General features: G+C 36.2%; 1 protein-coding gene and 1 long non-coding RNA gene across 5 annotated transcripts in view; both read left to right on the top strand.

Moving 5' to 3' along the window:
- Nucleotides 1-18,443, top strand: part of LOC136037009 (malectin-A-like) — a 36,265-nt gene extending 17,822 nt beyond the window's left edge. For all 4 annotated transcript variants that reach the window (XM_065719422.1, XM_065719421.1, XM_065719423.1 and 1 more), the window contains exons 3-6: nt 5,715-5,894; nt 9,938-10,048; nt 16,351-16,457; nt 18,277-18,443. In XM_065719422.1, coding sequence (XP_065575494.1) covers nt 5,715-5,894; nt 9,938-10,048; nt 16,351-16,457; nt 18,277-18,361 — 483 coding nt within the window. In that variant the 3' untranslated portion in view covers nt 18,362-18,443. The remainder of the gene's footprint in view (nt 1-5,714; nt 5,895-9,937; nt 10,049-16,350; nt 16,458-18,276) is intronic.
- A 36,487-nt stretch (nt 18,444-54,930) lies between these two features.
- On the top strand, nt 54,931-59,828 carry LOC136037007 (uncharacterized). The gene is made up of 3 exons (XR_010619849.1): nt 54,931-55,057; nt 55,971-56,133; nt 58,287-59,828. It is a non-coding gene; the product is annotated as an uncharacterized LOC136037007 (long non-coding RNA).
- Nucleotides 59,829-72,089: the final 12,261 nt, after the last annotated feature.

Genomic DNA, 72,089 nt, shown 5'->3' with positions numbered 1-72,089 from the left:
AAAGACTGCGCCGAATACAGAACAAGGACCAAGGAATGCTCACAAAGAGTATGGGTTTCATTCATGATAATGCCCAGTTTATACTGTAAATGCAACCAAAGAATTCCTACAGCACATTTGTTTGGACGAGATCTTTGCAAGACAAGATTTTGTTTCTGAAAAATGGCTATTAAAACCCAGAGTGGCCAAATCCGCACTTTAGAGTCAAAAATTACGCACATGACTTACTTTGACTTAGGGCTCCTATTGCATGATATGTGGTGTAGGAGCGCAGCAACTTTCCTCCTCCAGGTGCACCGCTCTGCAGAAATGAGGGGGGTCTCACCAACAGCAATCTTGGTCTTCCACCTGGTCCGAGGTCTATTATTTGGGCGTAACCAACCATGGGATGTGGAGTCAAATTCATATAGGATTGCATGTGCTTTCAGTGGCATCCAAAGGAGATACCCAAGCCCTCGAAGAGTTTGCTGGGAAATTTGAGTTGAGAATGGAACTTGGTGAGCAAAGACAAAGAGCCTTTCATTACTCACAAAATCATCCCGTCTGAGCCTCTTGATTTGATGGGGTTGTTTCGTATGGTTGGCATCTATCGCACTCAAGATATTGGATTTGCGGGGCCATGTCTCAGCCACGTAAAGCATTACTGAGCTGAAGGATGAGTTATGTATTTTCATCTTCATCACCTAGAAACGTGGAGTGGTCTCCAAATGACATTGAGTCTTCAGACGACAGAGGTAGCTTTCGCGATTCGGCTGTCTAGTTCCGCGTCCACGGAGAGCCATTTTTTTTGTTTTTTAGTCAACTTATTTTAAGTCTGACTTGTGCAGCTTCTTCCCGCAGGATATTTACAGCATCTATCAGCTGTTGTATGGAGTCAGTAGTGAGCGCAAGGTTGTTTGTGCAGTCTACGTAGGTCAGGACTCGATCTCTAAATTAGAGGCCAAAGGGCTATCGATCGGTTGTTCGTGTCATGACGGGCTCTATGACGCAATTAAATAATTCTGGGGTGACAGCGCACCCTTGTCGCTTTGTGGGCTTTAAGGCTGCCTTTGATTTTGGCCAACCATAAATCCCTGTGGCTTATAGCCCCCCTTCCCCGCATTGCCAGCCAAATTTTGTCTACTCCTTGAAAAGCTATACAAGGGAACCGTGAGCTGCATCCTAGTGAATGGGAAGCGCAGCACGTCATTTACCGTCAAACCTCAACGCACCGCTCTTAACGCTAAAGTTTCTTACTATTTTAAAATGTAGAGTTAAGAGAAAGAGTCAAACTCTTCTTTTTAAAACAGTAAAAAACTTTAGCGTAAAGAGCGGGGCGTTGATGAGGAAGCAGGCCCTTTCATATACGAAGTAATTTCTGTTCGTTTTAAGTTTTAATGTTGCTCCTTACTTTCATTTAAAAAAAACTTGTTTTTTTTATTTAATACATAATTGGGGTTGCTGATATTTTTAATTTTCATTTTATTTATAATTTTGACCATAGTGTGACCTAGGCATTCGTTTTTACTAATAATGGTTGGTTTTATCAAAATAGCCTATCCTTTTTTTTTGTTATTTTTTTTTTTTTACTAAACCAGCCAAATAATCATGAATGTCCAGATTGTTCAGCTCACTAAATAAATATATAGACAAAAAAAAAGAAAAAGGGAAAAGTGGATAGGAAAAGTATTTTGAACATATTATCAAACTTAAATTTTTGCTCTAGTTGCTTTATTTGATAGACATGTCTTGTATTCGAAGTTTGAAACTAGTTTTCCCCAGCCCGGAAAATGTGAAAAATTACAGCAACATTTCGTTGGCTGTGCTGAAAAAATTATTAGTTGAATCTTTGCCATCAACGAAACGCTGTAATTGTGAATCTTCCATATTTCTGAAATTGTACTTCCTAAGAAGAAATTTTGGTGCTTGTTAATTAAACGAATCACACCCAAGAAGTGAAGTTAGGTTAATCTTAGTGAAATATAACCTACATATAACCTTTAGTTTACATAATAATATAATCTGGGCTATATATTTGTACATTAGGAGGGTGGGGGTCAAGTATTTGGACAGCGCTCCTAACATAACCTACTCCCCCCTCCCACACCCAATGCGCATATATAAAGCCCAGATTATATTATTATATAAACTAAAGATTATGTTAAGGTTATTTCATTAAGATGAAACTATTTTTACATCCTGAATGTTTTTTGTTGAATTAACAAGTACCAAATTTTATTCAAGAAAAATTAACGCTTATTTCTTAAAGACTGTCTCGTATAATATGTTATGTCAGCCTTAAAACAAACTGTTCTCTCTATTTTCTGAAACCCAATTAATGTTGTTATTGTTAAAAAATAAACTCTGTATATATGGTAGTACTGTAGCTTACTAATGTGCCCCAAAACACACAACAAATTTTACTATGAAAAGTTTCCTTGTTTGAGATGCATTCCAAAACAAATAGACAAAGTAGACTGAATTTCTTGTGAAATGATTTAAAACTGAGAGGAAAACACATGCTATTGAAATCCATTGATTCGAAGAAGTTATAAGGTATTGAAAACTAGAAGAAAAACCATCTACAAGTAACTGGACAAGGGCATTGGAGAGGCGTATTTGCAAGGGCCTAAAGGTCGGAGTCTGTTACTGGCGGGGACTCAAGGCTTGAGTTGCTGAGTAGAGAAAGCCCCATTGTAGTAGTGTTTTTATTGTTTGATTTTGGCTAATCAGAATATTTGAGTATGTAATTGCAAGTACTGGGAAAGTGATTAAGTATTGGTCGTTTGGATTTTAGGGTATAAGATTGGATTTTAGGGTCTAAAAATACTGAATGGTCTAAAGAATGGGTTTATGGGTCTAAATAGGATCCAGTAATTGCTGCAAAGTAGTAAAGAGCAAACCATAGATTACAGGAACCGAATATCAAAGTGCGTGTTTTTGTGAATTTAAAATGTAAAAGAAATGCTATTTCACACTGATTCAGGAATGGTATTGATTATTATTTTCGATAATTATTGATAGACTAGTATCGATTATTATGTTATAGCATTATAGCATAGTATCAAACAGTTCGTGATAACGAACTGTAGTAAGGAGCGACCCGGCTCAATAGTAACCGAAACTCTAAAAAATGGAATTTTGATACCAATATTTACATCAAAAGAATTGAATTTTAATGCTGATTTTAAATATATAACTTTCATCAAGATTAGTCTTACTCATCAAAAGTTACGAGCCTGAGAAAATTTGCTTCATTTTAGAAAATAGGGGGAAACACTCCTTAAGAGTCATACGATCTTAACGAAAATCACACCATCGGATTCAGCATATCATAGAACCCTATCGTAGAAGTTTCAAGCCCCTATCTACAAAAATGTGGAATTTCGCATTTTTGTCAGAAGACAGAGGAGACAGAAGAAATCACGGATGCGTGTTTATTTGTTTTGTTGTTGTTGTTTTTTGTTGTTGTTTTTTTCCAGGGGTGATCGTATCGACACAGTGGTCCTAGAATGTCATGAAAGGGTTCATTCTAACGGAAATTAAAAGTTCTAGTGCCCTTTATAAGTGAAAAAAAAATGGAGGGCACCTAAGCCCCCTCCCACGCTCATTTTTTCCCTAAGGTCACCGGATCAAAATTCTGAGATAGCCATTTTATTCACCATAGTCGAAAAACCTAATAGCTATATCTTTGGGGACGAATTACTCCCCCGCAGTCCCCATGGGAGGGCCTGCACGTTACGAACTTTGACCTGTGTTTAAATACAGTAATGGTTACTGGGAAGTGTACAGACGTTTTCAGGGGATTTTTTTTGGTTTGGGGCGGGGGAGAGTTGAGGGGAGGGTTTAAGTGGAAGGATCTTTCCATGGAGAACTTTTCATGGGGGAAGAGACTTTCAGTGGAGGGGGCGCAGGATTTTCTAGCATTATTTAAAAAAAAACAATGAAAAAATAAATATGAAATTTTTTTTTTACTGAAAGTGAGGAGCAGCATTAAAACTGAAAACGAACAGACATTATAACGCATATGAGGGGTTTACCTCCTCGTATTACCTTCGCTCTTTACGCTAAAGTATTTTTAGTAATTACAACTATTTATTCTACGGCGTTTGTGATTCTGGGGTCATTCTTAAGGAATTGGGACAAAATTTAAGCTTTAGTGTAAAGAGCGAGGTATCGACGAGGGGTGAGCCCCCTCATATACGCAATAAAAACATACGAATATAGAAGTGAAGTTCGCTACATAATTTTATTTTTCATTTTTTATTCTACGCAATAAAAACATACGAATAGAGAAATTCGCTACGTAAGTTAATTCGTAAGTTACGTATATTTTTTACTTATGAAAACGTTCGTAAAAAATTAAAAGTTATAGTTGCCTTTTTAAGTAATCAAAAAAAATTGGAGGGCAACTAGGCCTCCTCCCTCGCTCATTTTTTCTCAAAATCTTCCGATTAAAACTATGAAGAAGCCATTTAGCCAAAAAAAAAATAATATGCAAATCCCGTTTAAATCAAAACGCATTAATTCAAAAAAGTCCAGAAATTAAACGAAAAAAAAAGTTTTTTTAAATGAAAGTGAGGAGCGACATTAAAACTTAAAACGAACAGAAATTACTCCGTATATGAAAGGGGCTTTTCCTCCTCAGCGCCCCGCTCTTTACGCTAAAGTTTTTTTTTACTGTTTTAAAAAGTAGAGTTAAGAGAAAGAATCAAACTTTAGCGTAAAGAGCGGGGCGTTGAGGAGGAAAAGCCCCTTTCATATACGGAGTAATTTCTATTCGTTTTAAGTTTCAATGTCGCTCCTTACTTTCATTTGAAAAAAAACTTGTTTTGAGTATAGCATAATATATGGTATAGTATATATAGTATAGACTAGTATCGATTATTATCGATTGATTATTATTCATATTAAGATTTTACAGACTATCTGGTCTGTAGTAGGAATAAGTGCGAATAAAACTGGGGATATTTGGCTCCAAGAATTGTGTAATTCGCCTCACAAGTCAAATTCCCAGTTCAATAATCTAATTTTGTACATATTGCAAATTTTATAATATCAAAACGCAACTATTAAATATTGCCTTTTTGGATTTAATTTGGTATCACGAGAACCAAAGTCTCTCAATAATAAGCCATTAAATTGTTTCGAATCTCTAAAAGTACCACTTTCTGCAAAAGCCTCGTGACTGCAAAACTCTTAATCTGATGTTGTATTATGGGGTCACCTCAGGTTAATTGTATTTGGGTTTTTTTCTCTTCAATTTCTTTAATAGCCTTTGAGGCTGCTAGCAAAGTCGCAAAGACGAAGAGGAAAGAACGAAACACTGTTTAGAGAACCAGGATTCTTCTTCTTTTTTTTCTTTTTTTTTGAGTTTGTAGAATGTGGACTGGGATTTTGCAGAGTTCAAATGGCAAGGAAATTAAATGAACAATATAAGAAGCTATGATCAAGCATGTATAAATCTTGAATTTTAGGGGGAAGGAAAAGAACAATACCCAAAGCTTTTCTGCACACATTCTCTGGTAGTAATTGACATCTTTAAAAGTTTTTTTTTGCTTGATTGTATTCAAGGAATGTAGACAGAAAGTTTTTAACAACTTTTTGGTATATTGTTGTTTTAATTTCAGTGCAATTTTTTTCGTTTTCTTCTGCTTTTTTCTTGCCATAGTGGTCATTTTAAATTGTTGTTTATCATTTCTTATTAACCGTCTCTGCTAATTTTTGTTGTCCAGGTATTTGGCGTTTTACTCAACAATCGCCATAGAGTTATTTCGGATCTTGATATATATGAGAAGGTTGGCAAAGCAGTAGCCCATGACGAGTATATACCCTTCAGCGTGCAAAATGGAAAAATGAATTTTAATGGCGAGTCATCTACAGTATATGATTCTTTCAGGTTGGATTTTTTGAAGGTAAAGATAATGGTGTCTTCTTTTAGCTTTAATAAACTACGGGGATTAGACTCCTCGTTTTCCATGGAGTAGAGACTTCCTTAAAAATTATTCAAAAGTTCTACAAGAATATGAAAAGTGAAATAATTTCCTAGATTGTACTGCCTTTACATTTACTATTAAAACGAAATGAAAATATAGAAAAAAAATGTAGTAAGACCGTGATTTTTTTTTGCAGTAATCATAATAAAAACTGGAATATTTTGGCTTCATATCCAGAAGCATTTATCAACGAGAAACATTTTTTTTTCTGGCGGGGAGATGATGTAAGATAAGGAAAAAATCAATCAGCAGGATAAATTTATTTACTTTGGCAGTATTATTAGTGAAAAGGGCGTATGAGGCGACTGTATACGAAGTAGAATAGTCAAGACTCAGGTTTTTTTTCACCATCGAAAAACTATTGGAAGAATATAAAGATAAGTCTGCGAATTACAAAATTGAATGCACTAGTAATGACAGCAGTGAAGTATGGATCTGAGACGTGGGGGCTTTGAAAGTCTAAGGAATACAATAAGCTGCACAGAAAATAGGGATTGTCCCTACTCTCTAGGGCTGTAATGACAGAAAGGTTAAGATATCTAAGCAATAATTTACAGGTGGAAGATGACAGTAGGCCAAAGATTTGTATTTTGACAGACCATCTCAAACAAAACGAAAAGCAGGTCGTCCCCAAATCGGGCCTAGACAAGTCACGAGGACAGATTCCAAGGAAATTTGAACTTCATGGGAGGAGGTGGAGATTGAAGCTTCAAGTAGATTGAAGTGGATGTATGCAGTTTTGTTGGCCTCAAGCGTCTTCGCGCTGCAGTGAGATTGGACGGATTCCAAGAAAATTTGAACTTCATGGGAAGAGGTGAAGATTGAAGCTTCAAGTATATTGAAGTGGATGTATGCTGTTTTGTTGGCCTCAAGCGTCTTCGTGCTGCAGTGAGATTGGACGGATTCCAAGAAAATTTGAACTTCATGGGAGGAGGTGAAGATTGAAGCTTAAAGTAGATTGAAGTGGGTGTATAATGTTTTGTTGGCCTCAAGCGTCTTCGTGCTGCAGTGAGATTGGACGGATTCCAAGAAAATTTGAACTTCATGGGAGGAGGTGAAGATTGAAACTTCAAGTAGATTGAAGTGGATGTATGCTGTTTTGTTGGCCTCAAGCGTCTTCGTGCTGCAGTGAGATTGGACGGATTCCAAGAAAATTTGAACTTCATGGGAGGAGGTGAAGATTGAAGCTTCAAGTAGATTGAAGTGGATTAATGCTGTTTTGTTGGCCTCAATCGTCTTCGTGCTGCAGTGAGATTGGACGGATTCCAAGAAAATTTGAACTTCGTGGGAGGAGGTGAAGATTGAAGCTTCAAGTAGATTGAAGTGGATGTATGCTGTTTTGTTGGCCTCAAGCGTCTTCGTTCCGCAGTGAGATTGGACGGATTCCAAGAAAATTTGAACTTCATGGGAGGAGGTGAAGATTGAAGCTTAAAGTAGATTGAAGTGGATGTATGCTGTTTTGTTGGCCTCAACCGTCTTCGTGCTGCAGTGAGATTGGACGGATTCCAAGAAAATTTGAACTTCATGGGAGAAGGTGAAGATTGAAGCTTCAAGTAGATTGAAGTGGATGTTTGCTGTTTTGTTGGCCTCAAGCGTCTTCGTGCTGCAGTGAGATTGGACGGATTCCAAGAAAATTTGAACTTCATGGGAGGAGGTGAAGATTGAAGCTTAAAGTAGATTGAAGTGGATGTATGCTGTTTTGTTGGCCTCAAGCGTCTTCGTGCTGCAGTGAGATTGGACGGATTCCAAGAAAATTTGAACTTCATGGGAGGAGGTGAAGATTGAAGCTTCAAGTAGATTGAAGTGGATGTATGATGTTTTGTTGGCCTCAAGCGTCTTCATGCTGCAGTGAGATTGGACGGATTCCAAGAAAATTTGAACTTCATGGGAGGAGGTGAAGATTGAAGCTTCAAGTAGATTGAAGTGGATGTATGCTGTTTTGTTGGCCTCAAGCGTCTTCGTGCTGCAGTGAGATTGAACGGATTCCAAGAAAATTTGAACTTCATGGGAGGAGGTGAAGATTGAAGCTTCAAGTAGATTGAAGTGGATGTATGCTGTTTTGTTGGCCTCAAGCGTCTTCGTGCTGCAGTGAGATTGGACGGATTCCAAGAAAATTTGAACTTCATGGGAGGAGGTGAAGATTGAAGCTTCAAGTAGATTGAAGTGGATGTATGCTGTTTTGTTGGCCTCAAGCGTCTTCGTGCTGCAGTGAGATTGGACGGATTCCAAGAAAATTTGAACTTCATGGGAGGAGGTGAAGATTGAAGCTTCAAGTAGATTGAAGTGGATGTATGCTGTTTTGTTGGCCTCAAGCGTCTTCGTGCTGCAGTGAGATTGGACGGATTCCAAGAAAATTTGAACTTCATGGGAGGAGGTGAAGATTGAAGCTTCAAGTAGATTAAAGTGGATGTATGCTGTTTTGTTGGCCTCAAGCGTCTTCGTGCTGCAGTGAGATTGGACGGAATCCAAGAAAATTTGAACTTCATGGGAGGAGGTGAAAATTGAAGCTTCAAGTAGATTGAAGTGGATGTATGCTGTTTTGTTGGCCTCAAGCGTCTTCTTGCTGCAGTGAGATTGGACGGATTCCAAGAAAATTTGAGCTTCATGGGAGGAGGTGAAGATTGAAGCTTCAAATAGATTGAAGTGGATGTATGCTGTTTTGTTGGCCTCAAGCGTCTTCGTGCTGCAGTGAGTTTTTTGGAGCAGTAGTTATCTGAGGCCAAAGTTGCTGTACATAAATCCGAGCTTAAAACCCGTTGAGTGCATATTCTGCCAATAGTTTTGATTTTCACCCCATTTGGTATGAAAGGTTTTTGGAGATTGTTGATTACAAATCTGAGGCTAATATAACAGCATAGAAGTCCAAAAACTAAAACCACAAACAATTATTTATTCATCAAAGGGGTTACACAGCCATTAGTCCAGTAGAAAGTAGTTCTCACCCCATGAACATTGACCAAGTCTTTCATGTTGGTTATTTTACCTGTTGTTAATTTTCTATTGATATTCTTTTTTATTCAGTTTTTTAACAGACGTTTTTTGAAAAATAATCTAAAAGGTATATATTTTGAAAGAGACTATAAAAGATAGTCCTGCGAAAACTTTAATTCTCCAATTCATAGTAAAAAAGGAATAATAAAAAAAAAAACATTACGATATAATAAACTCAATAAGAACATATAATTCTTGATACGACATCGTCTTTAAGGTATTGTTTGGTTCCCGTTTTGTTTCTTTCACAGTGTAATTTTGACTTACCTTTAGTACTTTTTTTCATGATATGCAAATGTTTTAAAATTCCTATTAACTATTTGTGGGACTGATATTACTAATCAAACCAAAAGTTTCCACTTAAAGGAAATTTTATAAGCCTAAATTTGGAACGATTTTTAAGATTGATGAACGATTTTAAGAACGATTGATAAGCCTAAATTGGGAAAGATTTTCACTCGCTTGTAAGGATTTTTGGGGGGGATACTCTAGGGGAGCATTACCTGCTTTTGCCCCTCCTCCCCTTCTGATGCTAACGGGGACCAACAGTTTCTTAGGTAGATAATTTTTTTTGAACGAGTTGAACCAAAGCTATTGTGGAGAAAATAGAGTATTTAAAATACTTAAACTGGAAATAAATAGTTTTTTCAATACAAATAACTTAGGAGAACAGGCAGAACAAATAAATAAAAGTTTACATAGAATGAAAAAATGGTAGATTCACCGTTTACGTATGAGGTTATATCTTCAGAGTTTTGATAGAATTACATGTGCTCAAAATTTCTACTAGCAGTACTTACTTAAATAATTGCACTGATTTTCCAAAATATAGAAAACACGTCGAAATTGAAAGAAAAAACGTGACAAAACGGAAAGCTATTATTTGAGTTTAAGAAAGCTCTAGGAGAATAAAATATTTTCGTTTTTATGACAAAAATTTAATTTGTTCCACATTTTTATTCCTTCCTCAGGATACATTTGGCTCTTTTCATATCAACTGTATAAAAGTGACTTTCTGTTTTAGGGAGAAGTGGAAAACCCGAAAATCAACGCTTTCTACTTATATAAAGGAGATATTAAAGGTATTGTAATTTTTTCTTTGGTTATATTGATAATTGTGTTTGAAAAGGCCTTAGAAAAGCCTTATATAGAAAAATCACATAAAATGTTGAAAAGACTGTTATTGGAATTGTCATTGCTTGGGCAGCTCAGATCTTTGGCCCTCTCAGGTTGCCTCTGGTAAACTTTCCTTCATGTCTTCTTGCCTTGGAATTGTTTTTTTCTAGATGATGAGTTTCTCTTTTCTTGTTAACCTTCCAACCATCTAACCTTTTCCTTTTCAATCTTCCAACCATCCAACTTACTTTTTCCGTCAACCTTCCTACCATCTGACCTTTCTTTTCTTGTTTATCTTCCAACCATCCACCCTTCCTTTCCTTGTCGATCAAATGACCTTTTTCTTGTCAATCTTCCAACCATCCAACCTCCTTTTTTTCTTCCACCTTCCAACCATCTGACCTTCCTTTTCTTGTCTACCGTCCAACCATACAACCTACTTTTTCTCGTCAGCCTTCAAACCATCCGACCTTCCTTTTCATGCCAACCTTTCAACCATCCAAGCCTCCTTTTCTTGTCAACTTTCCAACTGACTAGCCTTCCTTTTCTTGTAAACCTTCCAATAATCAGACCTTCTTTTTTTTGCCATCTTTCCAACCACCTGGCAATCCTTTCTTTTGTCTACCTTCCAACCATACTACCTGTTTTATCAGGGCATTTTTCCAACCATCCGACATTCCTTTCTTGTCAATCTACCAATCCTCCAACTTTCCTTTTCTTCTTAACCTTCCAACCATCCGACTTTACTTTTCTTATCCTTTTTCCAACCTCCCAAAATTACTTTTCTTGACTGTGTCTTTGCAAAAGAAATAATGTCTTCGCGTCCTGCATCAAATTTCCGCATTTTCCCTTTTTTTTAGCTTGCTGTTTGGCTTGTTGGCTTGTTGCAATTCAGTAATGTGTTTCGGTGCAGCTATAACTGGTGTATTCCTTGTTGAAACTTTTAGATTGTCCGATTTTGCTATTTGATGGGGATGCATAAAACCGTGAAAGTCATTTGAATGGCCTCATTTTGAAAAGTTCTGTAAAGGCTCGGTTTAGGAAAGAGATATAGAGAGGAAGATTTAAACCTATTAATTTCAGGGCCACATCCCAAAGGAAAAGCGAGAGGGCTAATTCACCCTCCTCCTCAACAGCAAAAGTGAAAAAAACACTACATTTGAATTGCTTTTATACGTCTGTTTCCATATGTAAGGATTGAAGTTCAAGCCAAGCTTTTGCAATATAGGATTATCATAAGAAATTTTGTAAGTAAAACAGTTCAAAATAGGGATGATATCTTTTTATTGACAGTGAATAGATATAAAATTATTTAACTGGATATTTCGAACACATATACAGGGTTCATCATCAGCAGTAAAACTAAAAGACATGAATAAAAATAAACAAAATTTATACCTAATAAACTAATTACATATAGTTTATTGCTCTCATTTTTTTCAATGCAACAGCGGAGGCAAATCTCTTTGACCTTTTCGGTTCCGGTTCATTAGAATTATCTGACATATTACGTGGACAGAGGTCATAGCTCTTAGGTGAGGTGATATTTACTTTATTTGACCTCAGTAAATTATCATAAATTGAATTCAATCCAAATTCACCTGTATCTCTGTTTATGGAATTATTCTTGAATAGAATTTTTTTTAATTTTGATTGTTTCCCTGAAAATTTGCTTTAAACCTTGGTTCCTAGAAATCAAAGAAACATTTTCAAACAAAATAAAATGATTTGGAAAATTAAAGATATGTTCCGAGAGGGCCGACGTGAAATCTTCAGGTTTGGTATTTTGCTTTAAAGACGATGAAATAGAATTATGATGTTGTTGCAATCTCATTTTTAAATTCTGGTTAGTACGTCCCACATCAGAGCTTCCACAAGTGCATGGGATTTTATAAACCCCACTTTGTTGCTCTACGGAAGTCCGATCCTTTCCAGAATTTAAAAAACTAGCCAAAGTATTACTACCTCTTAAAGCTTCCTTTAAGCCATTATTTTGTAAAATTCTTTTAAGTTTTTCACTCAAACCTGGAACATATGGTAGAGAACAAAAAATATCTTTCTTTTCTGTTGTTTCCAGAATATCGTCAGAAAATTCTAGAAATTTTTTCCTTCTTTTCGAAAAAGTCTGGTCAATTAACCGACCCGGATAATGATTACTTATTAAAATCTCTTTTAACAACAATAATTCCTCCTCAACGAAATTTGGAGAACAAATTCTAAAAATGCGGTCAGTTAAGGATATGATTAAACCAATTTTTACTTGGCGAGCATGACCGGAGAAAAACGAAAAAAATCTGTTATTGTTAGTAGGTTCTGTAAATCTTAAAATATAGACTATTTTCATATTTTAAAAGAAGGACATCCAGAAAAGGAAGTTTATTATCCTCTTCTAATTCTATTGTAAATTTTAAATCACCTCCCCAAAAATTAAGATGTTCTAAAAAACTTTTTAATTCCTCCACCCCATAATTCCATACTGAAATTATGTCATACCTATATCTCCCCCAAAATATATGTTTTAAAACGTATGAATCTAACGCTATTGTTTCAATATTTTCTACAAAACAATTTGCTAATAAAGTAGTTTAAGGGGCCCCCATGGGTAAACTATTTACTTGTTCGAAAAAAAAACCCTCTGAATTGAAAAAAATAAGAGAATATGTTGCACAACCTAACTAAATTCATAATTACACCGACTTCTAAAACTGTTTTACCACTAATTAAGTCCAAATTTCTTAGTATCTTTCTTTCAAAAAGAATTTCTGCGGCTTTTAAATCAATACTCGTATACATTGACACTATGTCGAAATTTGAATTTATAGAATTTGAAGAAATCTCCACTTCTTTTAGTTTTTTCACGTTCTGACGAATTCTTAATGTAAGAAATGTGTGTAGACATGAGTGGTTTACGCAATGACACTAGCCACTTACTCAGAGCACTTGTTGGTGACTTTGTGCTCGCAATAATTGGACGTAATGGCAGATTTGGCTTATGTATCTTTGGAAGTCCATATAATTTAGGGCACAAAGAACCCTAGGACACAAAGAATAGTGTCATTGTGTAAACCACTCATGTCTACACAAATTTCTTCCATTAAAAATTCGTCAGAACTTGTAAAAAGCTAAAAGACGTGGATATTTCTTCAAATTCTATAATTTCAAGTTTCGACATAGTGTCAATGTATACGAGTATTGATGTAAAAGCCGCAGAAATTCTTCTCGGAAGAAAGATACTAAGAAACTAGGACTTAATTAGTGGTGAAACAGTTTTGGAAGTCGGTGTAATTATGAATTTAGTTAGGTTGTGCAACATATTCTCTTATTTTTTTCAATTCAGAGAGGGTTTTTTCGAACAAGTAAATGTTTTACCCTTTACAAAATAATGGCTTAAAGGAAGCTTTAAGAGGTAGTAATACTTTGGCTAGTTTTTTAAATTCTGGAAAGGATCGGACTTCCGTAGAGCAACAAAGTGGGGTTTATAAAATCCCATGTACTTGTGGAAGCTCTGATGTGGGACGTACTAACCAGAATTTAAAAATGAGATTTCTTTGATTTCTAGGGACCAAGATTTATAGCAAATTTTCAGGGAAACAATCAAAATTTAAAAAAAAATTCTATTCAAGAATAATTCCATAAACAGAGATACAGGTGAATTTGGATTGAATTCAATTTATGATTATTTACTGAGGTCAAATAAAGTAAATATCACCTCACCTAAGAGCTATGACCTCTGTCCACGTAATATGTCAGATAATTCTAATGAACCGGAACCGAAAAGGTCAAAGAGATTTGCCTCCGCTGTTGCATTGAAAAAAATGAGAGCAATAAACTATATGTAATTAGTTTATAAGGTATAAATTTTGTTTATTTTTATTCATGTCTTTTAGTTTTACTGCTGATGATGAACACTGTATATGTGTTCGAAATATCCAGTTAAATAATTTTATATCTATTCACTGTCAATAAAAAGGTATCATCCCTATTTTGAACTATTTTACTTTTGTCATGGAAAGGCAGTGTGGTCTTCGAAGTTATCTAAGAAATTTTGTTATACTTTCTTACATGCTACACGTACTAATCGAGTTCAATATGAGCATATCAACCTGATTAAATTCCGTTTGATTCATAAAATGCACTAAATCTGCGATGTAGTTCATAAACAAAATATTACATATATCCTTTTAATGATGCATAAAGGATATATCCTTGAGGGAACGAGATAACTCATAAGTTACTATGCCTAACTCCTTAGCCAGTTAATTTTACTATGGAACCGTTCTGGGAAGATGACTTCCATCAATTCTCCGTTGGGCATGTTCAGTTCATAAAATGGAAGAATTTACAGTCAATACGCTGGTAATCTATTTGGGTAAGGAACTTTTTCAAAAGGTCAAACAAATGTCTCATCAAGCTGATTTCTGCCTTAAAAAGGATTGTTAACTGATGATCTGGAATGTGCAAAGATTACAGAAAAGATACCGTGCCATATTGCCATTTGAGATGCCAGCTCAAATGACATTATCCTGTCAAATGGCATAATTAAAATCTCAGTCAAATCTCAAAATACATACTATGCTTATCGGTAATGCAACTTCTTCATAAAATAATTTACTGTGGCGAATTTTTTCTTTTGCTTACAATATTTTCGTCTGCGCAGACTGGTTAATTAGTTAGTATTTAAAAAATCCACTCTTGAGATGAGACATTGGGTTGGCTTACCAATAAATTTTAACCGTTGGATGCGATATGGTTATAAGGTTGAATTTTCCTTGAATTGATTGGGAGGATAGTTTTGCCGGGCCACCGGCGTCCCAAATTGGTTGAAACCCAGTGGGACGTTCTTCTCTTTTCAATGTTCACAGAAAAAATCCCTTTTAGATCAGTTCTTATTGTGAAAAAGTTGTGCCAGCTCAGTCCGTCAAAGAGACAAGCTTTCTTGAGTTTGTTTTAATTCGGATGGCAGTTCTTTCCTGATTTTAAGGCTAGTCTTATTCTAATTAGCTTGTCTAAGAGATAAACTATTAAATGTGTTCTAAATTAGAAAAAAATGGCATTTCGTCTCGAAACAAGCAAGGTAGTTAAGTACCTGACAAAATGGAGTTTCAAACTTTGACCGAGCTAGACCTGGCACGCGGCAGGCTTCTATGTATGGTTTCTCATCGTTACTTGTCTTCTAGTTACTGACGTGAGCCTCTTCTCCTCGCGTTTGGATTTAAATTCCCGCACGGATTATGAATCATTCTCTTTAAGACTAATTCTCTTAATCGTTTGAATTTGGAATTTCAGCTGAAATATGATCGTCGATTTTAATCGGATTATGGATTCGATCCTGTGGACTCATGATCAATAGCTAATGCATATGTGGTAATCCACGTTTTTCAAATTCAATCTTATGCACATATGCTGCTACGTTTTCAAATATCTATCCTTTATCAATATCATTGATTATATTGTCAAATTTTAGTTTTGCAATCCAAGCAATGAGATCTGGACAATCTTGAGGGGACTGTTCTATAATAGAGTTGTCGTCAGTTTTAATACTTGCTGCTTCTTTAAATTCAGGCCAATCAGGATTGCAAGTCACAATAATAAAGAAATCTGGGGGTCCGAGGCGACGAGCAATAGCCAAGGCGTCTTCAAAATGTTCAGTAAAGTAGCGTGTAGATCCGACGAATGATAACGGTAGTAATACTTTTTAACCAACGAATGCATCCTGTTTGGAGGCTTTTCTGGTTTGGAGACCTGTTTGGGGGCTTATATATATATATATATATATATATATATATATATATATATATATATATATATATATATATATATATATATATATATATATATATATATATATATATATATATGTTACCGTGTATGTCCACAAATTGATGAATTTCGTCATTCACCGGTGAATGTCCAAAATAGCTTTTTTTCTCCTTGGATTTAGTTAGAGTTGCCATTCAACTTTTTCAATTTAATGCAAGAATTTGTGATGACAGGTTAGATTAGATTAGGTTTAATTTATATGTTTCGGATGAAAATAAAAAATGTCTATGTCTATTTCTATGTTTGGTCAGGTAAGATTTTTAACTGATTTCTGATATTTAGAACCAAATTTAACATAATCTAACCTAACCTAACTTTACTTTCACCATCATAGCTTGCATAAGACTGAACAAGCTGACTCTTAAAGCTAATCGAATCCAAGAAGAGATAAACCATTTTCGAACATTCACCAGTGAATGTCGACATTAACTAGATTTCGTTCTTCTAGGTAACACACGCCTATGCAAATTTCTTTTTCTCTTATCTGTTAATCCCAGTATCCGCAAGGCTGATCGATTATGTAATGTTATGGAATTACCGTAAAATAAAAACTCGGTAAGTGAAATTGGTGAAATAAGGTAAAATTGGTAAAATAAGCTACTCCGTAGGGATAAAGGGTAAAATTGGTGTTTTAGAGTTGTCCTCAACTACAAGATCAGTTGAGCATTTCTTTTTAAGTATCACTTACACATTTTTTATTGAAGTTTTTTAATGATTCTGATTTACAGGGGCTAAAAAGGGTCATGCCCCTTCATCTAAAGTTTCATCAGTCTAATAAACTGTCTAGTTTATTTCTTTGGTAATCTTGCGCCTAGGGTAATACCTCAGCAGTTGGACAGTGCCTGGATTCGGACATATATTTCGTAAAAAATGAAATAAAACAGTTTAATTTATCAATATTTAAGAGCAAAATCATATTAGTCATTTTATCTACATTTAAACCTAAAAAATTGCTACTCTATAACCATATTCACCCACATTCCTCATATCATATACGTATTATTTTTTCTTTATTTATAAAAGTACTGAATAAAAGTAAAAAAGAGTGTTGTAACACCTTGATGATTTTAATTGACTAAGCATTGGATCATAATTAATAATTCAATCACTTTCACAGTCATTAAGACTTTCTTCAACAGGATTTGCTCGCAAACCTAGCTGCTCCTCTCCAGAATTAGATTCTTATTCAGTTGACCGTACCTGTTCTGAAGCTCCTTTCCTCAAAAAAAAACGTAAGCTTCCCGGGAAAAAACGGCATAAATACAAGATTTCTCTAAGATGCGAAATCTAAAATAAAATGAGGATATTGATTTTTCTTTGGCCCTCCACATTATTCAAAATCCAGACCGTGTAAGCAAATGGCTCCCCACATTCTTTTAGGAAGGCAATTGATATTAAAAAACATCCATAAATGGAGACCTTGCTCTAAATAGAGATACTAGAGATATTCCTCTAAACCCAATTTGCCATAATTTAAAACTAAAGGATTCAAATAGCATTTTTCTTCAGTTAAAACTAAGATCATCTGACTACACTTTTAATGAAAATTAGGTCAAATAGACAAGCCAAGTCAATCACTAAGCAGAGAATTCTTGCCTAATCTAGTTAATGAATAGTCTTCCATTTATTCTGGCTTGGTTTTTTGGTTTGTTTGGTTCTTTCTTCTACTTAGTTAGAGCTAAATCACATGATTACTTTTCCTTCTTTTTTTTTAGCATTGAAGACGGCTGGGTGGAAGTCCCTGACGAAATATCTACCTCTATCATTTTCGCTTTTATTTTGTCCGCTGGCTGACATTATCCTGATTTTTCTCAGCTATTTAATTGTACTATTTTCTTTCTTTTTTGTCATAGGTTAATCCTGCTTGTAGCCCTTTCTGTCTTTCACAGTTCACACAAATAATGCAATCTTATTTCAACTAATATTTCACCATTTTAAAATTATAATTACCTGTACTATAATACCCTTTATCGCTGTGATAGCAAGAGGCCTAAATCAGATAGACGGCCTTTTGAACCAGGGGACACAGCCATTCACAAAAACAAAATTATACTCAATCCTTTTTCTGCAAGCCTCTTCGCCCTTTTGTTTTCTAAAAATTGCAGGTTTTCGTAAAATATCTAAGATACCGATAAAATACGTAAAACACCAGTAAAATAGGTAAAATACGTGCATTACGTAATTTATGTAAAATAGAAAAATACCCATTTTACGGGGGTCTTTAAAATTACGGTTAACTACGTAATTTCCCCAATTTTACCTTGATCAATTTTACCAACTTGTAGTTACAACTCTACAAGTGTGCTATATATATTTCAGCATTTTGCTGTAGGAGTTTCCAATCCCCTGTTTATCTATGTCATTAACATTCCAGATGTTCCTCGTTTGCCTCCACTGTCATCAGCGGTCAAATAAGAACAGTTCAACGAAGAAGAAGAAGACGAGCCAATTGTCCCTAGAGATAAAATTCGATAGATTTGTGTATTATAGCACAACAGCAACGATTTAAGAAATTTATAATAAAAGTTCTTGTGATATTTACCTAGATTTATCAGCAGTCAGTTGAACCAATCTTATACCAAACCATCTTCTAGACAACACTATAGTGTTTTTTTGTGGATGGTGAAGTCCTCCCTTTGAAAGAGTGGCAGACAGTCTGGTTTTATAATATCAATTTTTCTCTTCTTCTTTTTGATTGTATTAAAGCTTATTCCAATAGGCAATGCATAGAACACCACCCAAAAAAATCCTCCCGGACCCTACCCCAAGTACCACTGAAAACATTCAACCCCTTGGCTGGTCAAGTCAACTTTCTCAAAGCTCACATGAGGGGTCATTGAATAATACAATGGTGGAAGTCGGGGCGTATGTCACAATACAGGATGAGACTGAAAATGAATTTCAAGAGGTTCTATCAAGAAACTCAAAAAAAAGGAAAAAGATTTCACCAATCAAAAATAATACCCCTTCCCACGATCCAACATTCCCCTCACAAAACCTTGGAATTTACTTAAAAATCACTCCAGATACCCCCTTTGAGATAAAAAAGATAGCTCTTTTGAGGGTTGCAATCTTTAAAATGTTAACATCAATGTTTTCATTAAACATTAACCGTGATGGATCTCTGCTAATAGCCCTTCAAGATTCTAAATCAGCAGATATATTACAGAATTCAAAATCTCTTCTTAACATACCAATAAAATCTGTTCTCTGAACCCCAAACCAAAACCCAAAATAGTAGTGTATAACATCCCTCCAGAAATTCCTATTCAGGATCTAAAAGAAGGACTCTCTAACAGAACTGGTAACCCAATCCCAGTAGCTGATGTAACCCAATTGGGTAAACCAGATGCCAATGGCCAAAAGTTAAGCAAGTCTTTCTTATTCACACTAAGAGAAGAAAATAATAACCTGGATCATATATTCCTATTTGGACAAAGGAAACCCCACAAGCCCTACAAGCCAAAACCTATCCAATGCCAAAAATGTCTAAGACTAGGACACACAAAAAACACATGCAGTGAAACATTACATGAATGCAATTCTTGTAAAAACTCCCACCCCACTGGAATGATAAATTGTAAAAACAATCAGCCAAAATGTATAAACTGCAATGGTCCCCACGATTCTACTAATAAAACTTTATGCCCTGTATATAAAAAACGAGCACTAACACTCCAAATAGCAACAGAAAAAAACATACCTTACCCTTTTGCAGCAATGGAAGTAAATGCAGGTCAATCACACCTGACCAAAAACTTTATGAAACCACCCAACCCTCTCACCCACAGACCAACCATTCTACCAAAAGCATCAGCACCCCCAATAAGACTCCTTCCTCAAAGCAACCAAGCTCACATTCCTATAAGAGAGGTTCACCCTGGACAAACCTTCTAGCCTCTACAAGTAATGATAGAAGATCAGAATGGCCACCTCTCCCAAGTAGAAATGAATCAGAAGTATTAACGGGTATTAATCAAATTATCAACAAAAAGCCAGATGAAAATCCAAATGAATTAACTCCTAACGTGTGCCTATTTATACTGAATTCTAATGCAGTACAGTCAATGAACCTAAAACAACCACAAAAAGCAAAAATAATAAGCGAATTGGCAAAATTGTACCTACCCAATCACATGCATATCCAAGCAAAAAAAGATCTTGCTCTGCTCCTAGCAAAGCTAAAGATTGATACACAGCAAAATGAAAATTAAAACAACAAAGCAGCATATTTCAATACTTCAGTGGAATGTAAGATCACTTTCAGAAAATAAGTTAAATGAACTTTTATCTTTTATGAATAAAAATTCCATTGATATTGCTTGCCTTCAAGAAACCCATTTGACTAATAACCAACAAACAAAGTTTCCAGGATATACTATCCTGAGAAAGGATAGGTCTTCACAGAGAAAAGGAGGTGGCGTAGCTATAATTTTGAATAATAATATTAAATTTTGCGGTATTAATTTCCCACATTTTTCAAATGATGTTGATGTTATTGGTATCAATGTCTGGATAAATAATACAAAAACATACATATTAAGTCTTTATAACCCTAATGGCCATACTACAGATGCCATGGATTTTTTCACTTATATTACTAATTCTAATATGCTAAAAAAAAACATAATCATCTGCGGGGATTTTAATGCCCACAGTCTTCTGAGGCATTAAAATCCCCACTGAATGGCTTATAAGCCATTTGCTGGCTTATAAGCCAGCAAATAAAGCTGGTAAGCTTATTGAAAGATTGATTTCAAATAATGCCGATTTAGCAATTGCTACCCCTCCTAATCTAAATACATATTTTAACCCCAAAAGTGGCAAATTCTCAACTATTGACCTACAAATTGTTTCAATAAATATACTAAATAAAATTTATATTAAGAAAATTGAAAATCTATGCACTGACCATTTTGCAATAGTATCCTCTTTAAATGAACCAGCCAACATTCTCCCACATATCCCTAAATATGTCAACACCAAAGCAAATTGGACCATGTTTAGAAATAAGCTTAATGAAGAAGTCCTAAGTTTAACCCAGAAATCTCATACCTCAGTTGTAACTGCTGACACGTGTGCTGAAGCTATGACATCAATATTAACAAATGCAGCTAATCAAGCTATCCCCAGAACTTCACCTAGGAAAACCATCCCTAAACACACCCCTAAAGCATGGTGGACAAAAGATTGCCAAATTATGTGGAGAATAAAAAATGCAACTAGGAGAGCATACCTAAGAAAACCATCCCCTGCCACATATTTAAGTAAATTACAAGCAGAGGCTAACCTCAAGAGAACAATAACTAATGCCAAATATAATTATTGGAATAATTTTGCAAATAATCTTTCCAGAGAAACATCTGAGCCAAGAATACATAGACTTATAAGCAAAATCTGTGGGAAAAAAACATCCTCCAACCCTCTTTATGTATGAACTAATACATGAGAATTCCCACTATGATAATGACATTGATAAGACAAAATTATTCGCCTCCCTTTTCTCAAAAAAGCTAACATCAAAAAACAAAAATATCACCACACAAATCATGACAAATCCTATTTACCAGCCCCGACCAGGTTCAGAATATATAAACCATCCCTTCTCGATACATGAATTGAATAATGCAATTCAGCATATCAAGGCCAATGCTACAAGTAGCTATGATAATATACACCCTATATGGATAAAGAATCTTACCCCTTTGTACAAACAGGAGCTCCTAAATTGCTATAACCATGCATGGGCTACATCCACATTCCCTAATAACTGGAAATGTTCATCTCTCATACCAATTTTAAAGAAAAAAAAACTAAACATGACCCTCAGTCATATAGACCCATAATGATTACCCCAGTGCTGGGAAAATTAATGGAGAAAATGATTTACCATCGGCTGCTTTGGTTTGTTGAGAAGAATAATCTAATACCCCATACTCAAACTGGCTTCAGGAAACACCACTCATCAACAGATGCTTTCATAGTGTTAACAAATGGAATAAATGACTCCCTATCAAAAAAGAATGTCTTAACTGCTGCATTCCTAGATTTTGAAGGAGCTTATGATAATGTTGACCACCAGATTCTCTTAGTTAAACTTACAAACCTTGGACTATTCCCTCAACTTGTATCCTTCATAAAATCCTTTATAGAAAACCGAAGTTTCATTGTTTGTGTAGGTTCAGCCTCTTCACCCAAAACTTCAATAACCAAAGGCCTTCCACAGGGTGCAGTCCTGAGCTGCCTCCTATTTTCACTTTTTCTGTGGGACATGAACCTCCCACATACCAATCTACAGTATGCTGACGATCTGGTATTATGGGCAACTGGCAATACCTTCGAGATTGCGCATTCAAAGTTGCAAAATGCACTTTTCCAATTTGAAAAGTTCTCCCAAAAGTCCATTTTACCTACTGCACCCACAAAGTAAAAAATTATCCAATTCCACCATAAGCGGAATCATTATGATGCTAGGCTAACATTAAATGGAATGCTTATCCCAGAGGAAAATCAAATTAATTATCTAGGGCTCATACTTGACCAAAAACTAAATTTCCACCTCCACATCACAAATACAATAAAAAAGTGCTATAGAAAAATAAGAATAATTAAAAGGCTACTAGCCACACCTTGGGGCTGTAATGAGAAAACACAACTCCAATTTTATAAATCATATATAAGACCCCATATTGATTATGGCCTCATAGTTTATGGTGCTTGTGCTAAGACCCACATGCAAAAAATCGAAACGACGCAAAATGATATAATTCGTCTTATATTTGGTCTTAGGAAACCAACAAAAACTAAGTTTCTGCTTACTGAGAGTGGACTATCACCAATAAGTGAAAGAAGAGATCTCTACTAATTAAGTACCTTACAAAAATTGAAGCCAATGATTCTCATACCCTGCATAACTGGTTAAGAATTCCATCTATGTTTAGAGGCGTTATATGCAAATATCCAGAAGAAGTTCCCAGTGCCAGTTAAATCTATTGCACCCACATTTTCCCAAACCCCCCCTTGGAGTTGGTCAACCCCCATAATAAAGACTGACTTCTCAAAGTGGACCAAAGAACTTACCCCCATTTCTTTCATTCAGCAAAAATTTGCCGAGCTAAATAATGTTGCTCATAAAAACCATTTCCAAATTTTTGTAGATGGGTCCAAAATGAATGAGAAAGTGGCAAGCGGAGCATTCTTCCCAACCCATAACATCGCTTTAGGAGAGAGATTACAAAATAATTCATCTGTAATGTCTGCCGAGCTAAATGCCATAATCATGGCATTAGATTTCCTCATGATTAATGAATATATGAATGTTGTATTAAAAATATTATAATATATTCTGACTCCTTGTCAAGCCTTGAGCTTTTTTCGTCAGCTTCTCAAAATAAGATGGATATTGACACATTTCTTTGTCTTAGGATTATTGATATTTTTGCTTCAAAAGGTATTTTAACTCATATACAGTATTCCAAGCCACTCGGGTATAATAGGTAACCATAAGGCAGATGAAATAGCAAAAAATGCTTTAAATATTGCCCAGCCAAGTGGGAGACCAATCCCCATTAGAGATATTTACCGCTGGAGACTTACAGAGGTACTGATAAACTAGACCTCCGTTGCCTGTGCAACGGGAAGTGTTGCAGCAACTGTGCCCTGTTCCTTAGGGCACAGTTGCGGAGCAACACGTGCAACTGTGCCCTACGGGACACAGTTGCGGAGCAACAGTCTCCATTATGTCCTTCAGAGGACATTTCTCTAATGCGGCTTCGATTGTTATCTTGAAGCATCCTTCTGAGCAACTTTTTAAACCATTTCACGTTATAAAAATAAAATAGACATCAAAATCGAAAATTTAAGAAAATTTCAAAAAATCGGAACGAGATTGACTTTTCCGGAATTATTTCCGGGAAATCTGTAAGAGCTACGGAATTTCATGCTTCAGTTCTCGAAAACATCAATAAAAGTTCTATATGAGTTCATAACTATTTTATCTCTAAAACGTTTACTTCCGAAACTAGGGCCGTCTTAACTTCACGCCAATTCGAAGTATTATGTTTCGAGACGCAGATTTCGGGAATTATTTCCGGGAAATCTGAAAGAGATACGGAAATAACGTCTTATAGTTTTCTGCTTAACTTTTGATGGTCTAAGCTAGGAAAATATAAAACAAACCAAATTCACCAAAAAATTTAAATTGCCCCGAGGGCATGACAAAACTTCCAAATAGAAAAACCCAAAGAAGAAATTTTATTTCGGAGAAACTATTGTAAGCTCCAGTTGTTAGGAGATCGAGACCTGTCGAACCGCGTTGGAAAAAAAATTCTAGCTGGTCCAGAACAGAAGTTACCTCTAGAACGTCGAAACTTCGGAAATTATTTCTTAGAGAACGAAGCAACTTGGTATATAGAACACTTCACTTCTTCTTGCATACTTTTCATAGCACTACTCGATAAAAATATAAGAAACATCAAAATCGAAAATTTGAGAAAATTCCAAAAAAAATCGGAACGAGATGGACTTTTCCGGAATTATTTTCGGGAAATCTGTTAGAGCTACGGAATTTTGTGCTCCGGTTCTCGAAGAGACAAATGAAAGTTCTACATGAGTTCAGCATAACTGTATTTCTAACAAGTTTATTTCCGAAGCTAGGGTCGTCTTAACTTGACGCCAAACATCGAACGCAGAGTTTCTAAGAAAAAAAACGGTTTTATTTTTTTTATGGAAAACTGTTAGAAATTTTAGGAGCTTCTCTGGAACTTTTTTACTCTGTTTCACGTTTCCCTTCCCTCTGAAAAATCTCAAATTCTTAACTCTTACCACTTCGGAGCTACAGGTCGCTGATCACGGTGAAAAAAAAAAAAAATACGAAAGCAGTAGTGTTGCTCCGCAACACAATAATAAGAATCCTAACCTATCACCTTTCCCAAGTAAGCACCTTTCCAAGATTTATCATAGAATTCGGTCAGGTTCAAATGGGCTAAATTTTCAGGCATTTTCATATCAGATCCCTAATTCAAGTGGCGAAGTTCCCTCGTCCCCCCTTTGCAGGTCATGTAATCTTAAGAATGAAACAATAGATCACTGCCTATTTGAATGTAATATGCTGACGTCTGCACAGTATACCCTGCGATATAAAATGTTAGAATGCTTCAAACACCACAAAATTCCACTAACAGCCAAGAGTCTTGCTGACCATACTCTCTAGCAGAGCACAGAGATCAATATATACTCTCTTATAATTCAACTGCTGGTATCAAAAGATATACTTCAAGAAATCTGAGCAGATACAAATCATATAAGACAAACCAGCTCCATAGCTCTGTCGATCTCACAGAGTGAGCCAAAAGGAAAAGGGCTAAATAGTATCGACTAAAAAGCCCGTCTGCTGAATAAGAAGAAAAAAAAATTCTAAGTGGTCCAAAGGCAGAAGATCCATATATAAATGACGAGACATCGCTGGTGTTACCCGTGCTAGTTGCTATTGGTTGCGCGGTCCCAATAACTTTATGCTTATGGAAACTAGGTTAAACCTTATAATTTTAGTGGGACCCTTTTAGACTGCTCCTTGTTTTTTTAATTTTGTTTTATCAGAGGTATATAAATGACGACATATATAAATGACGAGACATCGCTGGTGTTGCCCGTGCTAGTTGCTATTGGTTGCGCGGTCCCAATAACTTTATGCTTATGGAAACTAGGTTAAACCTTATAATTTTATTGGGACGCTTTTAGACTGCTCCTTGTTTTTTAATTTTGTTTTATCAGAGGTATATAAATGACGAGACATCGCTGGTGTTGCCCGTGCTAGTTGCTGTTGGTTGCGTGGTCCCAATAACTTTATGCTTATAAAAACTAGGTTAAACCTTATAATTTTAGTGGGACGCTTTTAGACTGTTCCTTGTTTTTTAATTTTGTTTTATCGGAGATATAGATTAACTATTAAATCGGGATTTCACCTATTAAAATATTGATGGAAAATATTAATCTTACTATGTTTTGAACGCGTAGAAAAAGTTCAAAATAAAAAACGTGAATTCGACGCTGAAATTTTGTCACAGTAGACTTCAAAGAAGGTAGCGCACACTTGGATCCAAATTCAATGGCAGTACCTTGAATTACTATCTCTGTTTCTGACAAAATGACATTGAGAAACTCAAGATAATTTAGATTCTCCTGGGTAGAATTGTGGATCTTTTTTCTACTATCTTAATCCTAGTGAACTTGAGGTCTATCTCAAAGTACTTCTAAGAACTGATGTCAATGTTTAAGTCATGGGTCACAAAGAAAAGACGCACAAATAGCACATAGCTTTCTGTCTGATATTCTGAGGTATTTAGTTCCATTTGAGTGGCTATTAAGGTCACTTGAGGTTCAATATTGAGATCTCACTCTTTTACTTTTGACAAACTATTTCTAAGGTAATAACAGTTGAAAGGAATATGAAGACAGGAACGGGAAGTGGTCAAACGGATCTTTCCTTGTTGAAAAAAAGGGAAGAGAAATCGTATGTACTGTGACAGAATTAACTTCTGTTTGTGAAGTAACTTGTAAGCAGTTTGTGAAGTAGCGCTAGGCTTTGAAATTGATTGCCAGATTCTAGATTTTTATATTCTAAATACCCTTCTCTTTCATTCGAAGCCCCACTTGTAGAGACTGTTCCATAATTCTTGTACACCATTGTTCGAGATATAATAGATTTTTAAGTAAAATATTTTTAAGTAACCTTAGTTGGTGGAACTTATGCAAAATAGTGTTACAAACTTGTGCATTTAGGCAATCTTGAGTTTTGCTTTAAACCTTAGTATACAGATGCTAAATTTTAGATTCAATAAAAAACATTTCTTTTGTATTAAGATTATCCGTTTGTAGATCATTGTAGATTTTGGCAGTTGAGTTTAATTTTAGACGCCTTAGGAAACCGCTTTTCTGCCCCGCCGTTTTAAGACCTTCTAAGTGACCAAAATTTTTTTTTAAATTAGCAAATTATTCAAGTAAAAGGCATTTCCTTGAACTCTGGATAACGTTTTGAAATGAGACTTCTGGAAAAGACTAGCCTTAATCAGCTATGTGACTGATCACATTTCCCAACGAAAATATTTTTACTTTGTACTGATTGAATTTCTCAGCGATAAAAGGTTTACTTAATAAACAATAACCTACATTCCGTTTTTAAGATACTGGTGAATTTTGAATGTTTTATATTAATTAACATGAATAAAAGTGAAAACACCGCTCGATCAATCTTCTAGTGCTGTTTCAGGATATACTATCCGCTTTAAGTGCAAACTCCATTTTGAGTCCCCAATGGATAAATACTTGCATATATCAATAACAAAGAGGTGTTGCTTGATTCCATTTGATGGCCACCATTTTTAAGAATAGGACAACTACTTTCTCCCATGGATTTATTAGCATTTGCTCTAAAATAACACCGAACAAAAGTGTCGCGCTGTTGAAAAATATAATTTGAATACATAGGCTAGATTTGGTTTTGCTTATCTATCAGAGGAAACAGTGGTAAAATGAGGCAATATGCTCTTGAGAATACTACTACTACTAATAACTCACTGCAGCACCAAGCCGCCTGAGGCCAACACATCTATGCACACTCCTCCTCCATCCTAATCTATGCAAGGCCTCCCTCTTAACTCCCTCCCAGGAAGTTCCCATTTTCTTTAAATCCTTATTTATGACATCCTCCCAACCGAGACGAGGACGACCTGCTTTCCGTGTAGCCCCAGACGGTTGGCCAAAAAGGACAAAGGCTCTTAGGAATGAATAGGTAATTATTTATTATCGTGTTTAGGTAGTTTTCAGCATATGTGGTAACACCTCTCTAATAAAGAACACGGCATCACTTTAATATACTAAGTGCACTAAAAATTAAATCTGATTCTTTAAATCGGATAAGTGGAAATTTGACAACCGTATAGTCCTAAAAAAAAAATGAGAGAACCTGGGAACTCAAATTTTTATGAACAAGACCTTGTGCAGTTTTACACGATTTTAACACTTAGCGGGCCCTAAGTTTAGAAATAAGCCGTGCGTGTTATAATCAGGAGATAATGACCACAAAAAAAGAGTCGAGTTTGAAACTAAGCAATGTTCGGGAAAAATCAGCAGAAAATTAGCGAAAGAAATACTCACGGAGCTCTAGAACTGTAACCTCCATGATTGCTGTACAAAAAGACAAACACAGGTATTAAGTGGTAGTAAACTGGGTAAAAAAAACAGGGAATAAATAATCATAATTGTGTAAAAAGATAACCCTAACATCTTTTATAAATAGAAATTGAAAAGAAATGCAGTTCATCTTTGAACATTTAAAAATCTAAGCTCTACACTAATATGTTTATTGGTAAAATTCTCTTAGATCAAACACTTTAAATTATTAACTGACTTACCTAGGACGACAGGAACATATTTTTAAGAAACACCAACTAGGATATTCTGTTTTGTTATATTAATTCATAAGTTTATTCTGGACATGTCATTAGAATCTTGCTTCCTTTTAATTCTGAAATTATCGCTTGTCTTTCTTAATTTTGACATATTTTCACTAGCCTACGTCTGATCAATAGTGAACGGTTGTGACAGCCCATTGATGGCTGTGATTCTCGACTGTAAGTTTTGGGTAAATTGGGCGGTACAGTCTTTCGGCTTTTGTGTAAAACACGAAAGCTTTCTGATTCTTTTTTCACGATTCCATGTGCAACAAGGAAAAACTTTACACAATGAAAAAAAAAAATCTTAACAACCAGAAGAAAATTTGTAGAAAATCAGGGTTTCAGGTATGAATAGACCCAATGTAAGATGGAGCCAGGGGAGAAAATTTCCATTCCGAGGTCCTTGGTACTTTAGGGTTCTTTTTAAGCGCTCAAAATAAAACTCCTGCCGTACGTGATTAGTATATTCGGAAAGAGCATGGAAAGACATAACAAATGATGGGTTCGCCTTGATTTTTAGCTGAGTAATCTAAAACATTCAAAATAAATCCGCATATTAATTATGGTCTGGAAACGTTTATATTTCTTTAAAAGGTATTGCGAAAGATTTTTAGTCCAGATTCTGAGCGGTGGATTTTGTGTCGCAAGTAAGGTATTATAGAAACTCTTATCGTCTACTTTGAGACAACGTTGTTTCGGAAAACTTTATAGTCTTATTACCATCCCAAATGTCTATCATCCATGATATGTTAATTTATATTTTTTTAGTTTTGAATGTGACGCACAATGAATGAATCGTCGTTCCTGTTGTATTGGTTGACTAGGTTTGAAAAACCACACAATTGGGCTGTTCAGAAGCCAAAACGGTTGGTCACTATTTACTTTTCTATGTCTAAATTTGGCATTAATCCAGTTTGTTCACTCTTATTTTCCCATTTTAACTCAGAGGAACTTTAGATTGTTCCAGAACTTCAAAATTAACCTGGGAGTCAGGAGTGGAAAATCCTTTGAATCAAGAAAGCTCTTTTGACCTGGTTAGTAAATGGGAGGGATCTGAACGGTAGATCTGACAAGGGTTCGTTGATATGTAACATGTTAAGGAAATCACGTGTATGGAAAAGGGCATCTCAAGATAGTGAAAAGGAAAGAGAAGCAGTAAAAGTCAATTATTCTCATAAAATGGCTATAAAAAAGTCGGACATACTGCTAAAAAAATGTGACAAAATGATTTAAGTAAATATCAGTATTTTGTATTCTTCTGATCTTGCCATGGACCAGTTGCATCTGTCTTCAGCACAGCAATGTTGTCAACACTACTGATAACTAGCAATTAAGTTTAAAATGTTCCAACCAATACTTGATTATGTAGGTGCTCCTATACTCCTGTTCGAGTTTGGAAAAGTTGTACAGGATTAAATTAGAAACGCATTCATATTAATTGTGTTTCTGGAGTGTTGCCAGCCTTGAATTGGTTTTACGAATTTTACGTTTTTCACGTTTGATTAGATTTTACGTCTGTGATTTATTTTGTGTCGGTATTCTGTGTGGATTTAGTATTTCTGTTTTTTAAAGCCTTTTAAGTTGATTAATAATTGTTTCTAATGCGTTATAGGCCAAAATTTTGTGGTGTTTTAAGTGTTGTTCAGGTTTTGTTCTTATAAATATAAAAAAAGACTCTGGGAGTATGATGTTTCATTCAAAATTATCTGTTCCAGTTAAAGTGTTAAAAGTCAAGTAACCGACTTTTCCAAACATAATTCTTATTAACAAACATGCTCTAGAGTTTTGTTGTCGAACTATCAGGGTCAAATGAATACTGGTAAAAAAAAAAAATTCAAGTTAAAAATCAAGTGCTAATTCATTAATCTAATGGTTACCTTTTCTCCTTTCTAATTACTGATTAACAAGGTAAAGAATAGCGGCTTTTCTGAAGTAGACATACTTGAACAAAAAGAGAGACACTTTTAGATTACTAACTTTCTGTGCATCTTATAGATGTGGTCGCGTTTTTGACAATTTATCCCCGATCCCCCTTTAATGGTCTCATACAGCGTTAGGCTGTATAAAATACTAACCAAAATAATGATGGAATTCGTATTTTATTATCTGCAGCAATTATCAATAAACTATATTGCCTTGTTTTTTCCTATTTTACCTGTTTTAAAATCAATTTTCATCAATTATTATGTTGTTTTTTACATAGCCTAGGGTCATACGAGACCATTATAGGTGAGCAAGGGATGAATTGTCTAAAACGTGGACAAAATCATGAAAAAATAAATAAAATTAGCAATCTAAAAGTGTCTCTCTTTTTGTTCTAGCATGTCCCCTTCTGAAGAGCTGCTATTCTAGACCTTTATCTTAGACAATGGTAGCTAAAAAGTTTCGGTTAGATTGTGGAACGGAAATGTCAGCCAACAATTCTTAGAAATGCATTAATTGAATGGAAAAGTAAAAAACAAAATATTCATGGTTAAAAACTGAAATCTTACCTTGAGTTTCATGGTAAAACTAATACATCTAAATTTAGATTTCTGCTCAAACGCATCTAAATAAATAGGAATTAAATGTTCTTCATTAAGTATAGAATTAGTTTCTCGAGCTAATAGATCTCTTCTCGCCACCTAACCTATTAATGCTGAGGGACTAGGCCCAGAAATTCCAATCAAACATATTTTCTCAGCCATTGGATGGAATCCATCAGGTGTCTCGAGTTGGAATTCACATCCAAGGCCATCTATAAAGAGATCTTTGGTTGGGACCCCAGATTTAGCTTGCAAATGTTGACCCTGTCTCAAAAAGACAAGGATGTAAGCAAGCAGGTATGGTGGTGAGAATCATAGGTGCATACAGGGTCACCACATCACTTAGTAAAACTCATTATTTAATGACAAAGTGCATTTGCACGTCATGGAAAGGCAGTGTGGTCTTCGAAAATACCTGTTTCGTAATCTCGCCGTACGGGAAAAGTTTACTGTCAACTTTAAATGATAGATGATAGAATAGGCTTCTGCAGAGCTCGCGAGAATTCAAACTAGTAAGAAACGTGCTTTCAAGAGTAAATATTTTGCATATCAGCCTAGTGCCTGAATGAGATTAATTTTCAACCAATAATAAAGTAAAGGTGCACAGACACAGCAAAGCTGAATGAATTGTATACTGGAATGGAAGAAATGATTATTTTCAGGCTATCCTATCTTGCTTCTTTTGGGGAGTCTCTCTCCCCTTTAAACTCAGTGGCAATTCCTGTCACATTAAAATATAGTGCACTAAACATGTAATAATCATAACCACAGTCGCCGTCATACAAATTTATACACAATGAACAAAAACTATTAATTAAAAAATGACACTCGAAATAACATAAAAAGAGTCAAACTAGCACTCAAATATTTAAACTTTTACCCTTCTGAAGAAAAAATAATAATAAATCATTAGCAAATAAAAAGAATAACAAATTAAGGAAACTCACGGGAGCCGTTGGCGTGAAGGGAGGATTTCATGATCCCATGAATGCGTCAAAATATTGACACCGAACTTAAAACGCAATTCATCTCGGCTTGCCGAAAGAGTTGCAAGGGAAAACTGTTTTAAAAGAAAGCAAAAAAGGACTTTGGGGGACTGAAAAAATTACCATAAGAGCTTAGTATTGGATCCTTTATCGGAAAGTCTTTCTGATCTGAAGTCAGGTCGTAATGCCAAACGGACAAGCATATTCAAGCAGTGGTCGGATAAACGTAAGGGAAATACACGACAGGAAGGGGGTGTCAGGACACCTTGATGAGTAAGGAGTTTTAAAAATAGAATATGTTTCCCCCACATCTGGTCATCTGTGAGATATATTCCTAGAAGTTTATGTCCTTGACGGTGCAACCTGAAACATTCTGCGGAGTAAGAGATAAGTTGTCCCTTGGGAACCAAAAAGTTAATATGAGTGATTTTTTCGCAACCTTTTTGTCCTCCTCCGCTTGGCGTGACAAACCTGACATTATTCTATCTGCCTTGCTCGGAACATTTGTTTCAAACCAGCGCCAGCACGATAAATCATCAACGAACTTCAAGCGATACACCCCATCATTGGTCAACTCATTTACCATAACCAAAATAAGTAAAGAGTATAAAATTGTCCCCTGGGGAACTCCACAGTAGATTAGCTGGGGGTCAGAACTATTCTTATCAAATATGTATCAAGATTAAAATTTTCCAGTAGCTTGCAGATAAGGGTACTATGGAAGATCAAGTTGAATGATCTTGTTAGGTCAATAAAAAGGAGATTACAAATCATTTATTTCTTACTGTAGCCTAGCCTGTTTCCTGGTGCCATTAGGCAGCCCATCTGTAACCTGTATTGCATGAGGTAAATGAAAAAACATGGATAGCTTCTTTTTATAACACTCTGCCACTTGTTCATTACTTTTTTTTGGCGATTCCAAAAATAGAAGGGTTGCTGCTGTCGAAGCAAGGCTTGTCATATTTCTGGTTGAATATGATCTACCCTATTAACTCTTTGACTTTCTCCTGAAGCTTGTGAAAAGTAAACCTGGTTCAAACTTGCTGTGTCTTGTCAGTTTGAGTAGCACAAAAGCAACCAACATTGCTGAACAGGCATATATTTTCATGGAAAGCTTCGTAACAGCCTAAAAACTGACCTTTTCTTAATGTATATTGACAAGACAACAAGTCCATCTGTAGCCAAACAACTCTGGTCGTGTCAGTTTCTGAGATGTCATAATGGATTTACAGGTAGATTTACTTGCACTGGCAAAGGGTAATGGTCAATCAGCATCTAGTATTTCAGTCATTTGGTGGGAGTGATGGATGATGTTAAAAAGACGGGTGTTTCCTTACAGAACAAGATCAGGACCCAATGGAAGCATTTGGTCCAGCAGCTTCTTGATGAGTTGGGCTGAATAGCTTGTGTCCCATCTAAGTTAGTAAAGAATGACAGTCCATATCCATTGTAACTTTTTTTGAGTTTTGAGTCTTTAAATATTGAACAGCTCTTACATAGTGGTGCATTGGTTAAATATCCGTATTTTGAAATCTCCAGGTGGAGGAGTAATGTCTCGAAATTCATGCAATCCTATTTTCATTGTCAATGTCAATTGTCATTTCTGAACACCTTTTTAGTTTTCTAAAATCAAAACTGAGGTCAACATCATCTTAGTTCAAACTCTTTGGTTGACATTAAAAGCCGAAAACGTTCTGAAATGTCAGCTAAAAGATAGCTAGAGCTATGACAAGGGGAAGCTAGAACTGGGTTTTGTCAGCATATCCGTAAAGTGAAGGCTAAAGCAACCTCAAATGACTACATTGTTGTGAATCAAAACATTTTATATATTAAGGTCAAGGTAGGTCTTGACGAATCCTTTGTTGCCGAATATGCAGGCTCCACGGTTTAGCCCCTCAACATCGCCTTACTTCGTTACGGAAAAGAACCTCGAAGCTTTAAAGACTAAACTGCAAGAGTGTTCATGGGAATTTATAGATGAAAAAGATGACTTGGACTCTAATTTTGACAAATTTTACTCTAAAGTAAAAGATTGTTTTATAGACTGCTGCACCAGAAGACCTTCTTATCAGGTAAAGGATAAGGATAAGGCATTAGACTTTACAGTCCGTACCGGCGGTGCTGATCTCCGTTTCTTGGCCCTTCAGCCAGGAAGTGCAATGGGGGGTTGGGGGCCAGCCATCCTGTGCTTTCGCACACCCTTCCTGTTTACCTTCCCCAGATTTCTCCAGGTACCCATTTAGAGCTGGGTCGACTCTGGCTAAGCTTACAGAGTCTCGCCACTGACCCCCGTCCCAAACTGAAGAATTGGGTACACTGGGATTCGAACCCGCGTCCTCTCAGACAAGGGATCCCGAATCCAGAGCACCAACCCACTCGGCCAGGACGGCTTCTTATCAGCTCTTCTTATCAGCCTCGAAGAAAAAATCAACCTTTTAACCCTTGGATGACAGAAGGACTTCCGACAAGCTCCAGCCGCAAACTCTACTTATGGAAAAGATACAAAAGTTCTTCTACAGCTCGTCACCTACAAGAATTCAAAACTTACAAGAATTTATTCAAATCATTGATTCGCAGAGCGAAAAGCTCGTATTATGCGTTTAAGTTTCGGTAGTGCAAAACGGACGTGAGAAAAACTTGGAAAGTAATCAATTCTGTCATTAGACCTTCATCTCATAGTCCTGACATTCCAACGAAGCTTGATGTTGACGGGGTACTGATCGAGGGCCCTTGTGAGATTAAGAACTCCCTTGGATCATATTTTGTTTCAGTTGGCGAAAAGACAGTCAAGGGACTTGGTGGAAGCGCGATTTCCCTGACACAGGATCAACATCTCAAGTTCATGGGACCCCCTTGCCTTAAATCTATTGTTATAGAGCTTGTATTGGAATCAGAGGTGGCAAGACACATTCAAGGTTTAAAAGGTGCTTCATCATCTGGCCCAGACTACATATCAACTAAAGCTGTGCAAACTATATTCCCTTCAATTCTGGGCCCTTTAACAAAGCTTATTAAAATGTCGTTTGAAAAAGGAAAGTTTCCTAGGTCCCTAAAAACTGTGAGAGTGATAGCTCTATTTAAGAGTGGGAACAGAAGTGACCCGTCAAATTACCGACCAATTTTCCTTCTTTCAGTGTTTTCAAAAATATTTGAAAAGCCGATCCAAAAACGGCTCACAAGTTTTTTACAATCCAAGGAGTTTTTGCACAGTCATCAGTTCGGATTTCGATCGAAAAATACTACGGTTCATTAAATTTATCTGAAATATCAGGTGGACAGAGGTGAAAGCTTTTAGGTGAAATGGGATTTACTTTATTTGACCTTAGTAAATTATCATAAACTGTATTTAATTCAAATTCACCTGTATCTCTGTTTATGGAACTATTATTGAATAATTTTTTTTTTAATTTTGATTACTGTGATCAACTGTGTAGTTACTGAGGTCAAATAAAGTAAAACCACTTTGAACAATTGTATCACATTTTTGAAGAACTATTCGGAACGTCTATGATCAACGAAGATACACTTTTATTTTTTGCAAATAGGCTGAAGATGTTTCCAAAGTCTTGTAATTGATGGATTTGGGATTTGTTGGACCTAAGAAGAGAGTTCCAATTTTAATATTTTGCAAATGAACAATCAAGGGCTTTCTAAAATGAAGAAGGCCTTAGAACCATTTCACCTTATCTTCACAGCTTTGGTATACCCTGGTACAATTAAACAAAGATTGGCCGAGAGAGGAGATGCCAAACCATGATGATGATGCCAAGCCACAGAGATCCCGTAACATTTAAACCTTGAAAATACACCAGCTAAAGAATACTTGGAAAATATATTGAAGCTGAAGAATGAGGTTCATCAATTACATATCCACCTCCACTCCTTCTCCCTCTAGAGAGCCTTGTAATTTGCCTACATGACAGGTCTATACCTATTGAAATTTTGACTAAACAACATTTTACCTTAATTTTCAGTTACTAGTTGCTTTTTCTCTGCCTTTAGTTCTGAAAATGCAATTCCTGTTATTAGAATAGAATTCTGGGTCAATGTTCCTATTACCTGAACAATTGTTTAGGGTCTTCAAACTATTGTTAATAGATGCATTTTGACTTAGGGAACATCTTTTCTCTCTTGCAAAAATTACTGCAAACTCACCATTATGGAGTTTATATATATTTGTACATTAGAAGAGCAGGGGTAAAGCATAGCATATATTAAATACAGCAATGGTTAGTTTACATATTTAATATATGTACCCTTATCCCCCTGATGTGCAAATATATACCCCAAATTTGTTTCTAAACTAATTCAGATTTGTGATTTCAAATAGGCCTATCTGATCAATGAAAATGGAAATGATTACAATTCTATATGTGTAAATACAGAATATTTGGGTTGGATTAACTCCATAATGGTGATTTTGTGGTAGTTTTGCAAGAGAGAAAAGATGTTCCAAAAGTCCCTGGTCCAAAATATGTTCCTGGTTCTGTTGATCCTGGTTTTGCTACTTTAGGCACTTCCAGGTAAGCTAGGACAATGAAATTTGGCAGGCATATCAGGGACTAGACCAGATTAAATTAGAAATAGTCATTTTCCTGATTTGACCATCTGGGGGAGTAGGGTGCCTGTTAATTTGGAAAAAAAATAAAAATTGAAGTATTTTTAACTTAGTTTCTACTTAGGTTGATCAGATCTTAATGAAATTTGATGTTTGGAAGGATATTGTGTTCCAGAGCTGTTATTTCAAATCCTTACGGGATCTGGTGACATTGGGGGGGAGTTGGGAGAGGGAAACCTAAAATCTTAGAAAACACTTAGAGTGAAGGGATTGGGATGCAACTTAGTTTGAAAAATAAGCACAGGTCCTAGATACATGATTGACATAACTGGAATGGATCTGCTCTCTTTTGGATAGTTATGTGGGAGGGGTTAATTCTGAAAAACTAGAAAAAAATGCAGTATTTTTAACTCATGAACGGGTGATCAGATCTCAATGAAATTTGATATTTAGAGGGATATCGTTTCTCAGAGCTCTTATTTTAAATCCTGACTGGATCTGGTGACGTTGGGGGGGGGGGAGTTGGGAGGGGGAAACCACAAACTTGAAAACACTTAGAGTAGAGGTATTGGGATGAAACTTGGTAGGGAAAATAAGCACAAGTCTTACTTACTTGTACTTGTACTTGTGGCGGGAATCAGGCGTTTCCACCTCGCCCGGCATCGACGATCTTAGGGACCTTCTTGGACCATGTTGATCGATCTTGTGCCAGCTGCTCTGCAAAGGCGAGCCACTGTGTTGACCATCTGTGACCAAATTTTCTGAAACCCCCTATTGGTTCAAGGTCTGACTTGGCCAAGTTCCACAAGTTCTTCCTCTGTCCTCCTTGGCGTTTCTTCCAGTAGCTAATAGGCTCAACTAGAAGTATTTGGCGAGGCAGGTACTCTGGCGGTTTCCGCAATACATGGCCCAACCATTTCAAACGGCGTTCTTTAATAGTGAGCACAACATCTCTCTGAATATTGCACATTCGACGTATATTCACGTTGGAGATACGGTCACGTAGCTGTACTCTGAGAATTCTTCGTAGACAAGTATGCTCAAACACCTTAAGTGTATTCTCTTGTTGTAGTTTTGCCGACCATGTTTCGCACCCGTAAAGGAGAACCGTGCGGACTAGTGCCATGTAAATTCGAACTTTCGTTTGGACACTGATTTCACGGCGATTCCATAAGGGTTTCCGAAGGGAGGCAAAGACTGTCTGCGCCTTCTGTATTCTCTGTTGGATATCAGCGTCGGAAGATCCGTCAGTACAAAGCTGGGAGCCTAGGTATGTGAAACGGTTGACTTTTTCCAGCTGAACTTGGTTGATAGTTAGTGGGAATGGTCCTGTGTCGTGGTTAATAGCCATGAATTTCGTTTTCTCTGTGCTGACTTTCAAGCCGATCAGATCTGCCCAGGCCACAACGCTGTCAAGCATGTTTTGGGCTTCTACAGGGTCTGACAGGAGGCCAACATCATCCGCATAATCGAGGTCAGTCAGCGAGAGATTCTGTCCAACCTGCGCTCCTGGATAAGACGATAGAGCATTTTCAAGCACCCAATCGATGCAATAATTGAACAGAGTCGGAGAGAGGACACATCCTTGTTTTACTCCGAACTCAACCAGAAATTCCTCAGTTTCTTCGCCATAGATTCTAACTCGGCTCACTGAAGCGTCATAGTATGCCTTCATCAGTTCAACAAACTTCAGCGGCATTCCGTCATTCTCCAGGATCTTCCAAAGTTTCTGGCGAGTGACAGAGTCGAAGGCAGCAATGAAGTCCAGGAACATCAAGATCAGGGGTAGGTTGTATCTTTCAAACTGCTGGATAATGAGGCGAAAGGCGAAGATATTATCAGTACACCCTCTACCTGGTCGAAAGCCGGCTTGATTTCCTCGAGTTCTTTCCTCCCTTGCCCCTTTAAAGCGGTTCAAGAGTATGATCCCGAATATTTTGACAGCAATGTCTATGAGACTTATTCCGCGGTAATTTTTGCATTCGGTTTTGTCTCCTTTCTTATATAAAGGGAGGATGACTGATGTCTTCCAGTCTTTTGGAAAAGTGTTGGTCCTCCACACTTCTTGGAGAATGCCATGGAGCTGTTCAGCAGTGACCTCAGGGCATTGTTTGTATATAGTTCCGGGGGGAGGCCGTGTTCACCTGGGGCTTTGTGGCTTTTTAGGGTTTTGATCGCTTTTATTATTTCGGCTCTGGTCGGTGTATCCAGCTCGATATCGTACGTCTCTTTAGAGACGGAAGGTGGGAAGGCATCATAAGCAGATGAAGGGGATGGGTTCAGGAGGAGCTGAAAGTGATCCTTCCATCTTGCTGTACGTTCCTTCTGACAACTAATGATTTTTCCTGATCTGTTTTTGATTATTTCTGAGACAGCAGCTTTCTTACCAACGGATTCCTTCAGGATCTGGTAAAGCTTGCGGGTGTCATGTAAGCGTGCTGCTTTCCCTAATGACTCGGCAGCATCTTCCCACATTTGGCGGCGGTCCAGCCGAACAGAGCGTTTTACCTGTCTGCGTAACTTATGAACGGGTGATCAGATCTCAATGAAATTTGATATTTAGAGGGATATCGTTTCTCAGAGCTCTTATTTTAAATCCTGACTGGATCTGGTGACGTTGGGGGGGGAGTTGGGAGGGGGAAACCACAAACTTGGAAAACACTTAGAGTAGAGGTATTGGGATGAAACTTGGTAGGGAAAACAAGCACAAGTCGTAGATACATGATTGACATAAACGGAACGGATCCACTCTCTTTGGGGTAGTTGGGGGGGTTAATTCTGAAAAATTAGAAAAAATGAAGTATTTTTAAATTCTGAATGGGTGATCGGATCTCAATGAAATTTGATATTTAGAAGGATATTGTGTCTCAAAGCTCTTATTTTAAATCCCGACCGGATCTGGTGACATTGGGTGGGGGGGGGGAGTTGGTAGGGGGAAACCTAAAACTTGGAAAACACTTAGAGTGGAGGGATTGGGATGAAACTTGGTGGAAAAAATAAGCACAAGTCCTAGAGACATGATTGACATAACCGGAACGAATCCGCTCTCTTTGGGGTAGTTGGTGGGGGGTAATTCTGAAAAATTAGAAAAAATTAGGTATTTTTAACCTACAAATGGGTGATTAGATCTCAATGAAATTTGATATTTAGAAAGATATCTTGTCTCAAAGCTCTTATTTTAAATCCTGACTGGATCTGGTGACGTTGGGGGGGGGGAGTTGGGCAGGGAAAACTACAAACTTGGAAAACACTTAGAGTAGAGGTATTGGGATGAAACTTGGTAGGGAAAATAAGCACAAGTCTTACTTACTTGAACTTGTACTTGTGGCGGGAATCAGGCGTTTCCACCTCGCCCGGCATCGACGATCTTAGGGACCTTCTTGGACCATGTTGATCGATCTTGTGCCAGCTGCTCTGCAAAGGCGAGCCACTGTGTTGACCATCTGTGACCAAATTTTCTGAAACCCCCTATTGGTTCAAGGTCTGACTTGGCCAGGTTCCACCAGTTCTTCCTCTGTCCTCCTTGGCGTTTCTTCCAGTAGCTAATAGGCTCAACTAGAAGTATTTGGCGAGGCAGGTACTCTGGCGGTTTCCGCAATACATGGCCCAACCATTTCAAACGGCGTTCTTTAATAGTGAGCACAACATCTCTCTGAATATTGCACATTCGACGTATATTCACGTTGGAGATACGGTCACGTAGCTGTACTCTGAGAATTCTTCGTAGACAAGTATGCTCAAACACCTTAAGTGTATTCTCTTGTTGTAGTTTTGCCGACCATGTTTCGCACCCGTAAAGGAGAACGGTGCGGACTCGTGCCATGTAAATTCGAACTTTAATTTGGACACTGATTTCACGGCGATTCCATAAGGGTTTCCGAAGGGAGGCAAAGACTGTCTGCGCTTTCTGTATTCTCTGTTGGATATCAGCGTCGGAAGATCCGTCAGTACAAAGCTGGGAGCCTAGGTATGTGAAACGGTTGACTTTTTCCAGCTGAACTTGGTTGATAGTTAGTGGGAATGGTCCTGTGTCGTGGTTAATAGCCATGAATTTCGTTTTCTCTGTGCTGACTTTCAAGCCGATCAGATCTGCCCAGGCCACAATGCTGTCAAGCATGTTTTGGGCTTCTACAGGGTCTGACAGGAGGCCAACATCATCCGCATAATCGAGGTCAGTCAGCGAGAGATTCTGTCCAACCTGCGCTCCTGGATAAGACGATAGAGCATTTTCAAGCACACAATCGATGCAATAATTGAACAGAGTCGGAGAGAGGACACATCCTTGTTTTACTCCGAACTCAACCAGAAATTCCTCAGTTTCTTCGCCATAGATTCTAACTCGGCTCACTGAAGCGTCATAGTATGCCTTCATCAGTTCAACAAACTTCAGCGGCATTCTGTCATTCTCCAGGATCTTCCAAAGTTTCTGGCGAGTGACAGAGTCGAAGGCAGCAATGAAGTCCAGGAACATCAAGATCAGGGGTAGGTTGTATCTTTCAAACTGCTGGATAATGAGGCGAAAGGCGAAGATATTATCAGTACACCCTCTACCTGGTCGAAAGCCGGCTTGATTTCCTCGAGTTCTTTCCTCCCTTGCCCCTTTAAAGCGGTTCAAGAGTATGATCCCGAATATTTTGACGGCAATGTCTATGAGACTTATTCCGCGGTAATTTTTGCATTCGGTTTTGTCTCCTTTCTTATAGAAAGGGAGGATGACTGATGTCTTCCAGTCTTTTGGAAAAGTGTTGGTCCTCCACACTTCTTGGAGAATGCCATGGAGCTGTTCAGCAGTGACCTCAGGGCATTGTTTGTATATAGTTCCGGGGGGAGGCCGTGTTCACCTGGGGCTTTGTGGCTTTTTAGGGTTTTGATCGCTTTTATTATTTCGGCTCTGGTCGGTGTATCCAGCTCGATATCCTACGTCTCTTTAGAGACGGAAGGTGGGAAGGCATCATAAGCAGATGAAGGGGATGGGTTCAGGAGGAGCTGAAAGTGATCCTTCCATCTTGCTGAACGTTCCTTCTGACAACTAATGATTTTTCCTGATCTGTTTTTGATTATTTCTGAGACAGCAGCTTTCTTACCAACGGATTCCTTCGGGATCTGGTAAAGCTTGCGGGTGTCATGTAAGCGCGCTGCTTTCTCTAATGACTCGGCAGCATCTTCCCACATTTGGCGGCGATCCAGCCGAACAGAGCGTTTTACCTGCCTGCGTAACTTATGAACGGGTGATCAGATCTCAATGAAATTTGATATTTAGAGGGATATCGTTTCTCAGAGCTCTTATTTTAAATCCTGACTGGATCTGATGACGTTGGGGGGGGGGAGTTGGGAGGGGGAAACCACAAACTTGGAAAACACTTAGAGTAGAGGTATTGGGATGAAACTTGGTAGGGAAAATAAGCACAAGTCGTAGATACATGATTGACATAAACGGAACGGATCCGCTCTCTTTGGGGTAGTTGGTGGGGGGTAATTCTGAAAAATTAGAAAAAATCAGGTATTTTTAACTTACAAATGGGTGATTAGATCTCAATGAAATTTTATATTTAGAAAGATATCTTGTCTCAAAGCTCTTATTTTAAATCCTGACTGGATCAGGTGACATTGGGGGCAGTTTGGGATGGGGGAACCTAAAATCATGGAAAATGCTTAGATTGGAGGGATTGGGATGAAACTTGGTGGGATAAATGAGCAGAAATCTTAGATACTTGATTTACATAATTGGAACGGATCCACTCTATTGGGGGGAGGGGGGGTAATTCTGAAAAATTAAAAAAAATAATGTATTTTTAACTTATGAAGGAGTGATCGGATCTTCATGAAACTTCATTTTTAGAAGGACCTCGTAACTCAGATCTCTTATTTTAAATCTCAACTGGATCCAGTGCAATTGGGGGGGGGGGGCAGTCAGGGGGACTGGAAATCTTAGAAAATACTTAAAGCAGTGAGATCAGAATGAAACTGGATGGGAAGAATAAAAACCTGTCTAAGATACATGACTGACATAACCGGACCGGATCTGCTCTCTTTGGTGGAGTTGGGGGAGGGGGTAATTTTTAAAATTGAGGTATTTGTAACTTACAAAAGGGTGACCAGATCTTAATGAAATTTGATATTTAGAAGGATCTTGTGCTTTAAAGCCCTAATTTTAAATTCCGACCAGATCCTGTGACATTGGGGGGAGTTGGAGGAGAAAATTGGAATTCTTGGAAAACAGGAAAATTGGGGTATTTTTATTTTACAAATAGGTGATCAGATCTTAATGAAATTTGATATTTAGAAGGAATTCTTGTCTCAGAGCTCTTATTTAAAATCCCAACCAGATCTTTGACATTGGGGGGAGTTGGAGGGGGAAATCTTGGAAAACACTTGGAGTGGAGGAATTGGGATGAAGCTTGGTGGATAGAATAAGCAAATGTCCTTGATACATGATTAACGGAACCGTACTGGATTTGCTCTCTTTGGGGGAGTTGGGGGCATGGGTTCAGTGATTTGGCGAGTCAGGTGCTTCTGGACATGCTAGGACAATGAAAATTGGTAGGTGTGTCAGGGACCTGCACAAATTGACTTGATAAAGTCGTTTTCCAGATTTGACCATCTGGGGGGCTAAAGGGAGAGGAAAAATTAGAAAAAATTAGGTATTTATGATATACAAGTGGGTGATCAGATCCTAATGAATTTTGATATTTAGAAGGACATTGTGACTCAGAGCTCTTATTTTAAATCCTGACCGGCATTAAGCCTCTTGTTTTCCTTTTAAATCAATCTATTGATTCATAGAATTTTGTTAGAGTTCATACCATATGATCTCTTGGCTCTTAGCTCTTCTTGCCTTGTTACAAGTGCCATATGAGCTCTTAGCTCTTGGTATGTTCTTTATGAATATAATAATTGCTTCTAACGCAAATTCAAATTTAAGCACTTTTTGGGCTCTTAAAAATGACAAATTTTTCAATTAAAGTATGATTTATTGCTTGTTTTCCACAAATAATACTATTTTATCTCATTGCCATCTTTTCCAATGTTTTCAAAAAAATAATGCTACATTTTCTCAGTGCTAAAAATATTTATAATAAGGCTAGTTTAGGTTAGAAAGTTTAAATTTGAATTTATGGTAGAAGTAATTATTATATTTGTTAAGAGCATAAAAAAAGTATCAAGTGGTATATTTACTTTATTGGTAAGTCAGTTATATGAACTGCTATAAATTTACCTGCCTTTTTTATGTTCTTTACAAATATAATATTTGCTTCTATTGCAAATTCAAATTGAAGCACTTTGTGACCTAACCTAACCTTATTATAAATGATTTTGGCACTTAGAAAATGCATTATTATTTTGTTGATAACAACCAAGAAAACAGTGCTGAGAAAACATACTATTACTAGCTGTTGGGATGGCGCTTCACGCCACCCCAACACCTAGTTGGTGGGGGCGCTTCGCGCCCCCCCCCCCCCCAAGCCCCCCGCGCGCGTAAGTCGTTACGCGCCATTGTAGTTGTGTCCCTGTGTACCACCTATGAATATAGATAGATTTATATATGTGTCTTAAACTACGTAAAACTTGCGAATATACAACATTCTTAGCTTTCCCATTGTCTGTGCATATACAAAGGCCTTATGTACTAATAATGACGTCATATACAAACGCTCTTTTTACAAACAAACAAACATGCATACACACAACTCGTTTTTATATAGATAGATAGATAGATAGATACAATACAAATTAACTGCGTAAAACTTGCGAATATACAACATTCTTTGCTGTCCAATTGTCGCTGCATATAAATAGATTGTCAGGTTTACCGACCCTCGAACATGCAACGTACAATTGTCCATGGGAAAAACAATCAGTATTAAGATCTATACCACATTTTTCTAATGATTGACCTTGAGCTTTGTTAATGGTGATTGCAAATGCTAATCGAATTGGGAATTGCAATCTTTTAAATTGAAAAGGCAGATCCGTTGGAATCATGGGAATGCAAGGAATAAGAACAGCCTCACCCTCAAAAGGCCCTGTCAAGATTGTGGCCTCTATTGGGTTTTCCATTGGTTTTTTTTTTACGGCAAGTCGCGTGCCATTGCAAAGCTTTGGTGGGTTGATATTTCTTAAAAGTATTATTGGTACGCCTATTTTTGTTGTAGCACGTGTGGTGGAAACCCTGAAAGATCCATGGAATTTAAAAATTCAGATGGGTAATTAACCGCTTCATTTGGTTCCAAAACTGTGTCAACTGACTTGTAAAGGACTGCCTGGTCTCGAATCTAGGTCAAAACAATATTGTTGATTTCGTGGACGTCTATATTTTTGGGTGCAAGAATAGCTCTTTCACTTAGCCATTTATTATTTTTATAATTGTTTAGAATATTCGGAAATACTTTTTCAATCAATTCATTTTTGGACGTCACTAAATTACAGAAATCAGCAGGTAGTTGTATACGTCCTGAAATTGAGTCTACTAGGAGCTTTCCGTTTCCAATTGCCAGCAATTGATCTGAAAATGTTTGACCAGAGTCATTGTTTTGCAATCGGACACGCATATTTGTAGTTAATTTTAATGTTTTTACGTGTGCCCATAAATTATAATTTTTCAGGCAAGCATTCATTTCGTCTGCAGGGGTTGATCTAGGTATTATAGGTAATGTTTGCCTGAAATCTCCCGCAAGCAATATTAATGTGCTGCCAAAGGGTTTCAACTTCCCTCGCAAATCTTTCAAGCATTGATCCAGAGCCTCAAGCGATTTTTTGTGTGCCATTGTGCACTCATCCCAAATAATAAGTTTGCATTGCTGGAATACTTTACCCATCCCAGATGATTTGGAAATATTGCACGTGGGAGTTTCTGTAGAATGCAAATTCAGAGGCAATTTCAAAGCGGAATGAGCAGTTCTTCCACCAGGCAGCAATGTTGCGGCTATTCCGGACGACGCAATTGCCAACGCTATATCATTTTTTGATCAAATTGATGCCAGAATCAGTTTTATCACAAACGTTTTACCAGTACCTCCTGGCGCATCCAAAAAGAAAATTTCTCCAACGTTGTTATCGACACAATGCATTATCGAGTCATAAATGTCTTTTTGTTCTGAAGTTAACTTGGAAATGTTATTTTGTACATACGACAATAGATCACTCGTACTGTAACTTTGTTCACGATCCAATTCTACACATGTCGAAACAGCAGCGATACAGTTAGGTGAAGGCATTCCCAAATCCTGAAGAGATTTGTTTGCCATATGTACGCACAAATCTTCTATAATAACTTAAGTGTAGTTATAAATTTCTGATGTAAAATCAAAAGTCATATCTGACATCTCTAACTGTTTTCAATGGAGTATATCTTCGGACATTTTTGACTTATATTTTTCCCATCACTCTGTAAGAGCTGATGGAGACCAAGTTGTTAAAATGATGCCAAACAATGCACGAAATTGACTTGGAATTGACGTTTCGCACGCGTCATTGATGCAGTTATCCCAGCGTTGGTCATTCTCCAATAAATTCAGAGCTTGGCATGCACTACGGTAAGTGTCATGTATAGTACCGTTTACAGTTCTCAAATACTCAAAGGATGTTGGACTGGGTACATTCACCAAAAGCAAGCGTAGAAAGAAGCATTCATGTTGATTGGGGTGAACGGTGTAGAGTCTTCCTATCGTGGTATCTTTGAAGATGGTAGGTTGGCCGTTGACTGACTTACCCTGTTTTGAACGTTCAAATACTTTATTTTTAGTATTCCACGTGTAATACAAAGGCACTTCAGTATACAGCAGTTTTTTTTGCAAAAGAATCATTTTTGTAAAGCGAAAAGAAGGCGGTTAACTTTGTATCCGGTGGATTCAGGGCTCTTTGTTGCACGTTGGTTTCCAAGAATAAACGCGTTGACCATTCTGTAAATGTACCGCTAAGTGAACAACAGCTGGACTACGTTCATGTATCAGAAATGAAAGAATTCGCCAAACAGCTTCATTACTGCTTATGTATCTTCCAGCCTGATATTGTATGATTTCGTTGATATCTTTGATTTCGGGCTGCAAGCCAAAAATTGCCATGTAACTGCCTTTGTTGACGTACTTACATATGTATGTGATTGCCTTTACGGAGTTACAGTATTCAACGTTTATGTGTGCATTAAATGTTTTTGATAATAATTTGGAATATGGAACAACCCACTGGTTATCTACTTCGATGGTGGTACCGTTACGCTTCTTTATTATTGCTGTTTTACCGCCATCTTCAGTAGATCTTCTTCTATATTGTGGGTAACCATCATTGCCAGTAATTGTGTTGGATACTAAAAGTCGAGCATATTGCTTTGTGCACCTTCCTTTGGCCATGCATGGTGAATTTTCGTTCAGTGCACTGCAAGGTCCATGTATCATATTTTTTACAATAATATCATGTAACCCCTTATCGACATTTTCATCAGGTATTTCAGTGGAAATCACATCATCAATTTTGTTCGAAGTGATTTTTTTATGTAGCCAGATTAGTATATGTGCTTGTGGCAAACCTCGTTTTTGCCATTCCACTGAGGACATCCAGCATCGCACTGACCCAAACACTTCAAGTTTTACTATGTAGTTTATCAGTGGTTTCAACTTTTGCCAGAAGACACGGGCCGTAATGTCAAGTCTATGAACCGCCGATTGTCCTTGAAGTAAAAGCTGCTGTATATCGTCCCAAGATTGATTACATGTAAATGTAATAAATAAATCTGGACGACCATAGAGACGAACATACGCATCTTGAGCATATTCATGCATATGACGGGGACTGCCAGCATATGATGAAGGTAAAATTGTTAATCTTCCAACGTTTGTGGTATTACTGTCATTTACAACTGCATCTCGCAAATGAATGTATTGTTCAGAGCGGAGCTTGGTCTAATTCAGGCGGAATTATAGCAAACGTTCTGATTCAATTTTAGCATACATATCAACGATATATTGGTGAAACAATTGACGGCATTTTAAAACATAATTTTCTTCATCCTGCCGAATCATTAGTCTATAGGAATAATAAATAATGCATTGCACTGCATTTCTTATTCATTTCTTTGTTAGTGGCTGGATGATTAAATATTAAAGTGATACCCGTCGGCTCCATCCCAAAAAATGATAGAATATTGTAGGGCATCGTACCATCGATGAGTTTCAACAATTCTTAACAACTGAGCATTTCGCTTATGAAGAATAATATCTCGAGGTAAAAACTGATCACCGACCATAACGATTGCCACTTCGTCGATAGTTAGAGCATTGTATCTACGCATATGTTGGCCAGGAGGCGTTTTGTCAGCGGAAATAACAATTTTATGCGTATCAGTAGGCATCAAATCGATAGCTGTTTTGAACAGACGCACTAAATTATTATTTTCGTGGAAAAGATGTTGTAATTGAAAAACGATTGTCCTTTCAACGTTGGGAGAAATTTCGCAACGTGCATTCAATTCAGAATTTCTATCACTGATGAAGTACAATTGTAAAAATTTATGATTCTCGCCTGAGAATGGTAGAAGGGACCCTGCTCTATGATAAATTTGCCCTTTTACTTTGAAAGTAGACCTAAATTGATCTGGATTTTTGATTTGGGCTCCAAACGACGTTATTTGGAAACATGAGTTATATTTTCTGATTTGTGATAAAAAACGCTTAGATTCTGACGTAGTTCCAGTAAGGAAAGTCTTCAATGGCTTTGGTGGTGCAGCCAATAGAGGAAGTTTAACTTTTCCTGAGGCGCAACACATTCCCATTGTTTCACCATTGAATTTCAAGGCCTTGCAATAGGGACAAATTTTAGACATAGTCCCGATTTGAACACATCTACTCAAGCTATAATCATCGACTGGGCTGTACCTGAATGCCAGGCGATAACTTTCAGGTTGCTCTGATTCCTTGGCACGCTTTCTTTTCTTACTTTCTCTATCAGCAGCAAGCCTGATTTCTTGCTGTTCTTGTGATTCCTCGGCACGCCTTCTTTTTTCACTTTCTCTTTTAGCAGCAAGTCTGGTTTCTTGTTGCTCTGGTAGTTCCTCGGCACGCCTTCTTTTTTCACTTTCTCTATTAGCAGCTAGTCTGGTTTCGCGTTGCTCTGGTAGTTCATCAGCACGCTTTCTGTTCTTTCTTTCTCTATCAGCCTCAAGCCTGTTTTCTTGCTGTTCTTTTGATTCCTCAGCACGCTTTCTTTTCTTACTTTCTCTATCAGCAGCAAGTTTTTTGGCAAAGACTCTTTGAGCATCTTCCTCGGCTGTTGCCATTGTAAGTTCATCAGTCATTTTACAGTTAAACATTAATAGATTTCTCCGTGAACGCATGTCTTAAATACCTTTAATGACGTCACCGTCATAACAAAAATGACGACAACTAACTTCATGACGTCAGTCAACACACAAACATGACGTCGCCCGACAGACCCACACACACACAGACAACTTATTTTTATATATATAGATTTTGTCAAAAACAACCAATAACTCATACAATATATAAAACAACCAATAGCTCTTAAAAATGACGAAAATTCGTCATTTTTAAGAGCTCAAAAAGTGCTTAAATTTGAATTTGCAATAGAACTAATTGATTTGTAAAGAGCATAAAAAACAGACATGACTGGTATGTTCACTTATTGTCATGTCAATAATATGAACTGTGATACATTTACCAAATTTTAAATTAGACCTACTAAGATTTTTTTGTCAAATTTTAGAATTTGGTTTACAGGTCCTTAAAACCTTACAAATTAATAATGAGCTTAGGTAGGAACCTCAAAACATTTTTGGGGAATAAAGGTTGAGAGTAGAGACTACTAAGAAGGATAGTGTTAAAAAACAATTCTTGCTTGACTTTAAGCAGAATAATTATAGCTAAAATATAAAAATATTGCTAAATATAGCTAAAGATAAAAATGTTTATTGGCAGTCACATGCATTATGAAGCAATGATATTAGTTTTGATCTAATCTAATTCCCAAAATAAACAGAATTGCTGCTAGATTGTAGCGTGGCTGTTTTAAGGCTATTAATCATCTATATTCCAGCTTTCCCATTACCTGCTTTAACTGTACATACACCTTGATAGCTACTAGCCCTTTTAAGATTCTTTCAACTGACAAATAAACAGTTTTGAGAGAATTTGGCTATTTATACATTTATACTTTCGGTTGAAGAGAAATGGAGTAAGTAAAAACTTTTTTGCAAGGACAGAGGATAAAAACAACTTAAAAGTAAATTTTCACATAATGACATTAAAACTCAATGAACTTCCAGTTTGAACAAGTTTTAAAAAGGGGCAATATGGGAAGAAATACATGGAAAGAATAACCAAATTTTTCCTTTGGCAATAATATAAAAATTTTTATGTATCATGTTTTGGGGTTGCTTCCATTTTAATCAACTATTCCCAAGTGTTTTAATAAAATTTGGATATAATTTAAGCTTAAATTTGTCTCATTTAGAGGGGTAGAGAGGAGGGGCTCCAATTTTTATTGTAAGAAGACTATATTTTGGAAACATTTTGAATGGCAAATCCAATTCTACCATAATTTTTTAATTCTATTATTTTATCTAAGGATTAGCCTTCATACAGGGTTAATAATTGATCAAGCATTAAAAGTTGTGTAGACAGGCCTAGGTATAAAATATCTAGCCAGAATATCTATTGTGTAAAATTTCAATCATTCATAACTTTCCTTGAACATAAAAAGATCCTAGGCTGCAGTTGAACAACTCAGTCAGGCATGGGTACCCACCCAAAATATTGCACAGGGCAGGGCATGAGAATAGCATTGTCAGGGGGAGTAGGAGGAGAAAAATATATTTGAAGATAAAAAGGCTATACAAGAAATAAAATTGTCAAGGAAAAAGAAAAGTAATTAATTTTTACATACCAAATGAAGCAAAATTCAACAATTTCTAAATGGTGAAGATTCCTGGCAAAAAGATAAAATTAAGTAGGTATGGACACAAAGCTATGGCTTATTGTAGAAAAAGCAAGATAGATAATCCAATTGAGTGAGAGGCAAATCTAGCATCAGCCCTTATTAAGATTGTATAGAAATGATGTCAGTTCATTAGTTATTAGATAAGTCTATCTATCATCCATCCATGCCTCATTCCTATGGCAGAACTAAGGTTTTCAAGAAACTATTGTTTTCCAAGTGTAAAAAACTGTTAAAATTTATGTAAAGTTTAGTGACAGTGATAGTTACTAGGGGTGGATTGTCACTAGTGATAAATCACTAGGGTAGCAACCCTGAATGAAAGGGGTTTTTGGGGAACCAATTTTTTTTTTTTAGATCTACTTTAATCAAGATGTTTATCCAAGATTAGGCACTGTCTAAATCCTATTGGCACTACCCTGTAATGATGGCCTTCATAACACTAAAACTAGCTTGAAATATATATTCCTCTGCAATGCTTACAAAGTCATGCTAATTGTGGTTCATTCTGAAAATTCAAGAATTTAGCTGTCATTACAAAAATTATTTGGTGCTACATACTGTCAATATATGAGTTTGGAATGATGCTTCAAATTTTGAGTCAAAGAATTTTTTCAGCTTTGTGTGATACTTCCTATATTTACAAAATTTAAGAAAACTGCATGAAGATGCCCTATATAGAGAAAATATTATAGGTTATGGCTTACCACAGATTTTCAGACCAAAGAATAATGTTCTCTCTTCAATAAGATTGGTAAAATGTAAATATTTCTATTGTCCTTCTAGTTTAGTTTCAGGTATTCTCAGATAGAGACATTAAAATTCTGAAAACTGTCCCTATAAAATATAAAGTAGGCTACTTATATCATTCCTAAAAGTATTTCACTTAAGTTTACCCCATTGTGCAAATATGTAGGTCAAAATTTCAATAGGTATAGACCTGTCATGTAGGCAAATTACAAGGCTCTCTAGAGGGAGAAGGAGTGGAGGTGGGTACTTTAAAATACCTTCCGGGGATATACTTTAGCCTATAGACCCACCCCTGAAAGTTTCATTATCCTAACCATACCCTTTTTAGAGATAACAAGAAGACACTCAACTAGAGTTTTACCATAATATTTTTTTCTGCTAGCCTATAGCCTAGCAATGTTGTTGAAAACATGCTGCCTGTGAGCTCTCAAAATTATCATATTTCTTTGGCACAACTGAAAAAACCATTTAAGTCTCTATACAGAAATTCTTCTTGCCATTCAAGTTTGGTATGACTTGACCATAAACACGTTAAAAGAACATTTAAATATTCTGTTGAATTGAGCTATTCCAACTTGCAGCAGGTGTTGAAGAAATTTTGAACTTTGGCAGCGAACAGTGCTGCCGCTACCACTGAAATGTTTTTGTGGAAAATGAGTAAAAGCAGACCAGTGAAGCATCAAAGAAAGTCACCAGAAAAAGGACTTGATATTTGTAACAGTTGCAACAAAGGTTTGGAACAAAATAGTTTTGCACTGCTGTACAGCTCATGCAAGCTGTGGCTTACCATAGATTGCATTGAAATGACCAAGCCAAAGTACATGCTTTTAACAAAGATGCCCTACCAGCTTGGGTCTGTATGGCACTGCTCTGTGTGCAAACAAACAAGCATTCAATGTCAATGGCTTACCACTTCTGAACTGAAGAACATAATCAAGACTGAAATATAAGGTTTGTTCAGAATTCTTGATGAGAATTTGAATGACCTGTTTACCCCAATATGTGCAAAAGGCAAGCAAATGGAAGCAGAAATTCAATTAAAATGTTGTATGTTAGAGGTTTGGGAGCATGCTGAAGCTGTTCCAGAACAAAAACTTGGTGCCTTGGAGAAGGAGCTCTCTGAAAAAACTGCACAACAAGCACTCAAAAAGAGGAGTTTGTATTTATGTTTTGTTGCCATCTGAAATATATAGAAGATAAATTTTGTTGTTACATCTGTACAATTTGTTGCAATTATTAATATTGGTACCAATCTAAAAGTATTTACAGAAGAAAATTATTGACAAACTTTTTTGACACTCCTTGAATGATTTAAAAATAAAACACAAAAGATGTATACGTCTGTCTATTATCCGTCCGTGCATCATTCCTAAGGCAGTAGAACCACGATAGACAGTCATAGAGCTAATATAGTGATAGAACCTATAGTTTTCCAAGTGATTGATTAACTTGGCTCGGGTAAGCGGCAGAAGTATGCGGATGCCCAAAAGGGTCAAGCCCATAAGGGCCAAATTCGCACTTTAGTGTCAGCACAAAATCATAAAATTGCAATCAATAAAAAGTCAAACGATAAAAATTCGTAAAGTTAAACAAGGAAAACAAATTTAAACAAGAGTCTAGCTAGCAAGAACTAAAAACTTCGTAATTGCAAAATAAACGCTAAAACTAGAATATAAAAGTAGCGTAAGAAAGGGGGGGGGGCTATTGATTTAAATTTCAACTATGTGAGGGATGAACGTTCTTATATATCTTTCAGTAGAAACTCTTATTAGGGGCGAGAAGAGGGATTTTTCTCGAAATAGAGCTTGGGGGCGAGTTTGGGAGGGGGGGGGGATAAATGTTCACTAGAAAAAAAAAGTAGTACGAGGGTTATGCATGGCATTGTGGGTAAAATAAAACTGAAATTTGTGCTCTTCTTTCCTTAAGGATGACTAGATTTGCTCTCCGAAAAAGGGAAACGTAAGTCACTTTATCCCGATTGAAGATAATTCTTAGAAAAATCCTCAAACAATGCGATTTAGGACATTTGAATTTATTAAGGAATTTGAGGAGAGAAAATGCAGTATTTGTATGTTTTAAGAAAACTTGAAAATCCCATTTTAAGTCACTTGAGATGGTAACACTCTATAATTTCATAGTATTAACAAACATTTTAAGGGGATAGGACAAGAAAAAGAAGGGAAACTTTTTAGGAAACTAATTGTTAAAACTGCCGAATTTAAAGGGTTGATTCTCATATCACCGGCAACAGCTTCATCTGATATTGATTCCAAAATGTCCACTGGGTTACTTTTTAGATTTTTGAAACATGTTTCTAAGACAGTTAAATCGTCAACGAATTTCCATTTATCTGGGAAATCAACACCAAGACTGTTTATCCTGGTAAGAAATGAAATTGGGTCTACAAGGGCTCCCTGTGGTAAACCATTATAAATTAGGAGGGGATCACAGTATACATTCAGGTATATGACGACTTGCGCTCTATTAAAAAGGAAGGATGAAATTATTCTTATTAAAGAAGGGTCAACTAGGAAGTAATTGGTTAGTTTTTTTCATGATGTATTGTGGTTAATTAACACTGAACCGTAGGCTACTATAATTAATTCTACCGCTGTTACTACTACTACTGCTATTAAAAATAAGGATAAAAAAGCGAAAAATTTTGAATATATAGAAACTGTATGGAACTAATTCCAAATACACTATGACCTCACAGGTTGGCAAGTAGACGTATCAGAAATGCTTTGTGAATGGGTGACTGGATTCAGCTAAAACTTTCAGCGTGTGTTGAAGAAGATATTGAAGAAATCAGAGGTGCTATGCTTTATGCTTATACTGCTACTAATGCTGATACAACTATTGCGACTGTGCAAGCCAAACACATTAAGGTGAAGCTTTTAAAGAATTTTTAGGTAGATGTTGAAATAAATCAAAACAAAATATGAGCATGTGGTCTTTCAAAAAGGTGACAAACCAGTATCTGAAGCAAGACGTATATTTTAGGTTAGATATTTAAGGGTTAGTTGTGGGGGATTTTAAACTAGCCAGTATATACTATATACTTTTAACACTACCATAACAGTTACTGGTGAGCCCCATAATTGATAATATTGAAGATCGATTTAATAGCTCTCGAGGTTCTTATCATAGAAATTAAGCCACCGGTTTAAGAACTTAACGATTGTCTAGAGAATTAATCTAACTTACAAATACAATTCGGATTTTCAGCATTAATTGCTTTCTCAGCCACAATAAATGCAGAGGGCAACTAATCACAACACACAAGTGGTTTTAACCTTTAGGTTAGTGCTAGTGTTTTAGCCATTTTACAGTTTTACCTTATTGAAATTTCAAGCATATCATTCATGGTTGATGAATTAGAATTAAGGTTAAAGGCATAATTTTAGAATACAATTTTTCTAAATCAGTTTACCTTTCTATAATGAACCTAGTAAAAGGTAAAAATAGAGAAATCGGAGAACAGGTGCGGAACAAACTATTGTTGATACAAGCTTGTTAAACTAGTTTCTGGCTGGCTTTCTACTGTGGTTTAGGTATAATGTTAAAATTTATAGAATTACACATGTCGTTCATAAATTTGGCTTTCCATCAACATGTGTGACTGCAGTTCAGTTCAAGCATTGTACCTGTAAACCTGATATTATCGTATCATAAGAAACTTCTAAGCTCTATCTATATGGCTTAATGATTTGGGAGGAACCACATTTTTCTCTTACCCCAAAGGCGGAAAAGCAATAGCCCAAAATAGGGTTTGGCTTGGATAAAACTGAGCAATTTTCAGGATGTTTCCGTTTATCCTTAGATGTTGTAAATGGCAAAATTTTTAAAGGCAAATCAAGTTAAAAATTTCATTAATAGGTACATTTACCAATCTGTTAGTGAAATGATTCAGCCGAGTTCAAAGAAGTCATACGAAGTTAGTGTATTTGTGCTGAAAATTCCATAAAACTGAACTATGAGGTTTAGTATTTTGTTGTTGATGATACAGGTTTAGGTTAGAGGTAGGACTAGGCAATCTTTTAAGAATTAGGCCTAGTTGCTTGGACCACTATTCACTAAAACCAGCCAACAGTGTCAATTGGAAGTTGTTCTAGTAATTTTATCAGCATCCCAATAATTTGCTTGCTAAAAGGTGGATATAGTCTACCACCTATAACAGCATTAGTAGGCCTGCACAATTGTACCCTTGGAAAAGAAATGGTAAAATTCTAGTTAATTGACTTCTTGCTATCTCGGAAAGGGTTTAGGTTAGGAAAACGAAACTTTCAGGGATGAATCTACAGACTAAAGTATGTTGCAGGAAGGTATTTTGAAGTAACTGCCTCCACTCCTCCCTCTAGAGGGCACTGACCTTTGATGACCTTTAAAAATATGTATCTTATAAAAGTGAAATCTTTTAAAATAGATCTTCTGCTTAATTGAAGTACAACAAAATTGTTTTCAGCTTCATAACTTTGCTCAGTTACATTTTATAAGGTTTCAAAGATATGCAAATAAATTTCCTAAATTTTGAAAAAAAACCTTGATATGGCTCAAAATTCTACTCAAATAAAAGGAATTGCATTTCCAGAACTAAATGCAGAGAAAAAGCAACTAGTAACTGAAAATTAAGGTAAAATATTGTTTTGTCAAAATTTCAATAGGTATAGACCTGTCATGTAGGCAAACTTCAGGGCCCTCTAGAGGGAGAAGGAGTAGAGGTGGGTACTTTAAAATACCTTCCAGATTTGATAACACAGATGTTATCAAAATGGTGTATTCGCAATATGCGTGGAACAGCTAATGATATGACAATCTCATTTATATTTTCTCTGATTTTTTTATTTCAGAATTAGAAGAAGGTGAAACAACAGCGAATAACGATGCGAATTAACCATCTTAAATACTCTGAGCTGCCAGTTAAACAGGAATATAGTTCAGCAGCCGTTTTGACACAATTAAAGCTTGACCTTGACTTGCCTGGGACTAGCCTATCTGATTGCCAAAATGAAGGTATTATTTGAGAGCAATAATATTCACCTTTATTTATCTTTTGTGATTCTTTTCTTTTTCTTGATTTTTTAACTGCTATGCATTGTTGTTGTTTTTCTATATCACAAAAGTAAAAATTTGTTTTTCTTTTCGTTTGCTTTTCTCGGAATTTTGGGTAGAATTAGCATTAATTGAAAAAAAAATAAAGTGAAGTTAGTATACAGCTTAGAAAGAAACGGGGAGACTCTCGCTCTTCAGCTCCTCTTTGCCCCTTCTCATTAAATATTATACTAAATTTAATTTCGTTTTTCATAGTGGTCGAGGTATCTTTTATTGCATCCTTGGAAGAATGAGTGTGAATACTCAGGGTTTATTTTAAAATCTTAACTATTTTTTGATGCAAAAAAATAAAAAAGGAAGTTTTTTGCAACAAATCAGGGAGAAGGGAATCCAGAGCATTTCTTTGATTATTTACCTGCTTGAGTAAATTAGGAAGTGTTCCCCTCCTGGTATCCTATACTGGCTTTATGGACTCATGCCATGCGTTCCCATCCTGGCCTTATGAACGTATGTTTAGTATGATAAGATATTACAAAATTTCTTTTGACTGCGTTATCAATTATTTTTGACGCCCTTGACTCTAAAAAATTATAAATTCTAATTCATAGCCAATTTGAGTGTTATATATTGTCAAAATTTATTACATATAATTATTTGGCTGTGGAGAAGTGTAATGTTCTACCTCTTAATAGGGGCGTTTGTTTCTCAATTTGTTTCGGTTTCTTTGTCTATTTCTTACTTTAATTTTTTTTCTCATTCTATTTTAGCTTTTTTGTGTGTTAGTTTCTAGGAAGCAAAAAGAAGTTTTTGTTGTAAGCATTTATGTAACCAAAATCTTACACTGTAAGGAGAGCTGATATGCGTGAGTCCTGCTATAACTATAATTAAGTAAACATAGTTTTTTGTCAATGACGTGGCTCCCAAACTTCAGGCTTAAAATTTTATTAGAATTAAAAACTTTGAAAGATGAAGATTTTTCATTGTTTAATTTATTTTCAAATAGATATGATGTATCTAATAAAATTTGCTGGTATTTGTTTAATCGAGATCTTTTTGCTGCAACTGCAAATTTAACCTTAAAAATCTCAAATGAGTGAAAAAGACTGAGTTACAGATTATCATTAATATTCTGCTATTAAACTTCTTGTGACTTGTGCTTTGGTTGAGTTTTTTGGAATTATAAACTAGAGGGGTAAATCTCCTAGTAAATCTACTTGAAGAACAAGTTAAATGAATATACTTTGTCATATATTAAAGTTGTTTGCTAAACTAAAGACAGTGTTGGTTCGAGAATTTTTGTATTTGTTCAATCTTTGATCAATCTGGATGTGGCTACATTTGATTATATTTACTCATTCAACATATTTTTGCTACAACTTCAAATTTAACCTTAAAAAACTCAAATGTGTGCAAGAGATACGAGTAGCAGATCATCCTTAATGTTTTGCTTTGGGAAATTGCTTACTTGGTTACTAAAGTTCTTGCAAATTCAGCTTTAGTTGAGTCTTTTCAACATTTGGATTCAAGGGGTAAATCTCCTAGTAAATCTGCTTAAAAATATGTTAAATCATTGTACTTTGTCATATATCATTGTTGTTGGCTAAACTAAGGACAATCTTTGAACTTCCGCGATATTTGATTAATCTGGATGTGGTTTGTTTATCATGAAAAAAATAGAAGGAGCGTTTCTTAACCATTGGTTTTGATAAGGTTCAGTTTCAAACTATCATGAAACTAGTTTTTGCAGACAATCGTGATTGTGAATTCTTTTATGTATTCGTGTATGTTTAATTTGTGCATGAGGTATTTTATAGTTTAATTTCATATCACAAATATTGATGAATATGATAAAAGTTTTGCTACAAAAATGGCTGCGGTTTCTCTGGCTTCTTCTAGTTTTTCCAAATTTTATTTTCTTTTTCGATAGGTAGACCACTCTTAGATTGATGCTTTGTAAGTTTTGTTCACAATTTCATTCACAGAATAATGAAGCTTCAATTTTTTGTCAGTCAACTTGGTGTAATTTGCATGTGTTTGTGCTTCTAGATTTTGGAACTGCTTTACATTTTACCTCGTTTATGTACTTTTGAACTTTAATTATCTCTCTTTTCTAGATATAAAGATTCCAATCTAGGATTACAAGCATAGATTTCCAGAATTTGCGTCAAGCAGTATTGATTATCATTTAGAAAAGCACTCAGTTTATCAACCCACTTTAGAAAGGAATAAAATTTAGAAGATAATAGTAAACTAAGGAACCTGTGTGAGGGAGGACACTATGATTGTCCTGTTTGTGAGAAAAAATTATCCCAACTGCACAAGCTGAAATTGCACCAAAGAACTCACTCGGGGGAAAAATCTTATAGGCGTAAAGTTTGTGAAAAAAAAAATCTTCGAACGCGAGAAGTTTCAAATTACATGAAAGAATTTACTCAGTGGAAAAGCCCTATGAGTGTAAAATTTGTGAGAAAAATTCTCCTGAATGGACAGTTTGAATAAACATGAAAGAATTCACTCAGGGGAAAAGCCCTATGAGTGTAAAATTTGTGAGAAAAAATTCTCCTGAATGGTCAGTTTGAATAAACATGAAAGAATTCACTCAGGGGAAAAGCCCTATGAGTGTAAAATTTGTGAGAAAAAATTCTCCTGATTGGACAGTTCGAATAAACATGAAAGAATTCACTCAGGGTAAAAAGCCCTATGAGTGTAAAACTTGTGAGAAAAATTCTCCTGAATGGACAGCTTGAATAAACATGAAAGAATTCACTCAGGGGAAAAGCCCTATGAGTGTAAAATTTGTGAGAAAAAATTCCCCTGAATGGACAGCTTGAATAAACATTAAAGAATTCACTCAGGGTAAAAGCCCTATGAGTGTAAAATTTGTGAGAAAAAATTCTCCCAGATTGGTAATTTGAAATTGCATGAAAAAATTCACTCGAGAGAAAAGCCCTATAAGTGTAAAACTTGCGATAAAAAATTTGTCGAGAAGGCCAACTTGAATAAACATGAAAGAATTCACTTGAGAGAAAAGCCCCATAACGGTGAAGCTTGTGAGAAAAGAATCACCAACAATGGTAGTTTGAATAGACATGAAAGAATTCACTCGGGGGAAAAGCCCTATCAGTTTAAAATTTGCGGGGGAAAATTCTCTCGAATGGACAGTTTTAATAAACATGAAAGATTTCACTCAGGAGAAAAGCCCTATGAGTGTAAAATTTGTGATAAAAAATTCTCCCAGATTGGTAATTTGAAATTGCATGAAAGAATTCACTCGGGAGAAGTTTTATAGAGTTTCGGTGACCATTGAGTCGGTTCACTCCTTACTTACAGTTTTTTTTTACCACGAGCTGATTGATACATGAAAGAAATTCAATCGGGGGAAAACCCCTACGAGTGTGAAATTTGTGGGAAAAAATTTTCTGGAATGGAGAGTTTGAAGTTGAATCAAAGAAAAAGTAAACTGTGTAAAAGGAAGTTGACTGAACCTCAGTTTTGACAACCATATTTTTGGAGCATTATTTGAGTTTAGTATTGGACTCAATAAAATGTCGCATTTACTTTTTTTTATTTTAGCGCCCTAAATTCTGAAATATCCTAGTCTCTGTTTTTTGGCTGTATTTTTTTAGTTTTCGATTATTAAAGTTTTGCTTTCTGCATCATCTACCATTTTCGTCCAGGAGTTTCATTTTGTCTTTTATACTTAGGCCTAATCTAATCATTGTCATCGTCGTTAGTAGTTACTAACGAGCGACCCGGCTCAATAGTAACCAAAACTCTAAAAACTGACCAGCATATTACATGGTAGAAATGCCGCATACGGAACCTCCTGATTTTAGCGGATGATTAAAATTCCCGTGTTGGCCTAGCCCTTTTTAAGTGACCAAAAAAATTGGAGGGCACCTAGGCCCCCTCCCACGCTCATTTTTTCCCGAAGTCAACAGATCCAAATTTTGAGATAGCCATTTTGTTCCGCATAGTCGAAAACCATATTAACTATGTCTTTAGAAGGACTCCCTCCCCCACAGTCCCTGGGAGAGGGGGATCAAAGTTACAAACTTTGTCCAGTGTTTCAAACAGTTCGTGGTAACGAACTGTAGTAAGGAGCGACCCGGCTCAATAGTGACCACAACTCTAAAAAATGGAATTTTGATACCAATAGCCACATCAAAAGAATCGCATTTTAATGATGATTTTAAATATATAAGTTTCATCAAATTTAGTCTTACCCATCAAAAGTTACGAGCCTGAGAAACTCTACGTTACTTTAGAAAATAGGGGGAAACACCCCCTAAAAGTCATAGAATCTTAACGAAAATCACACCATCAGATTCAACGTATCAGAGAACCCTATTGTAAAAGATTCAAGCTCCTATCTACAAAAATGTGGAATTTGCATTTTTTGCCAGAAGGCAGATCACGGATGCGTGTTTTGTTGTTTTTTTGTTTTTTTTGTTTTTTTTTCCCATGGGTGATCGTATCGCCCCAGTTGTCTTAGAATGTTACAAGAGGGCTCATTCTAACGGAAATTAAAAGTTCTAGTGCCCTTTTTAAGTGATCAAAAAATTGGAGGGCACCTAGGCCCCCTCCCACGCTAATTATTTTCCCAAAGTCAACGGATAAAAATTCTGAGATAGCCATTTTATTCAGCGTAGTCGAAAAACCTTATAACTATGTCTTTGGGGAGGACTTACTCCCCCACATTCCCGTGGGAGGGGCAACAAGTTACAAACTTTGACCAGTGCTTACATATAGTAATGGTTATTGGGAAGTGTACAGGCGTTTTGAGCAGGATTTTTTGGTTAGGGGGAGGGGTTGGGAAGAGGGGGATATGCTGAGGGGGAACTTTCCATCGAGAATTTGTCATGGGAGAAGAAAATTTCCATGAAGGGAGAGCAGGATTTACTAGTATTATTTAAAAAAAAACAATTAAAAAATAAATATGAAAAAGTTTTTTCAGCTGGAAGTAAAGAACAGCATTAAAACTTAAAACAGAAACAGAAATTATTACCCATATGAGGGGCTCACCTCCTTCTAATACCTCGCTCTTTACGCTAAAGTATTTTTAGTAATTTCAACTATTTATTCTACGGCTTTTGTGATTCAGGGGTCATTCTTAATAAATTGGGACAAAATTTAACCTTTAGTGTAAAGAGCGAGGTACTGAAGAGGGGGCAAACCCCCTCATATACTTAATAAAACATGAGAATACAAAAGTTCTTTACGTAAGCTAATTTATAAGTTACGTAAATCTTTTACTAATAAAAAGATTTGTAAAACATTAAAAGTTCTAGTTGCCTTTTTAATTAACCAAAAAATCGGAGGGCAACTAGGCTTCCTCCCCCGTTCTTTTTTTCTCAAAATCATTAGATCAAAATTATGAGAAAGCCATTTAGCCAAAAAAAAAAAAAAATGCAAATTTCGTTTTGATTATTCCTCTGCGGAGAGCCAAAATCAAAACATGCATTGATTCAAAAACGTTCAGAAATTAAATAAAAAAAAACAAGTTTTCTTAACTGAAAGTAAGGAGCGACATTAAAACTTAAAACGAACAGAAATTACTTTGTATATGAAAGAGGCTGCTTCCTCATCAACGCCCCGCTCTTTACGCTAAAGTTTTTTACTGTTTTAAAAAGAAGAATTGAGAGAAAGAGTCAAACCCTAGCGTAAAGAGCGGGGCGTTGATGAGGAAGCAGCCTCTTTTATATACGAAGTAATTTCTGGTCGTTTTAAGTTTTAATGTCGCTCCTTGCATTCAGTAAAAAAAAACTTGTTTTTTTTTATTTAATACATACAGTAATGGTTATTGGGAAGTGTACAAACGTTTTCAGGGGGATTTTTTTTGGTTTGGGGTTTGGGGTTGAGGGGAGGGGAGAGGGCTATGTGGGAGGATCTTCTCTTGGAGGAATATGTCATGGGGGAAGAGAAATTCAATGAAAACGGTGCGGGATTTTCTAGAATTACTATAAAAAAACAATGAAAAAATAAACACGAAAAAGTTTTTCAACTGAAAGTAAGGAGTAGCATTAAAACTTACAACGAACAGAGATTATTACGGATATGAGGGGTTCTAGAAATACTTTAGCATAAACAGCGAGGTACTTAGGAGGAGATAAATACATTGCTCTTTATGCTAAAGTATTTTTAGTAATTTCAACTATTTATTCCTCGGCCTTTCTGATTCAGGGGTCATTCTTAAAGAATTGGGACAAAACTTAAGATTTAGTGTAAGAGGCGAGGTATTAACGAGGGTACAAACCCCCTCATATACATAATAAAAAATACAAGAGCATAAAAGTTTGTTACGTAAGTTAATTCTTAAGTTACGTAAATTTTTTACTAATAAAAACGTTCGTTAAAAATTGAAAGTTCTAGTTGCCTTTTTAAGTAACCGAAAAATTGGAGGACAACTAGGCCTCCTTCCACACCCCTTATTTCTCAAAATCGTCTGATCAAAACTAAGAGAAAGCCGTTTATCCAAAAAAAAATTATATGCAAATTTCATTTTAATAATCAATGTGCGGAGAGCCAAAATCAAAAATGCATTAATTCAAAAACGTTCAGAAATTAAATTAAAAAAAAAACTAGTTTTTTAAACTGAAAGTAAGGAGCGATATTAAAACTTAAAACGAACAGAAATTACTCCGTATATGAAATGGGTTGTCCCCTCCGCAATCCCTTGCTCTTTACGCTAAAGTTTGATTCTTTGCCACAATTCTACTTTTTACAACAATTATCACCTATAACCAGCAGTCCTCCAATTGGAACGGACTGTTCAAATTAGTTAGAAATCATCCTTGCCATTGTCAACACCATTTTCTAGCACAAATTACCAAAAGGTTAACCATCTATAAAAAAGGCTTGAAGATGGAACTGGAATGATGGAAGGCCTGAAGCAAAGGGGATGATACATCGACAAATCAAAATCTCAAGCAGTGAAAGAAGATTTCAGACTGAATTTACAGAACCAGTTACTTGTTGAATTTATGGAACTGTAGGAGGCTTACTATGAGCGTTTCCAATCGATTATACAAGTAGGGGGCAAAGAAACTAACCCCTTTGATGTACAAAACGGTGTAAAAAGTGAGTGTATATTGTCCTCCTTTTTGTTTGACTATTATTGAAACTATATAAAGAATATCCAAGTGTTCTCGTTGTCGTTATAGAATTGGGCAAATCTGGATTATGTGGATGACATTAACGCTCTTTCTATTCTCACCAAATGGCCAAGCAATACTAAGTGAAACAGACTTTTCCTCTAATCTACTGGGCATGAAGAAAAGTAAAGTAAAACAAATAAGCATGATTTAAAACAAACAAAAATTACAATTTTTTTAAATATATAATATATAATAAGTTTTTAAATATATAATTTTCATCAAGTTTAGTCTTACCCATCAAAAGTTACGAGCCTGAGAAAATTTGCGTTATTTTAGACAATAAAAGGAAACACCCCCTAAAAGATATAGGATCTTAACGAAAATCACACCATCAGATTCAGCGTATCAGAGAACCATACTGTAGAAGTTTCAAGCTCCTATCTACAAAAATGTGGAATTTTATATTTTTTGCCAGAAGGCTGATCACGGATGCGTGTTTATTTGTTTGTTTGTTTTTTTTTTTTGTTTTTTTTTTGTTGTTTTTTTCCCAGGAGTGAACGTATCGACCCAGTTGTCTTAGAATGTTGCGAGAGGGCTCATTATAACGGAAATGAAAAGTTCTAGTGCCCTTTTTAAGTGACCAAAAAAAATTGGAGGGCACCTAGGCCCCTTCCCACGCTAATTATTTTCCCAAAGTCAACGGATCAAAATTCTGAGATAGCCATTTTATTCAACGTAGTCGAAAAACCTTATAAATATGTCTTTGGGGACGACCTACTCCCCCACAGTCCTCGTGGGAGGGGTTACAAGTTCAAAACTTTGACCAGTGCTTACATATAGTAATGGTTATTGGGAAGTGTACAGGCGTTTTCAGGAGGATTATTTGGTTGGAGGCAGGGGTTGAGAAGGGGGGATATGCTGGGGGAACTTTCCATCGAGGAATTTGTCATGGGGGAAGAAAATTTCCATGAAGGGAGCGCAGGATTTACTAGCGTTACTTAAAAAAAAAACAATGAAAAAATAAATATGAAAATTTTTTTCAGCTGGAAGTAAGCAGCAGCATTAAAACTTAAAACGAGCAGAAATTATTACCCATATGAGGGGTTCACCTCATCCTAATACCTAGCTCTTTACGCTAAAGTTTTTTTTTAGTAATTTCAACTATTTATTCTGCGGCTTTTGTGATTCAGGGGTCATTGTTAATGAATTGGGACAAAATTTAAGCTTTAGTGTAAAGAGCGAGGTACTGACGAGGGGGCGAACCCCCTCACATATGTAATAAAAACATGAGAATTCTTTACGTAAGCTTCTAGGTGCCTTTTTAATTAACCGAAAATCGGAGGGCAACTAGGCTTCCTCCCCCACTCGTTTTTCCTCAAAATCATTCGATCAAAATTATGAGAAAGCCATTTAGCCAAAAAAATAAATATACAAATTTCGTTCTAATTATTCCTCTGCGGAGAGCCAAAATCAAAACATGCATTGATTCAAAAACGTTCAGAAATTAAATAAAAAAAACAAGTTTTTTTAAATGAAAGTAAGGAGCGAAATTAAAACTTAAACCGAACAGAAATTACTCCGTATATGAAAGGGGCTTTTCCTTCTCAACGCCCCGCACTTTACGCTAAATTTTTTTTACTGTTTTAAAATTTAGAGTTAAGAAAAATACAGTTAAGAATCAGCGTTATTCACAAAAAAAATGAAATATTTATGATAAACAGCTATCTTAGTCGTGACTAAACCCACTTTCAGTGATGAATAGAACAAGTATCCTCGAGTTATAGCGGGCTACAGAGATCTTTTGCCAGAACGCTTTGTCATATCCTTGTACGCCCTTGTGGTCCCCATCTACCACGGAAAGGTCAGACCCACTATTAAAATGAACCTTCGGCAAATAAAAACAGTTTAGTGACCATACTATCAGACTAGAGCTCAGACAAATCGGCAAGACCGGTGTTACGGTCTTCCAGCTGGTACAAATATTACTATTGACCATTTGCTCCTTTCTATTCTTGTTTAATTTTTAATTTAAAAGCAGAATAAAGTCTGCATAATATCCATCAGGCCTGTCTGCTTAAAGCTTTCTTAACCTGTCAAGGTTTTCCTAGGCTAACCTACCCCTACTTTGTATGAACTACATTTTGAGACAGAGCAAATTATGATTCTTTCTATAATCATCACCCTTTAAAATAATGCTAACAATTACCCTTGTGCCGGTATAGTGGAAAAAGCTATGCCTCCCAATCCGGGGAACGCAGGTTCAAGTCCCATATCGGGCAAGGGAAGAAAACACAATATACTCCATGATCAATAATAATTTTTTTAATTCGTATACATAATATTATTATAGTGAAAACCTTAATGAGTAATTTTTCACTTTTTTTTAAATGGGTCGTGACTAATATAAAGGAACGAATAACAATTGTGGTTGGTCAAGCTGTTTTTTCAAGCTGTTTAGAAAAGAATTTTTTTCTCAAAAAAAAAATTCAAAAACACATAAAAAGTTGTTTGTATTCATTTGTATATTTGTATCTTCTTAATGTGTTTGTTGATTGCGTGTTTATACTGTAAAACACTTGTACATATTAATATTTAATAATAATCTGACTTCTATCTAATTCTTGAATAGTGTCTTTATTTAAGGCTTAGAATTTAATTCGATATTTATTTGTCTCAGGACTGTCATCTATGATATGATAGCCGGCATACCGGGCAAGGGAAGCGAATTCCAAAAAAAAATGTCCATAATTTTTTTAATTCATATCTATATATATAAAAATAAGTTGTCTGTCTGTGGATCTCTCAGGTGACGTCATGTTTCTGTGTCGACTGACGTCATGTTTTTGACTGACGAAATTACTGACCGGGACATCGGGACACAAATGACGACCGGGACACCGGCACATCTATATATATAAAAATAAGTTGTCTGTGTGTGGATCTATGGATGGATCAGGTGACGTCATGTTTGTCCGCATATGACGTCTGAATTATTTCACACTAATACAAAAGAAGAAAAAAACTAAAAAAGGTAAAAACTACAAAAAAAACTAAAAAGAAAAAAAGACCAAAAAAGCTAAAAAACTAAAAAAAAATCTAAAAAAAAGGTAAAAATCTAATAACTAAAAAAAAACTGAAAAAAATAAAAAAAGGCAAAAACTACAAAAAAAATAAAAACTAATAAAAAAACTAAAAATGCTAAAAAACTAAAAAAACTAAAAAAAAACTAAAAAAGGTAAAAAACTAAAAAAAACTAAAAACTAAAAAAGAAAAAAACAAAAAAACTAAAAAAGCTAAAAAACTAAAAAAACTAAAAAAACTAAAAAAAGGTAAAAAACAAAAAAAAACTAAAAACTAAAAAAGAAAAAACTAAAAAAAAAGGAAAAAACTGAAAAATAAGAGAAAAAGAAAACTAAAAAAATATTAATAAATATAAAAAATATAAATATAAATATAATATAAATTAGCAATCAACAAAGCACCGAGACACAAATGACGACCGGGACACAGGGAGTATAAATGACGACCAGGACATAAGTAAAAAAAAAAAAACTAAAAAAACTAAAAAAAATGGTAAAAACTACAAAATAACTAAAAACTAATAAAAAAACTAAAAAATCTAAAAATCTAAATAAACTAAAAAAGAAAAAAAAGAAAAAAGGAAAAAAATAAAGGAGAAAAACAAAACTAAAAAACGAATGTATATACAGACCGGGACACCGGGATACAAATGACGACCGGGACACAGGGAATATAAATGACGACCGGGACACAGGGACACAACTACAATGGGGACGCCGGGGGGCACAGGGGGATATAAATGACGACCGGGACACCGGGACACAAGGAATATAAATGACGCCCGGGACACTCAAAGAGAAATCACAGACTGGAACACCGGAACACAAATGACGACCGAGACACAGGGAATATAAATGACGACCGGGACACAGGGACATAACTACAAAGGGGACGCCGGGGTGCGCAGGGGGATATATAAATGACGATGGCGACTCAGGGAATGGTCGATTAGCAATCACCATCAACAAAGCTCAAGGGCAATCATTAGAATCATGAGGTATAGATCTGAATACGGATTGTTTTCCTATGGACCATTATATGTTGCATGTTCAAGAGTCGGTAAACCTGAAAATCTATTTATATGCACAGACAATGGGACAGCAAAGAATGTTGTATATTCGCAAGTTTTACGTAGTTAAAAACATATATATATATATATATATATATATATATATATATATATATATATATATATATATATATATATATATATATATATATATATATATATATATATCTATATTCACAGGTGGGACATAGGGACACAACTACAATGGCGCGTAACTAATATGGCGCGTAACGACTTACGCGCGCGGGGGGGCTTGGGGGGGCGCGAAGCGCCCCCACCAACTAGGTGTTGGGGTGGCGCGAAGCGCCACCCCAACAGCTAGTAGGGAATATAAATGACGACCGGGACACAAGGAATGTTCGATTAGCAATCACCATCAACAAAGCACCGGGACACAAATGACGACCAGGACACAGGGAGTATAAATGACGACCAGGACATAAGTAAAAAAAATTAAAAACTAAAAAAAAGGTAAAAACTACAAAAAACTAAAAAGAAAAAAAACTAAAAACTAATAAAAAACTAAAAAAGCTAAAAAGCTAAAAAAAACTAAAAAAGAAACTAAAAGAAAAAAAATGAAAAATAAAGGAGAAAAACAAAACTAAAAAAAAGAAAAAAAAACTAAAAAAAGGTAAAAAACTAAAACCTAAAAAACGACCAATTCAAAAACGAATGTATATACAGACCGGGACACAGGGACACAACTACAACAGGGACGCCGGGGGGCTCAGGGGGATATATAAATGACGATGGCGACACAGGGAATCGTCGATTAGCAATCACCATCAACAAAGCTCAAGGGCAATCATCAGAATCATGAGGTATAGATCTGAATACGGATTGTTTTCCTATGGACCATTATATGTTGCATGTTCAAGAGTCGGTAAACCTGAAAATCTATTTATATGCACAGACAATGGGACAGCAAAGAATGTTGTATATTCGCAAGTTTTACGTAGTTAAAAACATATATATATATATATATATATATATATATATATATATATATATATATATATATATATATATATATATATATCTATATTCACAGGTGGGACATAGGGACACAACTACAATGGCGCGTAACTAATATGGCGCGTAACGACTTACGCGCGCGGGGGGGCTTGGGGGGGCGCGAAGCGCCCCCACCAACTAGGTGTTGGGGTGGCGCGAAGCGCCACCCCAACAGCTAGTAGGGAATATAAATGACGACCGGGACACAAGGAATGTTCGATTAGCAATCACCATCAACAAAGCACCGGGACACAAATGACGACCAGGACACAGGGAGTATAAATGACGACCAGGACATAAGTAAAAAAAATTAAAAACTAAAAAAAAGGTAAAAACTACAAAAAACTAAAAAGAAAAAAAACTAAAAACTAATAAAAAACTAAAAAAGCTAACAAGCTAAAAAAAACTAAAAAAGAAACTAAAAGAAAAAAAATGAAAAATAAAGGAGAAAAACAAAACTAAAAAAAAGAAAAAAAAAACTAAAAAAAGGTAAAAACTAAAACCTAAAAAACGACCAATCAAAAACGAATGTATATACAGACCGGGACACAGGGACACAACTACAACAGGGACGCCGGGGGGCTCAGGGGGATATATAAATGACGATGGCGACACAGGGAATCGTCGATTAGCAATCACCATCAACAAAGCTCAAGGGCAATCATCAGAATCATGAGGTATAGATCTGAATACGGATTGTTTTCCCATGGACCATTATATGTTGCATGTTCAAGAGTCGTTAAACCTGACATTCTATTTATATGCACAGACAATGGGGCAGCAAAGAATGTTGTATATTCGCAAGTTTTACGCAGTTAAAAACATATATATATATATATATATATATATATATATATATATATATATATATATATATATATATATATATATATATATATATATATATTCACAGGTGGGACATAGGGACACAACTACAATGGCGCGTAACTAATATGGCGCGTAACGACTTACGCAAGCGGGGGGGCTTGGGGGCCCCTACCAACTAGGTGTTGGGGTGGCGCGAAGCGCCACCCCAACAGCTAGTTTACAATAAAAACAAGAGCTAAGAGCTCATATAGCACTTGTGACGAGGTTAGAAGAGCCAAGAGCTCATATGGTATGATTTCTGGCAAAATTCTAAGAATCAATAGATTGCTTTAAAAGGAAAATCAGAAGCTTAATGCAGGTCGGGATTTAAAATAAGAGCTCGGAGTCACGAGGTCCTTCTAAATATAAAAATTCATTAAGATCTGATCACCCACTCGTAAGTTAAAAATGCCCCAATTTTTCTAATTTGTCCTCTCCTTCAGCCCCCAGACTGTCGAATCGGGGAAAACGACTTTATCAAGTCAATTTGTGCAGCTCAATAACACGCCTACCAATTTTCATCGTCCTAGCACGTCCAGAAGCACCAAACTCGACAAAGCACTGACCCGATGAGTTTCATCCCGAGCCCTCGAATCTAAGCGTTTTCCAGAATTTCTGCCGCCCCCCCCCAATGACACTGGATCCGGTCGAGATTTAAAATAAGAGATCTATATATATAAAAATAAGTTGTCTGTGGATGTGTCTGTCAGGTGACGTCATGTTTGTGTGTTGACTGACGTCATGAAGTTAGTTGTCGTCATTTTTGTTATGACGGTGACGTCATTAAAGATATTTAAGACATGCGTTCACGTAGAAATCTATTAATGTTTAACTTTAAAATGACTGATGAACTTACAATGGCAACAGCCGAGGAAGATGCTCAAAGAGTCTATGCCAAAAAGCTTGCTGCTGATAGAGAAAGTCAGAAAAGAAAGCGTGCCGAGGAATCAAAAGAATGCCTTCACCTAACTGTATCGCTGCTGTTTCGACATGTGTAGAATTGGATCGTGAACAAAGTTACAGTACGAGTGATCTATTGTCGTATGTACAAAATAACATTTCCAAGTTAACGTCGGAACAAAAAGACATTTATGATACGATAATGCATTGTGTCGATAACAACGTTGGAGAAATTTTCTTTTTGGATGCGCCAGGAGGTACTGGTAAAAAGTTTGTGATAAAACTGATTCTGGCATCAATTCGATCAAAAAATGATATAGCGTTGGTAATTGCGTCGTCCGGAATAGCCGCAACATTGCTGCCTGGTGGAAGAACTGCTCAATTCCGCTTTGAAATTGCCTCTGAATTTGCATTCTACAGAAACTCCTACGTGCAATATTTCCAAATCATCTGGGATGGGTAAAGTATTGCAGCATTGCAAACTTATTATATGGATCTTTCAGGGTTTCCACCACACGTGCTACAACTAAAAATAGGCGTACCAATAATAATTTTAAGAAATATCAACCCACCAAAGCTTTGCAATGGCACGCGACTTGCCGTAAAAAAAAACAATGGAAAACCTAATAGAGGCCACAATCTTGACAGGGCCTTTTGAGGGTGAGGCTGTTCTTGTTCCTCGCATTCCCATGATTCCAACGGATCTGCCTTTTCAATTTAAAAGATTGTAATTCCCAATTCGATTAGCATTTGCAATCACCATTAACAAAGCTCAAGGTCAATCATTAGAAAAATGTGGTATAAATCTTAATACTGATTGTTTTTCCCATGGACAATTGTACGTTGCATGTTCGAGGGTCGGTAAACCTGACAATCTATTTATATGCAGCGACAATTGGACAGCGAAGAATGTTGTATATTCGTAAGTTTTACGCAGTTAATTTGTATTGTATCTATCTATCTATCTATCTATATTAAAACGAGTTGTGTGTATGCATGTTTGTTTGTTTGTAAAAAGAGCGTTTGCATATGACGTCATTATTAGTACATACGGCTTTGTATATGCACAGACAATGGGAAAGCCAAGAATGTTGTATATTCGCAATTTTTACGTAGTTTGAAACACATATATAAATCTATCTATATTCACAGGTGGGACACAGGGACACAACTACAATGGCGCGTAACTAATATGGCGCGTAACGACTTACGCGCGCGGGGGGGCTTGGGGGGGGGCGCGAAGCGCCCCACCAACTAGGTGTTGGGGTGGCGCGAAGCGCCACCCCAACAGCTAGTACATAATATTATTTTAATGAAAACCTCAATGAGTAATTTTTCACCTTTTTTTAAATGGGTCGTGACTATTATAAATGAACAAATAACAATTGTGGTTGGTCAAGCTGTTTTTTCAAGCTGTTTTAAAAAAGATTTTTTTTCTAAAAAAAAACGTCGAAAACATAAAGTTGTTTATATTCATTTGTATGTTTGTATATTCTTAATGTGTTTGTTGATTGCGTGTTTATACTGTAAAACACTTGTACATATTAATCTATCTATATAAAAATAAGTTGTATGTATTTTTGTTTGTTTGACGAATGACGTCATTATAAAGATTGACCATTATGATGTCATGTATGTATTTTGTATGTTTGTATATGACGTCATTATAAGATGACGTTAGAGACCAGGACACAGGGACACCGGGAGACAAATGACGACCGGGACACCGGGACACAGGAAATATAAATGACGACCGGAACACTCAAAGAGAAATTACAAACCGGGACACCGGGAAACATTGACGACCGGGACACCGGGACACTGGGAATATAAATGACGACCGGGAAACAGAGACACAACTATAACGGGGACGCTGGGAGGGCACAGGG

The sequence above is a fragment of the Artemia franciscana genome, chromosome 16, assembly GCF_032884065.1.
Source record: "Artemia franciscana chromosome 16, ASM3288406v1, whole genome shotgun sequence".
Taxonomy (NCBI): Eukaryota; Metazoa; Arthropoda; class Branchiopoda; order Anostraca; family Artemiidae; genus Artemia; species Artemia franciscana.
This window is presented reverse-complemented; position numbering and strand designations above follow the sequence as displayed.